At 44.0% G+C, this 72089-nt stretch overlaps 1 pseudogene; it reads left to right on the top strand.

The window, feature by feature from the left end:
* The first annotated feature begins 21960 nt into the window (after nt 1-21960).
* Nucleotides 21961-39756, top strand: LOC127220854 (V-type proton ATPase subunit G 1-like; annotated as a pseudogene).
* The last annotated feature ends 32333 nt before the right edge of the window (nt 39757-72089 follow it).

Raw genomic sequence — 72089 nt, 5'->3', positions numbered from 1 at the left:
TCTTTCTGTGCCTACACTTCCCAGAATCCTCCTCATCTCCTAAACCCACCTATTTTGTGTTCCTATTGGCCAACAGTGCTTTATTCATCAACCAATAAGAGAAACATATTTACAGAATGCCATCTCCCATGAATGTAAGTTCCCCCAATGGCTAATTTGAAGGTTTTTCTACTACCTGCTAAGTTATGTTCCTTTGAACTTTTCACTTCTGGGTTTTCAGCCAGAACATCCCCTTCTTCAGAGCCTGTGTTGTTAACTTGATAGACATGCTCTGTTCTCCCATCCCATGACTTCTCTTCACCCCCTCCAAAAGATTTCTCTACAGCACGCCTCCTTCAGAGATGTTTAAAGTTCATATTTACCCTGCATCACTCTACCAGCCTTCTCTGTCTCCTTGTGTTTTTGTGTTTTATGCCCCAGCCAGTGAGCAAACAGGAGTCAGTAGATCTGGATCAAGTTCATCTAGTAGTGACGATCAGCTGACCCTTGCTTGGACCACTAGCTGATCGCTTCCTCACTGCCTCATCAGTAGGGAGTGGATGCCAACTGAAGACCTGTTAGGAGGTTATACACTGTAAGAGGTTATAAATATATTGGCTGTACTTCTCTAAGCTTTGTGATGTTATGGTATGAATTGAAGCTTGGCCATATTTCTTGCTGTTTATTCACCATAGATTTCTCTGTCAGTCTTCTATATTTTCTTTATCTTGTCCAGTTGTAGAACCTTTTTACATCTCCTCTTTTATTTTTTTTTCCTGTGCTCTGTTGATCCATAATATGGAGTGTATGCAATTCCCTGATCCTTTCCCTATAAATGCCTTGGTGCTAATGACTTATCTAGACCTAATGCCTCTTGGGCAAAGGTGTCTGATAAAAAAGATGGGAATTCAGTCCTGGGGGGGTGTCTCTAATAAGCCCATCCTACTTCTTTCCTTAAAGGAGTCACCCTGCTGAAAAGGAAAAACCTACCAGGCTGTCCTGTCTCTTCATCTCTTCCCCACCTCTGCCCACAAAGTCTCACTTTTCTACCTGGAGAAAGTCTGAGAAACAAAGAAGGCAAAGAGCCGTTCGTTCCTCTCTAACCTGCAGAGGGCAGCAGTGGGCCAAGGCAGGCGGGACCAAGTGGACTACTCTGTGACCCCTGAGAAAGCAGTTGCTTCCTGGGAAGCAGTGTGAAAAGCAGAGACCAGTGAACTGTGGTTTGGTAAATAGGTGCATGCCTGCAGATTGGTGATGTCTATACCTGTGTTGAGTGAGGGGGTTTGGGAAGCACACAGAATTCCAGCATCCATGCTCAGCCTCACTGGATTGGTTTCTTCTTTGGTATTATCATCTGTGAGTCAACTACCTGGCCAGTTTCCTGGTATTTTTTTATGACTCTGCTTTGGTGCTAAAAGAGAAACATTTAAAGTTCTTTTTTTGGTGAACAGAATGTGATGAGGGTCCCGCTGGAGCCCTGAGCTGCAGCCTGTGTCTCAGACTCAGAGACCCTCACGGCTGGGGGATTTTACTGCTTTTCTTATGCTGCAACTCTGCTGTCCTTTCTTTCCCCGAGTGCTGTTCATCACTCGTTAGTCTGAGTTTCTTGGCAAAGAGAGCCGTCCCCATTGAAACTCTACAGACCATGCAGTTTGATGATGTGTTATCTGCAGTGGGGGGCTTCCAGAATCACTTCCTCTCAGAGATGCAGAGAAGGGTTGTCCCTCATACCACATGAATAATTTATTCTCTGTTCCTCAGGGTAGCTTAGTTCCTAGCCAGTGGCCCCGAGAGGGCGGGCTTAGCAACCTCACCAAGTTTGAAGATGGGTAATTTTATTCACAGTAGATTCACCATTCTGTACTCTAGCACAGTGTTTTTTCTTAAGGTAATAACGGATATTTTAGCCCAGTAAAGTGTGCTCAGTGGAGCTAACAGCTAGGAGGTCACATAATCTGCAGCTTAGTCTTTGGTGGGTGATAACATTGGGGTCAGTGTCTTCTGGCCTTTTCAAAGACTCTGACATTTAAATTTGTAGCCAAATTAAGGAAGTAAGGAGTATTGCACTTCTTGTGAGGAATTTTTAAACAGGAGGAACAGATGGTGCCCCCAAAGGTGATTTTTAGATATCCAGATTTTTATATCCTTGGGATCTGATTGGCATAAAGAATGTGCAGGCCCTGGGCAGGCTTTCCAGTCAGGAGAGGAAACACCAGTGGATTGTGTATGGAAAGACATTTGAAAATGGTCACCATAACCAGGAAAATTTACATTTTATAGAACCCTATGATTCTAATTCTAAAAAGTTGTCTTGACAAATACTTATAAATCTACTCATTCATCAACCTATGAATGTGTTTATGATAGTACACCTGGTAAGAAATAATGATAATTAAACACAAAATCTTGATTTATTGGGTAAGTCATAAAAATTATTGAATAAAAGTAAAATTTTAAAAATCAGTTATCAGAGTCAATGAAAACTATGAAATGCTGGCATAAATATAGGCATATGGGTCAATGGAATAATATGGACCAATCTACACATTACAGCGAAACATTTTCATTTTTTTATTTTCCTCTCATACCATATATCCTGACCACAGTTTCCCCTCCCCCCTCAGTTCCTTCCCTGCTAATATCCCCTCTCCCCTGTATCTACTGCTCCTCTGTTTCAGAAAGGAGCAGACCTCCCAAGGGTATCAACCATGGCATATAACATTACAATAAGACTGGGCACAAACTCATATATCACGGCTGGACAAGGCAATCCAAGAGGAGGAAAAGGGTCCCAAAAGCTGGCAGAAAAGCCAGAGATGCCCCTACTCTCACTGTTAGGTGTCCCACAAGAACACCAAGCTATAGAAACATGACATACATGCAGAGGACCTAGCTCATACCCCCATAGACTCCTGACTGTTGCTTCAGTCTCTGTGAGTTCCCATGAGCCCTGCTTAGTTGTTTCTGTGGGCCTTGTTCTCCTTGACTCCTCTGGTTCCTACAGTCCTTGCATCCTCTCTTCCTGGAGGTTTCCCCTGAGCTCTACCTCATGTGGGCTTTGGGTCTGTGTATCTACTCTCTTCAACTTCTGGATGGAGCCCTGTGATGATGATCAGGCCAGGTACTGATCTGAGAGGATAGCAGAATATCATTCAGAATCATTTCATTGACTTTTTTCAGGCACGTTTGGTTCTACCCTAGGTCTCTGGGCTATGTAGCTTCTGGTTCCTGGTCAGCCAGGCAGTGTTGGTCATGAGATCCCTTTCAGATCAAGGACCTCAAGTCTAGATCAGTTATTGGTTGGTCATTCCTACAAGTTCTGGGCCACCATTACCCCAGCACATCTTGAAGGCAGGAAAGGTGTGAGCTGAAGGGTTTGTGGCTAGGTGGGGGTCCTGGTTCCATTACTGGGAGTCTTTTGTAGTTACAGAAGATGGCCAGTTCAGGCTCTGTGCAATCCATTACTAGGAGTCTACACTGGAGTAGATTCCAGGGAGTTTCCACTATACTGGGTTTCTACATTGCCCCTCTGTGGTAATGCTCAAGAATACTCAGAGAAAGGGCAGTTTTGCCAACAGTGTTGCTGGTACTAAGCAAAATAATGAAACTGGAACTTCACTCCATGCAAAAAATAAATAAAAATGAATCGAAGGAAAAAAAAAAACAAAAAACAAACTAAAAGTTTGTTTACAACAAACTAAAAGAAGTCTTAGAAGAAATATAGATGTCAATCTTCAAGATCAAGGATTTGACACCAGATTCCTTTACATATGAAACAAAAACTATGAGTAACAAAAGAAAACAAGATGGATAAGACTTCCTTAAAGCAGGAAGGTGCTTCAAAAGTTGGCTAATGGCCAATACCCCAGATTTATGAAGAAACCTGAAAGCTCAGCAGCAGAAAGACAGTACACTTTAGAAACTGGCTGGGACACCTGCACAGAATGGAAAACTATGCCTGTGCCAGCACGGGCCGATGAAAGACAGTCAACATCACTAGTTGCCATGGAAATGCAGACTATTGATGGCACAGCACTTCCTGTTCTTTGGAGTGGTGGTTGTGTTTTATTTTTAGAAGGTAAATAACTACTTTGGGGGCATTTGGAACGCTTCTGTACTGCTCATTAAAATATAAAATGCCCCAGTTTCTGTGGAAATCAGTGTGATTGCTTCTCAAAAAGTTACAAATGGAAGTACATGTAAGCCACTAGTTCTTCTCCTAGACACATGCTAGGAATTGCAGGGTAATTACATGGAAGTACTCAGCATACGTGCATTTATAGCTCAGATCATGTGTACCATGTCTAAGAGGTAGCAAAGCCTCAAAACCCACCTCAAAGGAACAGATAGACATTGGTCTATCTGTTAGTGGCATACTCTACAGATTTAAAATAGTACAATACACTGGTCAGTTCTACAACATAAGGGATCCTAGAAGCACGATGCTAGGTGAAGGAAGACAAATGCTAAAGATTTTATGTTGGTAATGATTCTCTCATGTGAGATACCCAAACCACAGAAGTCCTTGGAAATTCTATGGAAGGTTCAGAGATCAGGACAAAGGAACTAGTAAGAAGGTTAGATGATTTTCATGGGAACAACAGTAATAATGTGGAACTATAATGGAAACATAATTCTAGTATACTGTGAATGTACTAAGTGCCACTGGGTTCTTCACTTCAGATGATTGCATTTATGTTATGCAAACATCTCTTTAAGCATTATTGGTAGGACAACGTTGGCGCAATGCTGAATGCCTCTATGACTTGGTATTTGACATGCTCAGATGAGATGTTTGCTGGGAAAGGAAGAGTTCAGTTTGGTACAGATGAAGTATATTAAGGCTTCTTCAAAGGTCATTGGCATTTGTAGAGTTGAATCCAGTCTAGGTAAACAGACAGTAGTGAGTGATGGTTTTCTATAATAGATTATAGCAAGCAATGGTTTCAGACCTTCTATTATAGTGTTATAACATCTGTGTGGTGGGCTGTGACAGGATATAGTATTGTGACAATCCACCAGGGGGTAGGATTTCTTTGCGTGCCTAAGACATCTTAATTGATGAGTTCCATGCCTTGGGACCTGACCAAGCCAGGTCCTCTATGCTTTGTCTAGTGTGTACTTATGTTTTTGATCTTAGCTCAGTAAGGTGAGCTTCAGGTGCATTGCTCTGCATGTCAGTGGGTCCATAGAGACATCTGAGGTGTGCACCATGAAGAAAAGATGGGAGTGTCACAACCAGGGTCTTGTGAAACAGCCATGTGGCCTCAGCCACCACCAAACTTATCTGAAGAAAAGAAACCTTTCCTAAAGAGGACAGTCACTGACGATCCCCCGACCCCCAAATCCTGATTACAATGCATCAGTCATTAGAACGGAATCAGTGAGTTCAGCCCTTGTTTAAAGGGGGCTTGGCTTCTCTCCCATCATCACCTTAGTGATTCTCACTGTGGCGGTGGGATGATTTATGGTGGTGGACTGGAGGAAAGCTGGACACAGGGCTTGTGGGATAAGAGACTCTGGGAACATTCTAGAAGCATACATTGACTTCAGATGGTATACCCCTTTAATTACATACCATATTGCTCTGGCAAACATTGGTATAGCTGGAAGATAATGAGAGAGGGCTTGAGAGTACACCTGAGAGACAGGGTGGACGAGATGGTTCGGTGAGTCAGGAGTGTGGCCTTAGTACAAGACGCTGCTGCGGCATAAGGGCAGCTGTGATCAATACATGTCTCTGGTAGGAAAATGCCTCAGGTCCAAGGATGATCCCAGTGATGGGAGATGTCATTCTGTAAATATGTTTCTCTTATTGGTTAATGAATAAAGCCCTGTTGGCCAATAGGAAAGCAAGATAGGCGGGACTAGGAGACAAGAAGAATTCTGGGACATGTAATAGAGAGGAGTCAAGATGTAGGCCATGAGAGGAATAAGTGGTTTCGACTCTCTTTCTGGTAAGTGAAAACACTTAGATCGATAGACATGAGTTAATAGCTAAGACAGAGCTAGCCAGTAAGAAGCTCTAGCTATAGGCCAATAGCTTTATAACTAATAGAGTCTCTGTGTGTAATTTTGTGTCTGACACAACTGTGGGACCAGGCTGGCAGGGAAACTGCTCATAACATCCCAGAGCTCATATAGTGAAGAACAGACAATCCCGTTTCCCTCCCAAGACACAAGCCAGTCTCTCAACTGATGAGGAAGAAACACTACCCCCCTCTCAGGAACCTCTTTCATGGAAGGTATAACTTAGTTTACTTAGGTGCCAGGCTGGTTAGAGAAGCTAAATAAATCGTTAGGTGCAGGAACTGCCCCACGCTTCTCTGTGGTCCTATGCAGCATGATGCCCCATTCACCACAGAGGAATGCCTGAAACAGGCTCCCTAAGCCAGACAGATTTGTCCATCAAAGCAAAGAAGCACTGTGTACATGACTTCCCAGGGTCTGAACCTGAAGTCACCACAAAACCCTAGGGAACAGGAGGAAGACTGCCCCCTGGAGTAAGGCTAGCCTTCTAAATACCATGGCTTAGATGTCAACTGCCACACTATCACTGCACAAGTATGAGAAAAACTCACTCTTATGCCTTCATGTGCCATAGTCTTGGTGGTAACACCTGGTGTCATGAGGACTCAGCTTCAATGTCCAAGGATCCCGTGGCCAGAGATGGATGGCTTCCATACTGGCTGTGGCTTTCAGTTGGTCAGCGTCCTCTGTGCCTCATTATTTCATGGACTCTGACTTCAAGGTCTCTGGCAGGAGTCGAGGAGTTAGTACATGTGAAACAGATGCAAATATCCCTTTACTTTCAGCCCCATTCTAGGGAAAGGACATCAGCCCACTAGACTAGAAGAGGGACTGAGCAAGGCTTCTGAGAGCTCCACTGTCACTGATTGCATGCCAGTCTGCACACACCCATTCTCCCCATGTCTGTTTGCAAATGAGAAAGCTTCCATTAAAGTCTTCGTGCTGCAGAGTCGATTCCTGGGAAAGCAAAAACAAATGTTTTTCCATTCGGATGAGGATCCAAATCTCAGCTTGGTTAAAAAAAAAAAAAAAAAAATGTGTTTTATTGGAGTTACATATAGGAGTATGGACAAGGGGTACCTATGGGTGCAGAAATGACAAGAAAAAAACCCAAAATCAAAAGCCAAACAAACAAACAACAAAACAAAAAAACCAGCTGCTGCATCAGGGAAGCCCAACCTAGAATGTACTACAGCCTACAGATAACACAAGTTGAAGAGTTTCCTTTCCTGGTGATGCTAATGTGTCTGAGCTGCTTCCTGGTAGCTCCTCCAGTTCCTGCTTCTTCTAGAATGTTCAGCTTGTCTGAGAGGGTCTCAGCCATCCTCACAGCTGACCCAGGGTGTGTGGTGGTGGTGGGGTAGTGAATTTCATTAGCTTCAGGACTTCCTGTAGCTGTTGAGTTGTTTGCTTCCTGAACTTAAACTTTCCTTAAAGAGATTGCTACACAGTACCAACGCAGGCAAGGCTTTGCATGGCTCTTCCCGTCACTCTTGGCTGAGCACACTACCTCAGCACGTGCCTAGGTTTTCACCCCCATGTCCAACTTCTCTTTTACCTTAGTTGCCCCTCCAGCGTCTATTTGAGGACCTCGCACATGACATTTTTTTTTCAAAAGCTTAGCATCGTGAGTGTGTTTACTAGACACAGCCATTTAATATCCACAGATGGTGGCTGGAGCAGGTGGGGGGGGCAGTTAGATGTATTGCTTAATTTGCATTGGGGCCCCATTCAGAGAATAAAGTTCAGAGAGAAGCGTGAAGGGCAGTGTGTACGCTGAGTGAAGAGGCAGCCATGTGTCTGATGAGGGGGTGTTTATTGTCCTGAAACTGACATACATAGGCTGGAGTATGTACCAGTCTCTGTCAGTGACCATTTGAGAAGAACCAAGGTGCTTGCTGTGCTTGTGAAAATCCCAGTCCCCTACCCTTCTGGGGACAGACCTTAGATAGCAGCCATGAGCAGATAGCCCTCTCCTACAACAGACTTCCTCCTGACACTTGGCATTTCTTGCCTAAATAGGCTTCAATTCAGTTTAGCTGAGGAGACACACACACACACACACACACACACACACACACACACACACACAGAGAGAGAGAGAGAGAGAGAGAGAGAGAGAGAGAGAGAGAGAGAGAGAGAGAAATCATCTTCCCGGCTGGAATTTTAAGCAGTGATTCATTTTGGTGGAACTGCTCATAATTAAAAAACAGCCACAACAAAATGAGGCGCTGGCACATAGGAGCCCCGGACAGTTCCAGAGCCCAGGAGGCCCCAAGGTAATGACAGCAGATGTGAGAGTGAATTAAATTTACAGATCGCTTGTGCCCCTTTCCAGGGATGAGCTCCCCAAATGGGTCGGTTGATGGAAGTGGTTATAAAGTGTGGAATGCCTCTCGGAAATGATTATGCATATTTAAAGTCATTAAAATGTTAAGAATTCATAGGTGTAAATACCAGGGAGGAGGAATAAATGCTTCCTCAGGGTGAGTCAGCCGTACTCAGCTCCCCTCCTGTGGGACATAAAGGAGAATGACTTTTCCTGTGTGGGTACAGTGTCAAGGTCACCTCAAGGTGGGGATGTGGGGATAGCACCACAGTGATGCTGTCCTCTACGAAATGGAGGAAAGGAAGGTCATTTCTGTGTCTCAAAACTCCTCCAGTTCTAGTTCAGGTCAGGAGAGAAAGATGGGAAGGCCCTGCCTGGGCTGGGGCAGCAGAGGGAGCTAGACTAATCCTAGTTGGGAGGAGGAGTTTGCTGGAGGTTTCTGTTGGCTCTTCTGGACTCCTGATCAGCAGTTTTGGGGTTCACTCAGGGCAGGATCCTTGGAGTACCCTTCTGACCACTCACAGGCTGCAGGTTTCCTGTGCACGCAACAGGCAACAGCACATTCCTCTGCAAGATTTTTACTTCCTAAGCCACACAAGGGTGGTGTTGGTATGGGTCCCAGGCTGGGGGAGTCTCCCAGGGATTTCTTAGTGTCGGACAATACCAGAGGCTCATTTTAATTGTGACCCTGAGCCAGAAAACCAAGGGTAGTCCTAGGCACGCAGGGGGATTCAAGAGCATCCTTTCAGCCGAGCCCTTAGCTCTCCCTCCTCCTCTCACATTTTAGCTCTCCCTCCCCTGATGTTTCAGCCTGACCCTGGGGCCTCCTAATCCACAGAGCATGTCCCTACAGCCTCACATTGCTCATCATCTGGTCCCAGAGGAAGGGGAAGAATCTGGAAGAGGTTGAGCAGAGAGTGTTGTTAAGACGGGTGGGTAGACAAAGAACTAGCTTGGCATGGGGACAAAGGACCACCTGATAGCCTGATGATTAGGGAGACACCCCTCTGTTGCTCCAGTCCCCAGAGAGGCGTGTTCCTAGAGTCTGTTCCTCAGGGCCAGGTACCCCATGACATGGTCCAGCTGAGGTCAATAGCCCAGGTGATCTTCCTTTCCTTTTGCCTTTTCAATGTAGTGGCTTTAACTGGGTTTTGGAGCCCATGGTGACAGGAGTGCTAGGACCCTGTGGCATGTCTGTTAACCTTTGTGTTGGATTTCTTGCAGGTCCGAGGCGTGAATTCCAGATGTTCAAGGCTGGGGCTGAACTGTCAGGGTGGAAGAGACTGCATTTCACTATGGATGTTGGAGACCTAGCACATGCCATTCTCAGCCAGCTCTGTGTCCTGCACTCTGCAGTAGATGTGTGCATGGGGGGAGGAGTGGGGGTACACCAGGCTCCTATGTCTCTAGATGTCTTAGTTACTGCTCTATTGCTGTGAGGAGACACTATGATCAAGGCAGCTCAGAAGAGAAATTCTTTCATTGTGGGTTCGCTTACAGTTTCAGAGGGTTAGGCCATGATCATTGCGCTCAAGAGCATGGCAACTGGCAGGGAAACATGGTTCTGGGGTAGTAGCTGAGACCTCACATCTGACCCACGTGTTTCAGCGTCGGGGAGGGAAGAAGGTAAGAAGAGGAAGAGAGGGAGGGAGGAAAGAGGAGATGGAGGGGGAGGGAGGGAGAGAGAGGGAGAGGAAGGCAGAGAAAGAAAGAAAGAGAGAGGGAGGGAGGGAGGGAGACAGGAAGACAGAGAGACAAGGAGACAGGACCTGGTATGAGCTTCTGAAACCTCAAATCCTACCCTCAGTGATACATTTCCTCCAGCAAGGCCACACCTCCTAATCCTTCCCAAACTGTTCCACTGACTGTGGACCAAGAATTCAAACATGAATTTATGGGGCCATTCCCATTTAAACCTCTGCATACGGCTTCTGAATTCCCATCGGATGCCTTTCCTTATTGCCTGGCTCTGTCTGGGGCTCTGTGTCTAAAGGCAGTTCCTCCACCACACACCCTGCCCAGGACATGTTTGATAGGGAAAGTCCAGCTTAGGAACGTCTCAGGAAAGACCACAGCCTCTGCATGTGGGTCTGCAGAATAGGTGCACTCACCATAAGCAGGCATCTGTGTACCATTCCGGGATGCCCAGAATATGAGTGACGAAGCTGCACGAGGCCCTGTAGAGAGGAAGGGCTTCACCTCCCTTTTATGAGAGCAGAAACTGCCCTGTAGAAGAGCACAGAGGGAGGAACTTTGCTTTTGAACCAGTTGTGGAAGACCCAGGGGCCATCAGTTGTTTCCAATCAGGTAATAGCACTTGGGAAGTGGAGGAGGGTGTCAGCAGCATCACCTGGGAAGCTGGGCTTCTCCACACAGGCTTTTATTTTCTCAGCCTCAACTCTTCCTGCCCCGGGTGACGGAGGGATGGCTAGAAGTGAAAGGCTTTGGGTATAGTTAGGAACTATCCCATCAATGGCAGGGGGTGAAGGGGACTGGAAAATGAGGTTTTCAATTGCTTTGGGTTGCTATTTTCCCCCCATTTTGGGTATTATTTCTCCCCTTCCACAGAAAGCCAAAAACCATCAAAATCCTTGATGCATAGGCTCTGTCTATATTCAGACTTAATTATACTTTTCAGTAACCCAAGCTCAGTTTTCCATAATGTTTCAGGGTGAGTGGGAGTAAGATCGCAGGCGTCATTGTGGCACGGTCATGTGGTCACATCTGGATGGAGAGTGTTGGTTTCCATGGCAGTCACCATGGACTTTTATCTCAGCACCATGAGTCCCTTGATAAACACTGAGCGCCTTTCCTGTGGGTAAGGAAGTCCATGCTTTTCGCTCTGGCAGTAACAATGAATGTCTTCAAGAAGGAGCAGATAAACCGGCTGCCTCGGGGCACTTCACTTTGTGTTTGTGGCAACTCCTTGGTGAATGCTCCCTCTTGCCTTCTGGGTGAGTGTTCTGTCTTGCCTTCTGGATAGATGGGAGGGGGTCAGACTATGCAGCTGCCTCATCCTGCCCCATGCCTCCTGGTGAGGGTGACTTTTCAGGCAGGTTGCAGAGATGATTAACCATCAAGGTAATAGAGGCAAGTGCATTTAATTACTTTCTAATTAATGCATTTGTTGCAGCCCCTCGCTGCTTTTCAGGCTAAGAATAATGAGCCAGAAGGAAGTGTCACAGGGATCCCACATTTTCACCTAAAGGTTAATTAACCTGGAGGTAATCTGTGAGATAGTGCCTACCCCTTCCTGGAGAAGAAAAAGCAGAGTGGATACCAAGTGCACGCTGTGCCCGAGCCGGGCACTACAGCACTGGCAGTGAGGACTTGGGAAGGGGCCTCAGCCTTTGAGAGAAGGTCGAGGTGGGCCTTGTTGTGATTCAGCACAGCCTGCCTTGTACTTGGAATTTTCCAACAAAGTAAAAAGAAAAGAAAGAGGCTCCGACTGGGGCTGTGGGTTGAAAGGATGCCTCTGCATTACACTGTAAGGAGAAACAGAATTAGCTGTTTACATATTGACCTGGGTCCTATTTTCCTTCGGAATCTGCACTGAGGCGTGAAGCTCTCTCCAGTGAAGTCCCCACTGACTGTTGAGGTAAGGCCCTTCAGTGTGCAAATGTGTGTTGCACACAGTTTTGGGGAAAGACACAGCTTTCTAGATGCTGGGGTCAGCGTCACAGTACCCTAGTCCCATAATACACCCTGCACTGCTAGCAGCAAGCACGCAGAGACGCTCAAGGAGAGAAAGCCAGGCAGTACCTCTAGGCAGGAGCTCCTGATGTCTGAAAACGGCTTGCTTCCATGTGTGATAGAATTTATAAAATAACCGAATGAACAGATGAATGGATAAATGAATGAATGCATCATTTTTTTCTAGCAACCCCCCCAACCAGTCCGCAAAATGAAGAACTGAGAAGGAGAACAATTAGGAAATTGTACATCGAAAGCCTTCAAAATCCAATCATCTCAATCACAAATTGCCGTTTAGATAAATGGTTACAGAAGTGTAGACACACTTGGCCGTGAAGATGTCAGTGTGTCATTTTTAGTAGGAGCTAGGGGGAGAAAGTCTAACGTGTTTTATCTGTGTAACATCAAGCAGGATGCCATTTGGGTCCAGTTTCCCCACAGCAGCCCCACTGGATTGGTTAAAGGTTTGAATGACAGTGGCACTCACATCTCACACTGCCTGCTGCGGAGCCATCATCTTGTTGCCGCTGAGACTGGATATAGCCATGGCAGCATAGGGTGAGCGGGGCTTATGCTGGCCATTAAATAATGCTAGCTACTGGCTGAAGGAAATATGTTCATAGGGGATGGGAATGAGAGTACCACAGGGTCATATGTTCAGACATGCGCTATCAAACTACACATAAAATACAGACAACAGAAGCCTGAACAATGTTGGGGGATGTCCTTCTGTATATGTTTCTCTTATTGGTTGATGACTAAAACACTGATTGGCCAGTATCCAGGCAGACAGATAGGCAGGGCTACCAGACAAGGAGAATGCTGGGAAGAGGAGTCTCAGAGAAGCGGTGAGTGAGACGCCATGCTACAGAAGGAGCAACGTGCCGGATTATGGGTAAATCACCAGCCCATGGCAATACATAGTTTAATAGACATGGGTTAATAATTAAGAGAGAGCTAGCCAATAAGAAGCCCGAGCCATTGGCCAAACATTTTATACTTAACATAAGTCTTTGTGTGTTTATTTGGGGCAAAGCGGCTGCGGGATCAGGCAGGACAGAAACCTCCATCTACAGAACAAAGGTAGTGAGGACTTTCTATGGATTCAGGAATAACGTTGGCCTGGAATGCAGTCCTTACATTTTACCATAGCTCCTACATATGCTTCTGTGAAAACATGTATTCACTTTTCAGTTATAAAAACATTCCTAGAAATAATATCTGCTGGACTCTCTACCAGCCAGATTCTGAGTGAGCTTGGGGTTGAAATATGAACATTTTGTGAGATGCAGGTACATGCACAGCTGATGTGCTAACCTTACCCCATCTGAGGATGTCATCCTGGTGGAGACAGGAGAAGCACATTTAAATGTCAAGCATTCTGGATGAATCCTGTGGTACAAATGGATTTCAGGACTGAGGGGCCAGAACCTTTGGGTTGTCCTGCAGGCGCAGAGGTCAGGAGAGCAGGTTCAAGGTGAAGTGTCATCCTGTATAAGAAGGGTCAGAGGTTGCCTGGGCAACATGCTGGTTTCTGTCAATGGCTCCCTGACATCATGAGGACCAAACAGCACAGAAGGACAGGATGAGGAAATCAAAATGATTAGCAACACTTGTGGAATTATTCACAAAGCACCAATAGAATTCTGGGGCCTCAGCTGGTAATACCATTTTCTTTGGGGTTCAAGCTGAGATGTTTAAGCTTATAACTTCATGTCAAAGACTGGAATGCATGGGTGACATAGAACCATTTGTGGTGAAGAAAAGGACCACCAGTGAGATGGGCTGTGTGTGATTGGGGGGGGGATGGATGGATGGTAGAATTTGGAAATGCTAGTTGCTAGTTTGTATTCTCTAAGCCATCTTAATATTCTATTACTTCAACAACTGAGTGATCAGATGTGCATGTGGCTGTGAGCCGAATAAGGAGCAGGGAATAGGAGCACAGATAGGAATTTTGCAAAATTATCTTCCCCTCTGGTTTAATCTCCATTAGATATGGCCCTTAAAGGAGATAATGAAGTCAGAATAGATTTTTCTCTTTTTCACTTCTGCTAAATTATTGTGTCCTTCGCTAGTGGCCCCATGAATAAGACAGAAATGCTTACACAGGGAAAAGAATTAGAGCCTGTGGGAGAAATATTTTATAAAGACTTCTTTGTGCTGGCCATCTTAAAGATGCTACCCACACTTCTACTCTACAGGATAGGTCCACAGACACCAAGGCTCAGATTGTCTATTCTATTGATATATTATACAGGCCAGGAAGGTTCAGAGTGTTCACACACTGTCCTATTGAGCAGGTTCCATCAGCCTTGTAAAGGTCCTGTTCTGGCCAGGTTCAGCAATTTCTAATGCACCAAGGTTTTTGTTTTTTTAGACTAATTTGCAGAGACTGACAATTCCATAAATGTTTAACATTTTTATATTGTTACTCATGTTTAATTCCTTTGGTTTTGGTGCTGGGCTAGTTCAAGTGGACACCTGTGGCTTTCTGTCAGCTAGTGTGGGCTGTCACTTTGTGTGACATTTGAGAAGCCATTGTCCCTTTCATGGTGCAGTTCATCATTCTCTTCCTAGGTTGTGTTCTTCATTATGTCATGCTTTTTATTACATTTGTATTATTTTTAAGTTTTTTCATACAAGTTTCTCTCCAATGACACAAGTCTCTTAAGAGTCACAGCTAGCTGCCCTGTTGTATTCACTTTAATCTCATTCACTTACCTTTTTTTTTCCCCCTGAACAGATTAGTCCATTTTCTTTAATTCAGCTTAACTCAGGGTCTCAAGACATGGGCAGAAGGAGGTCAGCTTCTTGACCAAAATATCACACAAGTGGACCATAGCCCAGTTCCTGAGAGTCCCTCCCTACTGCAGCCTCCTGGTGTTTCTCTGAGCACTACTGTTCCCATTAGAATATACCACTAAGTTCAAGGCTTTTCCACACAAAAACTTCAAATTCTTCCACATCATAGTCCCATTTGGGAGCAGTTTGCAAAGCCTAAGACCTTCCAATGGTCAAAGTTACCACAACCACAGGCCAACTCTCAGAGGCAGTTTCTGTCTTTTTCTTTTCCTGTCACTGTCATAGAATGCTCTGTTCAAATCAACTTAAAGGAGAAAGGCCTATTCTGGCTCCTGATTTAAGAAAACAATCCATAATGGTTGGGAAGCCAACATTGCCAGAGTTTGAAGCAACTGGCCATGTCACCTTCACAACCAGGATACAAAGACTAAATGCACAGCTGCTCATCTTCCTTTCTTAATGTACACTGTCCAGGATCTCAGCCAGGAAATGGTGCCACCCACACTGAATGGATCTTCCTCTACCAATGAACTCAATCAAGATAGTCTCCCTTAGGTGTGCCCAGAGGCCTGTCTCCCAGGTGACTCTGGGTTCAAGGCTACAATCAATACTGACACAGGATCTTCTCCACCCCAAGCTCTGTTCATCATGACCTTAATCTTTCAATGGCTTCACATGGAGTTTACCAGCATTTAAAGTTCACCAGTCATGATGGAGGTCTCCTTGACAATGCAACTACTCTCTAGCCCACCAGAGAGTTACTAACTACAGGGGTCATTATGGAACCTTTATTGAGTGTGTCCAATGTGAAGAGGCTAAAACTAGTGTAGGGTGTAATTGCTTCCAAGGCTTGTGCTCACACATGACATTGTAAGAATTTCTTATTAAGAAACATCCCCTACCATCAGATTCATGTTTGTTACTTCATGATTTCAAATCTCACTTTTCACTGTTTGCTAGTAAACCACAGATGCCTTAACATTGGATGCTGGGTCATGTATCAGCTCTTATATCTTTTGCCCCTCTGGTAGCTTATAACACTGAGTCTTTGGAAGCCTCAGATAACTTGTTACCTGCCTGTATCTACTAGGTCTTGGGAAACTTTCCCTCATTTACCCAGGAGTAAGTTTCTCAAAGAAAGAGTCTAATTTGACTCCTGTTTGCCTCCATGAGCAGCAGAAAGAGCAAGGCATCACTGACTCAAGCATGGCCTCCATGAGCAGCAGGAAGAGACACTTGGGTCAAGGTGGAATTCAGGCTTCCAGCCTAGAAAGGAAACACAGCTAGGTTCCTGAGATGCTGGACCACACAGAAAAATAACAGCTTGATGTACAATTTGATGACATGTATTCTCCTTCTGAGAGGGAATTTTGGTTAAGATGTAGTGTGTATTTGGGGTGGGGTCTAACACCGGTATCTTTTATCCACTCCCTCTTTGATTTCTAAGTAAGAAGGGAAAAAACTCACTGGCATTGTAATCAGCATTGAAGTCTTTTGCTTAAAAGTCAACATCCTCTCAGTGGCCTTGGCATTCTGTTTTGGCATTCTTGGCTGTTCCTAATCTCTGCCCTTGACATTATGTAACAATGTCTAGAGTTGATAGAGACCATGGTCTGAGGTTCTTCCTTAGTGCACAGATGATTAACAAGGCAGATATGAAGCTGCATATCTCCCATCCTCTGTTGTCTGACAGTCCCTTTAATGATGAGGGCCTTGAGAGGACTTAGCATTAAAAAGACAAAAATCTTGACCTGGTGATCTAACGGGTTTAGTAAAATTGTTGTTCTGATCACAGCTGAGCTCAGGTGCAGACTCTGCAACTAACCTTGGTCCATTTAATCCACTGAATCCCGGTCTAGGCACATGGGCGGCCAAGTTGTTGATGCATGCAGCATATGGAAATACCTGTTATAGTTAGGACCGAAGCCAAGGAGTCAGAGCATGAGACTCGCTGCAGATCTCCTACTTAAACTTCATTCTTATCTGAAATTAGAGCATTGGCATCAACCCTTGAAGTTGTTGGGAGTATTCACAGCATGATGAGGTAGCAAGTGGCCATCACTTAACCTAGGGCCTAGCACATAAGAAGTGCTGAAAGAAGAAAGGAATAATGAAAAGAAATAATTAAGATTAATAGGTTCCATAATGAATCACCTTGGGAAATAGCATCCTTTCCAGAGTGTGATAGATGTATTCTGTGGATGCCTAGCAGGAGCTATCCCTGAAGAACAGGGTGTCAAGGTGAGTACTTTCATGATGACATAAACACAAGCTGGAGCAAAAGGCTGGAGACAGTCAGGATGCAGCCACCAAAGCTCAGATACAAGAAATAAATATGACAGTCGAATAGAAACCAGATTCAGTTAGAATAAAACAGCTGGCTGGGTGGCACATGCCTGTGATTCTAGCCCTTAGCAGGTGAAGGCCAGATGATCACAGGTTCCTCCACTATCCACAGATTTTTTTCAGTAATTAGGTCTTTAAGAAGGATAAATTTCAGGCTGTATCTTTTCAAGGAATCAGTTGAGTCTACAGAGCCCAAGATGCAGTTTGAAGATTGAACCTTAGTAAAGGGTTTATTTAGCACATGTGGCACACCTATACCTGGTCTATTTTCCTAAGAAGACAGATTCCATCTGTTAACATAGGCAAGTCTCCTCACTAGCTTCACTTACCTTCATGCTTGAAGGCAAGTAGGGCTCTCATCACAGTTTCTTTGGGTGTTGCATTTACTAGACTCTTTCAAACTGTGTCTCTAAAGAATGACTAAGTATCACTCATCCTCTGTGATCTACAGAGGTGAGCACTGAAGACCCCTCCTCTCCTGATGCATTATGGTACTCTACCACGTCTGAGGCCTGGTAGGAGATTGATCATGGCCAACCGATGTGTGTTGATCTGTGATCAAACACAGTGTAGTGGTTGAGGTATATGCTAGACATTCATATCCCACAGGCTGAGAAAACCTGAGAGCAATGAAACATGAGGGAGTTATGGGCCAGTTCTGAGATCTCTGCCAGATGTTTCTTGGGAAGTGGTACACGCTTGCCTGTTGAAATTGGTGGGAGAGACCCTGGAAAAGGCACACATCTAAAGTGTTCACTTGCTAAGTGATAGGTCAAGATCCCGTTTTGCTTAAGCTACCCTGTAAAGAGAGACTATGAGGATGATGATGGCATCCAGGATGTTACAGAAGCCACACATTCGGACATGGAGAGAGAAGGCCAAGGGCCACCACTTGGAGTCCCTTTGTGCATTGCTCAGTAGGATCCTGGACTTTGGGGCCAAACATTGCCAGCCTTGAATCATATTATCCAAGACAGGACTTGCTGCTAGCTAAGTGGAAATTTCCAAGTGACTATTTTATGGATTTGTCACCAAGGGACTAATAGGCCACCAAGCTGTATCTGCACTCATTGCGTGCCTACCACATTCTCTTGCATATCCTGACTCCAGTACTGTGTAAAGACCCAGACCTTGTCTTGGGCAGCTGAACTGTGGCCTCTAAACTTCCCTGAATTGTGCCTTTTGCCATGTGCTGAAGGAACATCCTCTATTGCAAGTGACATCATCCCTTGACACATCTTTTGAAGACCTAAAGGTAGAATGGCTGCTTCACTGAGGGCAAGGTAGGAGGGAGGCACCTTGAGCCACCCCACGTGGTTTTAGATGGAGGCATAAGACAGTGTGCAGGTGGCTGGAACATTAGGACCAGCCTAGTCACATGAAGATGGCTTGCCATGGCCATCAGCTCCACCTTGGTTGTTGTCTGAAAACTCAATAGTGCTGACAGCAGGCAATCAGAGCCATCTGTTTGGCACCCGATTTCAGCAACCTACAAGGATGGGGGCAGCTAGTGCAACATGGATGAGCTGCCCTCCACAGAGGCCTCACCTGGTAAGAGCAAAGCATGGGTATTTGATTAGTTGGATAGTAAGTACAGCTTGGGGAAGACTTGTTATCTGAGCCAGCTTTTCTCACTAGGGCTTTGCCCCCTGCCTGTTTCTTTCTTTCTTTTTTGACACTGGCTTGCAGATAGCCTGAGTGATGCCAGCTGGGCAGGTGTTTGGGCACAGGCTTTTGCCCAGCTTTCCTCATGTCCCTGAGCTGGGCAGGGGCACAGGTGTCCTCAGCCCACTGTTTGGAAATTCAGCTTCACCTCTTTCCCTTCTTATTTGTGATACCGTGAACAAATTATTCAACATTTCAAAGTTCCTACTCCCTTGCATGCTTCTAGGAGACAAAATTAGCATATTCGTATCTTCATGGCAACAAAAGGTAAACGGGATTGGCCATGGAGAGGAGTCCATGCATGTATAACCTGCCACCATTTCAGTGTTCTATCTTGTCACTCACTGTCCAGACACTGCCATGCAGTGGGAAGTAGGTTGGTTGGTTTATTTTAGCTCCTGTAATGAACCCTCTGTTCTCTGGTTTTAACCCTACTAAATTCTGGTCATTTTGGCAGAATGCAAAAAATTCCCCTTTTCCCTGAAAATGCTTAGCTCCTAAATATCATACTTTAATCATTTAGTGCTATCATTGAGATGTAAATGGCTCTGCTGTTATTTGTAACTTTTAGCTAGAAATTGATACATTTTCCATCCATTTCTTACAAGGCATTTAAAAAAAAAATCAACCATCCAGGATGGGATTCTATGAGATACATGGAGATGGGAGAGGAGGAGAGGCAGACAGACAGACAGAACGAGACAGAGAAATAGAGGGAGATGCCTTGCGATCTAAGGAGGACCTCCTCAAACTCCTGGGCAGTTAGATTCAAAAGGACCTTTGGGCCCTTGTGCCTAAGCTGCCCCTCGAACTGAAAAATAAGAGTCCTCAAGGCCTGTGCTGCTAGCTGCCCTGTCCTGTGTGAACCAGTGCCTTGTTTAGTCATTGTCTCCCTCTGGGCTACAATAGAAAGTCTCATGGACAGGAAGCCTAGAGTAAGCAGATAGTCATGTCTTACAGGTCAGGGCATGGGATACACAAGATTACATGATCAGGCCCTTCAAGGTTACAGACTGCTGACTTCCATTAGGCCTTCCTCAGGAGGACCAGAAGCAGTGGGCTGCCTTCCACAGCCTGCTTTCAAATGCCTCTACACTGGAACAAAGAGTTCCACATGTGATACTTCTACACAGATGGACAGCTATACCATAATAGTAAACAGCTCCAGTCTGGACTCAAAGCAAGACACAGAAACTGCTCAGTCCTCGGTCTAACCCTCCAGCTCTAGCCAATTAGTGCCATGTGAAAATGTGTGTCTAGAATTACCAGATATTTTAAAGTTACAAAGAAAAGATTTATGTCTGTGGCTTTAGATATGGTAGAAAGATTTGAAGATTTAAGGCCCAGGAAACCATGATGCAGCTACTGTGGCCCTTGGTGATTGCTGAGCTTAAGGCATGGCAGCCCTCTCAGAAGCTGGGCCTGCCTGTGGAGGGGAGGCTTTGAGATATGGGGGTAGGGAAAGGGGGGTGGGAGGGGGTGAGATGCTAGGCAGAAGTAATGCCTTCCCTTTGCTGTACACTGTTTAAAAAGGGCCCTTGCTAAGGAAAGGCTATTTTAAAGCAAAACAAGTGCTGGTTGGCAATGGGCAGAAAAGCTGTGCCTGGAGGGCTCAGATGCCTGACACTGCATGATTGGGTGGTGGGGGTGGGAAGCTACTTTTCTCAAAACACCCTCCCCGAGAAGAGAGTTGTAGTCCTGTATTTACATCCCAGAGATGCTGAGAAATCCCGAGCCAGCTAGAGGCCCTGTGGGAATGGGGGTCTGAAGGGGCAATGTGTCAGCCCTGAGAGGCCCTGGTGTTCGGAGCAGAGCTTAAATGTTCAGGTGTGGAGCATGGTCAGGGCCGCAGGGCTAGCACAGTCTGGGCCTTGCAGTTTCCCCAGTGCCAGCTCTGCCTGGGAAGCCATCGTGCATCCACACATTCATCTGCCCATGCTCAGTGCTGGTTCTCACTGACACGCCAGAGGAGCAAACACTGTCACTGGGACTCTGTACAAAAGAGTTATTGAAGATGGCCAGTGTTTGCCACTGTTCCAGCAATGCATGGAGAAATTCACAGCTGATCAGGACTTCCCATCCTGCAGAGCCCTGTGGTTGTAGTTGCCAAGCCAATGTAAGGGAGCCCAGGGCATCTAGACAGCTAGTTGTTAAAGCTGCCCTATGGAGGTATGCTTGAAGGAAGTACTGACAACAAATTGCATGTGAGCGGGGATGTAGGAGTAAACAGGACAGATGTGTGGAGGACACGTCCTTGACTGAGCACGTCCTTCATTATCAGACTGGTCTCCTTGGAAACTCATCGGGAAGGGAAATTAAAACCTGGTTTCTACTACTCTGGCTGTCAGCCAATAAAAGATATTGGCTAATGCTTTGTCTTAGTGCCTGCCTTCCTACAAACGATGGGCAAACACAGAAGAAGGTATTGATTCTGTAGCAACGAATTCCATTAGTTGCCTGAGCTTTGTACACAGAAAGGGGGGTGTGACCTCTTGACAGTTGGAGGAAGGCTGCTGAGGAGTGTGAAGCTCCATGGGGAGGGCTGTAAGGAGACTGGATGGCAGGGCTCTAAGATGCTGGAGTGTGGAGTATGGTTGGGTGAGTTTTTATGTAGCAGGAATGTCACCTGCCCATTCCAGTCACTCATCAGAGGTTACTGTAGCAGCATTCACATTCCATTGTCAAGAGGGGTCATCCCTAACCCCAGTCTAGTCACCCCTTCTGGGTCCCACTAACACAGCACAGAGCCTTCGGGTCCTCTTGAGCTGGCTTCAGCTCAGTTAAAACAACATGGCAGATTAATGTGCTGCTGAGTATGCTGACAGTAATTACTCACCAATTCTGTCATTCCTAATTTAGAGTGAGGGAATCCACATGTTCCAGAGTTGGGTTATTGTGACTCAGACTCACCAGGTCGCTCAAGGACTCTGGCCAGAGCACCCAACTCCTGGCTTCTGTTTTTCAATAAGTTGACCAACAGACTTCATGCAGTGCTCACCATCTTCAGGTGCCAGGCTGTTCCAGAGCCCAGGTAAGTGAAAGGAGCATCCCTCCACTCCATGTGTGTTTTCTAGAACACAAGATGTGTCAGACATGTGGCATCACTCCCAAGGATGGTGGAGAAAGTGGAGTACTCCCCTGTGAATGCCGTCTATGATGAAGTGGCACGAGGTACAGTATGAGTAACAGGGTGCTTTGGTTCCTAATGATCCCCAAACAGGTGAACACAGTGGCTTCAGATAATATTTCCTAAAAATTCCGGAGCCAGAAGGGTAATATCAAGACACCAGCAGGGTCATTTCTTCATGATAACTCGGAGGGAGGATCTCTCCCCGCCGTTTCCTACCCTGATTTCGGTTGTTAGTGATCTTTTTTTTTTTCTTTTGCATATATTGCCTTCACCATCATCACATAATTCCCTCTCTGTATCTTCTCACTTTTCCATCTTTTATGAGACAGAAAGTATTCGACAGGAATCATATTGAATCACGTATTAACTGCTCTAACTCATGAACATGGGAACACTCCATTTACACATGTCAGCTGTATCTGCCTTGTGAGTGTTTTACAGTATTAAGGATGGCTGTCCATAAAGACAACAGATAAGTGTTGGCAAGTATGCAGAGGAAAAGGAATCATTACCCTTTGTTATGAGAAGGTAAAGTACCACTACCGTGATGTGGAGGCTTCTGAAATACAAAATGGAAGAGCATATGGCCAACCATACCATCTCTGGGGTTATTCACATCCCAAAGCGCTGAAAACAAAAGTTCTTCTGCTCTCATCATTTTAGCCTTATTCATAGGCACTGGGTTTGGCGATAGTTGGCAGCAGATTGAATGGATGGGGAAAAATAGAATGGAGTATTTATTCAGCTTCAAAGAAGAAGATATGACCACTTGAAGCGACATACAAAGAGAACTTGAAGAAACGTTCTGTGTAAAATAAGCCAGGCTCAGAATGATAAATAGTGTATACTCAAATGGATGGACATGTCATAAAAAGGAAAGCATAAGAAATAAAATAAAAAAAAATCAGCTACCAAGAGCAGACCACTGGTGACAAGGGTCTGAGATGGAGGAAGGAGGGAGCCAATGGTCTAAGGCATAAAGTGGTGGTAATGGCAGGAATTTGTTATAAAGGTTTGCATTTGCATGGTGATTGTAGCAACACTTCATTTGCATGGTGACTATAGTAGAAACACTATCTCAGCATGGTGGCTATAGTAGCAATAGTACCTAAGCATGGTGACTGAAGTAACAGCACTGTCTCAGCATGGTGGCTGTAGTAACAATGTTGCATCAGCTTGGTGACTGTAGTTACAGCACTGTCTCAGCATGGTGGCTGTAGTAACAATGTTGCATCAGCTTGGTGACTGTAGTAACAATGAGCATCAGCTTGGTGACTGTAGTAACAGCAATGTCTCAGTATGGTGACTGTCCTAAAAGCCCTGCAATAGGATAGCATCTTTAGCAGCAATGCTCCTTTATACACTGGGAATGTTCCTACAGTTTCTCTAGAGGGTTATTGTTAAAAAATGGGAATTTGAATATGATAGGTTTTTTTTTGTTATTGTTGTTGTTTTTTGTTTTGTTTTTTTTTTGTTTTGTTTTTGTTTTTTTCTAAGGAGAGAACTCTGAGGCAGACTGAGATAGTCTGTAGGATGCCACTGTTATGGCTGTTTCCTGACCCTTGGTCCTGTAGCTGGTCCTCATTGCCATTTGACATCCCTGTTTCTGTTAAAGCTCCATTGACCTGCTTAAAAAAACTTCAGTGTCATCTGCATAATTCAAGGTCTGAGATGGTCAATGTGATTTTTATTATCATTTTCTAGACTGAGACCCACCTACCTATGTAGAAAGTATGTTCTGTAGCTGTTATTAATGTAATAGCCCTTTGTGAATAAATAATACCCAGAGAAAATTAGCATGCATTGAAGATTTGATTTATTTCAAATGTTTTTGTATGTTTTATAAGAAAAAAAGCATGATAAAACTGAGATTTGGAATCATTTCACAACAGAGATGTTATACACTTAAACCCTTCAGACTCGTTTAAAGAAATTTCCATAGGAAACTTTAGTCAGTGCTTCACGACCCAGTTACAACTCAGTCATGCTGCCATCAGGGAGCAAATTTCAACACATGAGCCTCTGGGGGGACACTCAGCGACTAAACCACAAGGAAAAGTTGGATGGAAAGTTAATGAGCCAAGTGCTGAGTTCAAACGAGATTGAAAACAAACCAATGAAGCCGTGTTAGCAATAACATGAGAAATAAAAACAAGTCAAGAAATTAATGAAACATGCAGTATGTGCCCCCCAAAAGACGAACAGCTACATGGAGTCTGACTTCGTAAAAGAACACTTGACTGCTGACTAATCTTAGGAACAATTAATCAGAGTCAGGCATGTCAAAACTAAAGGGGGAACAAAAGCATGAAGGCGAAACGGGACTTAAACTGTAAACCAGTAACAAGAGAAAAATGAACAGTGGCTGGTTTTGAAAGAGACTCACAAACATTGATAGAGACGAAAACAGGCTTCCCACTATGACTTACTCTGAGAAAAGCCGGCAGAGGTACCTAATAGTGAAGATTTACTGCCAATATCCACAAATGTTCCCAGGTGGGAAGGTGGGCAACTTATCCTTCTCATCCAGGAAGCTGAAGAGGCAGAAGGTCTCAACTCACTCTGAAGACTATGTGGGTCTGGATCAGGCGAATGAAGACAGCTCAGGTAGGGGAGGTACAGTCAGCTGTGCATGGGCCACAGACTTAGAAATGATAATATGTGAGCACAATGAAGAATAAAAATTGTATGAATATACAAGAATACCGGTGTATGCAAACATTCTAGGGAACATACAGAATAATTTACCAGACCTACATCATTTTTACAACTTGGAATCTCAACCCTACATCTGGGCATAATCTTCTGGTTGTCTACCAGTGGTCTCAGATTGTACAGGGCTGAGGCTCACACACACGCCTGGCTGCAGGGCTCTGTCTGAGTGATCCCTTTGACAATCATCCCATTTTTAACTTATTTATTTGGGCATGCACATACATATGTGAGCCATGGCACATGTTTGAAGGTCAAGGGACGACTTTCAGGAGTCTGCCCTCTCCATCTACCATGTGGGGATGGAGCTCAGGTTGCCAGGCTTAGGGGAAAGTGTCCTTGCCTGCAGACACAGCCACCTCTCTGTTGCCATTTCCCCTTGATCATGGTCTGTTTTCTGTGGCTTGCATGAAAAGTGAGAACAGCTCTGTGAACCCACATACACTACAGAGACCTGGCTTTCTGGTAGAATTTCTGCCAATATTTCCATGTTCCTAAGCTATGGGCAAAGCTGCGTAGCTGACAATATGTCACGATTATTATTGACAAGAGATAAACTATGTTATTAAGTAATTAAATCCTTCCCCGGGTTTTGATGATGATTCCTGAGAATCATGAAGAAGAAATATTTATTTTGAAAAAAAAATAGGTCAAAGTTGATTCATACCACAAGTGGAATGCAACCTCAGTTAGTGATGGTGTCAAAAATGAGTTAAAATAACACGGTTCGACACTTGGGTAATTGTGGGTGGTTCAGTGTTATGTGCAGACAGATATCAACTTTTTATAAAGTAGTTATGATGTGCTTTTTGTATCACACATACACACACACACACACACACTTATAGACATGCATAGCCACACACACACTCACAGTGACATGCACACAGACTCATATACACATGCACATGCCTTTTTAAAAGATTTGTTTTTATTATTTTTAATTACACATGGTGTGTGTGTGTGTGTGTGTGTGTGTGTTTGTGTGTGTGTTTGTGTATGCTTGTGTAAGTGCAGGTGCCCACAGAGACAAGAGGCATCAGACACACTATAAGCTGGAATTAACAGGCAGTTGTGAGGCCTCCAACATGGGTCCTGAGAAACCGACTTGGGTATTCTGAAGAAACAGCATGCTGTCAAATAGCCTGGGCCTTCTTGCCACTGCCCTTTTCTTCCTGTGGCTATCAGTCCTATCATACTAACTCAGTCAGACTTTGAGGTGTGCAAGAAAACTGTGAAATCAAAGATGTTTCCTTCTTCACTTTCTCACTCTGTTTTGCTTTTGATAAATGGTCTTGCTGTGCATCCTATGCTGGCCTTGAACTTACGGTCCATTTGCCTCAGTCTCCCAAGTGCTCAGATTACAGGTGTGCATCATCACACCAAGTTAATAATTAGAGAAAGATGCTAAGTGTGGGTTAGCCATACACTCAGTTGTACTAGTTAATCTTCTCAGAGGTGGGCCTCTGAAGATAAGTCTGGAAAGAAGAGTGTAAAGTGAGGATTGGGGCTGGGAACTTCCCCAGATATAGTCACAGTCAACCAAGAAAGGGGACAGCTGTCCACTAGCAGCCACCAACTCTGACAATTGGGTCAGGATATGTCAATCCAGAAAAGGGAAACTGAGTGGACACCACCTGATCCACAACAATCATCCCTGTGCAGTCCCCACAGCCACTAGTTCTTCAAAGAAGCATCTCTCCAATCACGATTCCATGCTTACAGTTTTGGGAAACCCTCTGGCGGATTGTTGGCAGAGTCCCATCCTCATCGCTGCAGGAGAATCTTACCGACAATGCCCACTCCTCCAGAAACACTGAATTACCCTCATTGTTAATTATCACCTTGTGCGCTCGGGAGGATTGCTTAGTGGGTCAGTTGACCCAACTCATTCTTAATAGGTCTGAAAACTCAGTTACCTAATCTGGCTGTGGTTTACTTAGCTATTGTTTTGCATCAAGAGAACCTCTTAGATTCCCTGAGAGCATCATTCTATGTGCACTTTGACCCCATAGTGGCCAAACTAATTCCTTCTCACACATCATGGCCACTTTTGTATCTGCTGGTTTTCTGGCATACAGAGCTCAAAGCAATCAGGCAAGGGATGTGGCTTTGGGTTTAGATGGATTGTTACTATGTCCTGTTAATGGCCTCAACCCTTTTGCTCTTGGGACCTCTAGACTCATAGATTGGCCGCAGAGCCAAAAAATGCAGGATTAGGAAATGCAAACTTCCTGATGCTGTCGTTGTTGTTCTTTTGTTACAGTTATAAGAATAAAAGGTGGAGATGGGAGTGAGTGGTCCCTAGTGTGGGTCCCAAGTGAGTGGGGTCCCAAGGTAAGGGACCATGTGGGAGAGCATAGTAGGTTCCATAGCAGATGAGGGTGACCGAGGAGGGAGGGAATAACACGCCAGGCAGATAGAGCTTAAAGGAGGAGTTTATTTAGAAAGGGAAGAGACATAGAGGCACCGGGAACAGAAGAGGAGAGAGGGGGAGAGAGAGAGAGGAAGAGAAGAAGAGGGGGATAGCTGGTGGCCAACCTAAATTTAAAGGAGGGAGGGGTGAGGCACTTGCTTTAAAAAGGGAAACTCGAGCATAACTGAGTTCCCTACACAGCCCGGTAATGAGTAACATAGCGATGACATGGCCATGCATGTCCCGCCCATCATTAGGGAGCAGGGGCAGCAGAATGCTGGTGTCCAACAGTCGTGGGGCTGGGCAGAGTGGGCCGAGCCTAACTGCCATCCTGCCATGCACCGTGCCATGCAGTCACTGTACTTTGAGGACATAGCCCCACATGTTGACCATGATCTTCATGATACCATCCCGCCCTGAAGGACAACGTCCCCTCCTCTCAGGGCCTTGTGTCTGACAGGGAACATCTTCCAAGAAGTCATGCCATTCTCTTTCTAGTTTGCCAGTTCCCAGCGTGTGATCTATGGTGTGCCCTGCCAGCACCACACCATGTACTCACTGGCACCCGGGCTTTGGTGGACTTGGGTGACATTGCCCACTGTTGCATGACTCTCAGTTGGAACATCTCCACTCCCTTAAGTCCCCACACATATCTCTTGCTGACATCTTGACTCCCGTCCTTGATTTTGTTCAGGGCTGCTCAACAAATAATTAGTTAAGCCCTTTGTCTCTGCCCGTGAATTTATAGCTACCCTAATGTGGGTGACTCTTGCCCTCAAACCTTATTCCTGGTTTTACCCTTGGTCATAGGAGGCTTCAAGATGCCCCTCCCATTTCCACACAGGGCTTCTCTTTAAGTTACTGGTGGGTTTTGTCATTCCCCCTCTAACATATCTGTGGCACTCAGCAAGAATGTCTGAATTCTACAGTCTTCTGTGGTATTCTCTTTACGATCTACAGGGAGATTGTAATCTCTGTCTCCTCAGCGCCAGAGATGTTGTGCAAGTGAGAACTCCCAAGCCCATGGCTTCTTATCTCCGATCACCCTGGAGAAGGTCTTAGCCCTTTGACCCCTTTCAGTACTGGTCTATGCTGAAACTCCCTCGCTTGCTTATAGTGACTGGCATATCACTACACACTAGATGGAGAGTGATCACACCTCAGAATCTGGCTCTTGAGTCTGTTCCTGGGTTCAGGAACCAAAGGTCGAGTTTCTAAGAGATAGAGTCTGAGGCAGTGTTTTGGGTGCATATGATGACCAAGACCTCTTAGAGGCCTCTCTAAAGGAGGAAGTAACTCAAACCAGGAAGGGACATCACAGGGAAGCATTTCTTTGATGTCTTAGTTTGTTTGAGTTCTGTAACAAAATGGCATGATCTACCAGGCTAATGAACAAGGGAAATTTTTTTGTAGGGACTTGGAACCAAGGTGCTGACAGACTTGGTGTCTGGTGAGGCTCTGCAGGAGGCTCATCAACAGAATGTTTCCCTACGTCATCACATGGAGGGAGAGCTGAGGGAGCTCTCTGGGTTGTCCAGTGTGTGAGGGTGCTAGTCCTCTGATTTAATGGCAGCTAGATCCCAGGTCCATTGCGGGTTGAGTTTATGCATGTGAATTGGGAATATGGCATAACATTGTCTACATAGTATAGTTCATACAGATGCGAATGATCTCATCCTAGCCATTTGAGACCTCTTCAATGCTGAGGGCTGCCTCCTAGGTTCTCAATGAGGCAATACTAGTACTTCTTGCTTGCAGCAGCTGGCAAGTGGATGCCTCAGTTAGGGCATTTTAATGAAATGGGATAGCACCTATTATTGCACCCACAAGAGCCTGAGTCAAATCTCAGTCCCACTATTTTCTGGCCGCGTGAATTGGGCAAATCTACAAACTGTGACATAAGGAACTCTGTTAAGTTAGCTTTTATTATTTGCTTTCATAGGCACTATTACCACCCATTATTCAGTGAGTAGAGATTCCTGAAATGACTAATATGAATTAATCTTTTGAGATAAAACAAAACATAAACTTTCATTGTGTACTGCCGCGCAGGTAAAGACGCAATTAATGGCAGCCATGCCGGTACTCACATGGCCCATATCTATCTGCTCTTATAAAATGATGTTACTGCTCAGTACTTACACTGAATAAAATACAATAGGAGGCAGATAGGTTCACCACGCAGTAAGGAGATCCGGTCCCACACTCATTCCCTGCTCCTGTGGGTTTTTTTTAATAAGGTTCCAGCCACCCCCACCGTCTGTGAATCTCCTATAAAATACTAGCTGGAACCTGACATCCCTCAGTATTCAATACAGGATATGAAGCTGACTCAGTAAAAAAGGATTATTTTAATTTAACTAAATTCTTCAGGTATAAAGAATTGTAAAATTACCCTGGGGAGTTAAGAATTGGGTCTATAAATGACTTCTCCATCAGTAACTTCTATTATGCTTCCTTGGGGATAAAACTCCAGTTCCAACACTCTCATCCCATGTCTCTTCCAATCCTCAAGATGCAGAATATGATTGACAGCAGATAACGTGTAGTTTCCGCCATGGAAATGTCAGGAGATGCATCCAGAAGCGTGCTGCCGTCTTGCATGCCCTAGTAACTCAATCAGGGTGTAGACAGGAGTCTAAACAGATACAGGATAATAAGCTACAGTATGTTGGGTGTGGGGAATCATTCCTGGAGTTCCAGCATCTGTGAAGGTAAGTGTACGGGTCCCTATGCCTTCAAGGGTGATGACTTCATCTTACAGATGAGGAAATTGGGAGATTGAACTGATACATTTGTGCATACTCTGCAGGCTAGAGTGCTCTTGTCCAGTGCTCTTCTAACATGCTTTTTTTGTTTTGTTTGAAAGGAACAAAATGATTCATCTCCCTGACTGGGAGAAGTTCTTTTCCAGAAAAATACGCTGAGTCAGTGACCTGTACTTTACCTGAGTCCCTGTGTGTTCTGAGCTGAACTCTGATGGAGGCAGAGGTCCCTGTGGATTCTCAGATGGTAGACTCTGACGCAGACAGAGGCCCCTCTGTGTTGTGAGATGCTTGGAAGCAGATACTCCAAAAGGCAATGCATCTCCCTGAGATGTACAGGAACACACCTGCCTCTTGTGTGGACTGCTATGTGTCCACACATACATGCTGAAATTCCACCTAGAGTTTTGTACATGCTCAGCAAGCTACCACTGGGCTGAATCATGAACCTCAAAGTTTAGTGTGTATTTTAAATGCCTTCCTGGCAGCCTGATCCAACTTCCCTCTTACTTTTTACAGTTTCTCTGTAGGATTTGCTCAGCTGCCAGTCAGCACTTTCCTTAACCCTTTATGTTCTCTGAAAATTTGCCATAGAATTCTGATGTTCTGCCAGACTAAACCTCCCTAGCAGGCAGAATAATGGACTCCAAAAAATGTCCACATCAAAATCCCCAGCTTCCATGTATATTTCACCTGTCATGGAAAGGGATCACACAGATATGCTTACACACATTAAGGGCCCAGGGCTTGTAAGATTACTGTAAATTACTCAGGTGGACCCAAATGACCAGAAGGCCCTTCTGTCGTAACCTAGAGGCAAGAATCAGGGTCAAAGGAGACATAGAGGTTTAAGCAGAGGGAATAATGTGAGCTGGGTCCTTCAGGAAGAAGGTGTGAGCTAGGGAAGAAAGGATAAACCTGTGCTCAGAATCTTCAGAGGCAAAGAGCTTTGCTGCCACCTGTTTTAGTTCCATGTGACCCATTTTGTAGTTTCTTTTTTCACTTATATCCCTCCTCGTGTGTGTATGTGTGTGTGAGTGTGTGCATGCACATGTGTGTGAGTGTGTATTTTTGTGACTGTATATGCATTTGTGAGAGTGTGTGTATGTATGTGTTTGTGAGTGTGTGTGTCAGTGTGTATGTGTTAGTGAATCTGCGTGTATGTGTGCATGTTTGAGCATGTATATGTGTTTGTGTGTATATGTATATGTGTTTGTATATGCATGTGTACATGTGTGTATACATGTGTGTGTAGGTTGTGGTATTTGAGAGTATGTGTGTGTGAGTGTGTATGTGTGTGGTGTGTGTACGTGTGCATGTGTGTATATAAGTGTGTGTAGCTGTGTGGTGTGTGTGAATACGTAGGTGTTGGTGTGTGTGAGTGTGTAGGTGTGTGGTGTGTGTGAGTGTATATGTGTATTGTGTGGTGTATGTATATATGTGTGTGGAGCTGTGTGGTGTGTGTGAGTGTATAAGTCTTGGTGTGTGTGAGTGTGTATGTGTGTGGTGTGTGTATATATGTGTGTGAGTGTGTCTGTATATGTATGTGTGTGTATGTGTGTATAGCTATGTGATGTGTGTGAATGTATGTGTGTGAGTGTGTGTGTATGTGTTTATGTATGTGTATATGTATGTGTGTGTACATGTGTGTATGTGTGTAGCAGTGTGGTATATATGTGTGTGTGAGTGTGTGTGTGTGTGTGTATAGTTGTGTGGTATATGTGAGTATGTGTGAGTGTATGTATGTGTGTGGTATGTGTGTATATGTATGCATGTGTGTGTGTGTGCACCTGTGTGGTGTTTGTGTGTGTGTATGTGTGTGCACACCCCCAGTTGTTCATGTGTGGAGATCAGAGGACAGCTTGCCGGAGCCAGATCTCTGCTTCCACCACATGAGCTCTGGGAATCAGTCTCAGGTCAGTTCATGGACCTGAGTCACTGGGCTCCATAGGCACTGTCTGCTTTTCTTCCTTTCTGCATGTGTGCTCTTAGCTGGTCTGTGAGGAGATGCTATGCTGTCCTGTAAGTTCTAGTCTTAAAAGGGTGAATGGGTTTCCCAGTTTCTAAAGGCACCCCAGTCAGGTTTTCCATAGACAGGGCTTATGGACTGCCCAATTTATTGTAAACACTGATACACAGCATTTCCATCCCTGATCTGTTAGGTTGGCTTTTGTGTTCCTGCAGCATGGATTGCCTGGCATCTCTGATGTCAAAACTCCTGGATTTGCACAGATGGATTTTCTCCATCTAGCATACCGTGCACCAAAATTGTAGGCTATGATTTATCTGAAAATTCTTGGTTTCTTATAACTGTAAATGAGATTTTAAACTAAATTTAAATTCTAAGTGATGACTTTATTTGGAACTCTGTTGTATTTGCCCATGGTTTAACTGATTCCATATAAAAAGGGGGATTTTTTTTTCTCCAAAAATTTAAATCTTACAAAAGTGATGATTGCAAATTCTTTAACTAGGAACAAAATAGCATCAAAATTTTATTTACTTGGAGAATGGCATTGGATACGTTTATCTTTTTTGAGATAATAAAACTTTGTTTGAGTTCTAACAGTGCAATTGGCTGCTCAGTGTGTAGCTCTGAGTGTTCTGAGAAACCGCCATAATCCCAGCTTTGCACAGGCTTTTCACCAGGACTTCTGTCTCATTAGAGAGCTTTGCTCACAGATGAGCACTCTGAGACGACTATGGCCATAGAAATCCCCGCTCCAACTCCTGGTTTCATGCCGGGGATGGTCTAAACACCTTAATCTGGCACAGGCAGTCCCTCCTCTTCGGATTTTAGTTTTAGACTTTGTTCTCCATCTTTCATACTAAGACACAGCCCACACCTCAAAAAACCTCCCCTGGCTGTCATCTGTCACTGTTTGGGAAACCAACAGATGGGAATTTAAACCTGTACTTGTTATCTTGGTAAACTGGTCAGGTTTTTTTTTTTTTTAATTATGTGTGAACCTCATTATTCTTGGGACAACATTTCTCCTGTCATGAAGAAGTTGGTATGATGATTAGGTGGCAAAATAAATCTGCATCAGACGCAGACTTGGCACTGAGAAGGCATAAGCTAGTGGCGATTTCTTCTTCACGGCTGAATCTTGGAAGTGCCCTCACTAACACAAACACCACTCTTCCCCAAGCGCAGCAGCCCCTTGCTGCTTCAAGAGGTGTTGTTCGCCTCTGCTCAGGTGCTGCCATGCCCTCTGTGCTGGAACATTCGGTGTATTCCTCTGGGCTGCAGCAGGCCTGATTTAGTGCTTTTATCCCAGATCCCATGCCTCCTGCAGTCTGAAGCCCAGTTATACTGCTCTTGCTGTTGTTACTGAGAAGAAACAATTTACATTTGCTGGGAACTCACCATGGAGTTGCCAGACTGCTCTTCATATGTGTGTAGAATGTGGTGAGGCAATACACACAGCAAGACACACACACACACACACACACATTCTCACATACATACACACATACATACTCACACACATACACACACACTTCTTTCACACAGAAATACACATATACTCTTTCACACACACATACACACATTCACACACAAACATACCCAGACACACACACAGGAGTGAAGAGTCTTGTAATAAACAGGAAGTGATCTGGGAGAGTTCAGTTGGGTGTGGAAGCAGCCTGTATAGCTACTCGGGTCCTGAGTTTATATCTTACCTGGAATACTGTGGCCATGAGGAGAGGAGAAGATGAGGACAGACTATTCCCTGCACTCACATTGTGGGGGGACACCCATAGCACTTAGTCTGCATCTTGACTCTGCATCTTCATCCTGCCCTGTGTCTACTGGTAGGGTGGGAATGTGACCCACTGGTAGGTCCTGAAATGAACAGCATTAACACCAGGTTCCCTGACACACACTGGCTCATATCCTCTCATCTCTTTGCATTGTACTTCCCTTTGAAGACCACACACACAGCTGGCAACTTCAACTTAGTCTTGTTTTATACAGCTCTCATTCCCCAGCTCTTCCCACCTCTCTGAACAGAAATCATCACCCACTTTAGTGACAGATTGTAGGCAAGGTAAGGTGGTGTGGTTAGGGTGAGCGATGGAAGGATTTCCTGGGAGTAGAGACTGTTCATTGTCAAAGGATAATGTGGGAATCTGTAGGACTGGGGTCCCAATGGATGGGTCTTTCCTTAGGAATTTTCTCCTCACAACATCTTCACAGTTGCTGTCTCAGAATCACAAGGAAGACAACTCTCTGTCTTCTAATAAAGAAGGAGCCCTGTGTCTTCTAGTAAATCTAGGCCCCCATACTCCTATCTGTACCATTGGCCAAAGGAAGCTTCACAGGTGGAGAGAGAGACAGAGGACACACACACACACACAGAGAGAGAGAGAGAGAAAGAGAGAGAGAGCTCCCTCTAATCCAATCCATCTTTTAAAAGGGAGTTTCAAAGTTAACTTCCCTACAGACAAAAGTGAGATTAACCAACTTGAAGACTCATTGGGCATAATGATGTAGGGATGAGGGATTAATTTCTCCTGCTTCTGCTATGAGGACAGTGGGGTATGCAAAGTTGTCTGTTCATCCACACATCACCCTGCCAATGTTACTCATTCTGTGCTGCAAGTGTGAATGTCTAAAACTGATGTGTGACTATGATCTCTCTGGGGAACTGGGCATTTTAATCATGAACTACTCGTCTAGTGTGAGTTTGCCTGCATTTTGTGGTATTATAAATATTTGTATAATTTACATCTTGTCTGAGGAATGTGACACTTAAATGGCCTCTGGCTTGAAATTCTCATGAGAAAACATTAACAGTGACATTTTCACTCACACTCTACAAGTTGCCCTGGAAATAATTAGGATCCCAAAGTGTTGGCTAATCATACACTAGGTGAGAAAATGACTAATTGTTCCAGATAATTAACTTGTGTTCTGTTGATTGATTTTTTCCTCTTCAAGTTAGGTTATGGATACCAGACAGATGGATCTAGCTAGAGGGACCACGCACAATGACCAAAAGGCATTCTTGCCTGTCTGGTCTTCCTTTGGTTCTGGAGTCAGAGTAGCTCTGCATTGCTCTTATTCTACCTGCTGTCCTGTTGATTATGGGAGAATCAGCCATTGTCCTAGGCTGCCTGGGCTCCTCAGCCAACAGTGACTCAATGATGTTAGCAAAGACACCTGGTCTCTAAATTTCTGGCCCCCTGGGGAGCTGGTTTCATGAGAACTGCCTGGGCAAATCTTGGCAAGGCATATTCCCGACTCCAGACCATCATCATGACTGTGCGATGGATCACAAAGTCTTTTCTGCGCACAGGTAGACTCAGCTTTCCTCATTACCCTGTGGTGGGCCACCTTCCACTGTGTCCTTAGCCCTTCACTCACACTGGCTTTCAGAACATGGATGGAGCCACAGCTCCACAGAAAGCCTCCCCTAATGGAGCTGTGGCCCCAGTGCCTGGCTGCTGACTCCACCCAATTGGCCAGCTCCTCATTAGCAGGATCTCTGCTCCAGACTCCAAACCCCAAATGAGTGCTTATCCATCTGTCTCCATGACTTTTCCAGATTCGGGCCATAGCAAGGCAAGCCCAAGTTCTTTCAGTGAGTCAGTGGGTCAGGAACCATGGCACCAATGAAGAAAACCAGTCAAGCCTCATTTAAGAGTGCATGAGGCAGGAACCTTAGCAGCCTTGATTAGAGGATGCAGCTCAGTCTCAACGTGGAGGATTTCTGCCATCAGGATGTTTGTTAGTCTCAACATTGAGTCCTTCTAGAAGGTCAAAGATGCACATGAGTGTCCTTATCTCATCTAGCTGCAAGATTTTTCCTAAATGTCCCCAGGTCACAGCTCAGATGGACACAGTGCTCACCCTTGTGAACTTTAGTGTCCCTTTTTCAAACACTGCTAGTCCTGGAACTCATAGAATAAACCAGGGCAGAGGATGAATGTTACAAGCACTTTCCCACCAACTGGTCCCACAGTAGCATCAGCCCCAAATAACACACAGAAACACTGTATTAATTATGAAACTATTGGCCAGTGTCTAGAGCTTCTTATTGGCTAGCTTTGTCTTAATTACTAACCAATAATTACTAATATGTATTTCTACATCATCTTATCTTTCCAAGAATGCCAGACTCATGAGTCCTCTCTTCCTGAGATCACATCAAGACCCCATCCTACGTTTCCCGGAATCTGCCACCTCTCCTAGTCTTACCTATCTTGCTTCCCTATTGGCCAACAGTGCTTTATTCGTTAACCAATAAGAGAAACATATTTACAAAATGACATTTCCCATCAGATGAAGTCTCCGGACACTCATTCTTGCTCCTTGAGAACTGTTGTGTCTTTAATGCTGACACTTCTAATGTCCCAGGAGGACTGAGGTTCTCCTTCATCCCGCCTGGTCTCTCTGTGACATGACCGACATGATCAGGTTAGTGAGACCCTCAGCACTTAAACTCCCCGTGACTTAATCACCGGAATGTAATACTGTGTGCTGAGACTCTGTTGGGGGATGGGCTTTTCTGCTTTGTACTAGGTTTTGTGTGAAAAGGGGAGCCTCATGAGTGGAGATCACAGCTATGTACAGAATATGTCATCAATACATTTGTGTAAGTCCTAAGCTTTGACGACATTTTAGCTTGGCTTTTTACACAAAATGCAGATTTCGTTTAATTTCTTTTGAGTCAATACGTAGGCGTAGAACTATTTGGTCACCTGGCAAGTGTATCTTCAGTTTTGTGAGGGGTACTAATGGATATCCATGGGAAGTGTAACATCTTGAAGTCTCACTAACAATGTATGGGAGTGTATGCCCGAACACATCCTTTAAACAGCTTCATGTCAAGTTGTATGGTCAGTGCTAACTCTGGCCAATTCAGTGGGATGTGGGATGAGAGTACAGTGTGCTGTAGTTCTCATCAGCAGTTTCCATGATCTACTAAAGAACTTTTACCAATCACAGTTAAAACACCCTCTTACATCTGATGCTCTATAATTTTACCATTAGACTTAGGGCTTTTTTAAATGTGGTACGAAGTGAGAGAAATGTTTTGTCTTAATCAAATTTCTCCATGACATTTATTGAAAAGCAATCAAAATTTGTTGGCAACATATTAAAAAACAAATTATAGAGTGTGGGCAATTTTTGGATTCCTTGATTGTTCCTGTGAGTCTGTCTGTCTGTCCACCCAGGAATAGTAGTATCCCACTGACATCTTGTGGAGTCCCAATTTCAGCTTTCTCAGAATTATTTTTGATGTCCCAATGATCTTTTATTGGCTCTTATGTAATGATCTTGGAAATAGTCGATAGATTTTTCAAAGGAACTAAAATCTTGATTAAGGAAGTGGTGGTTAGGAAGGAAAGAGAGGACCAGGAGATGGTGGAAAATAGCTATGCATCAACTAAAACCTCCAGGGAGTAAGCCAGCACAGCACCCTCAGAGGTGGGTGAATGCAGAAAACCACTGAGCTTTCAACACCAAACAGGGAAGAAAACTCCAGAAAACAGAACAAAATGAGAGAGAGAGAGAGAGAGAGAGAGAGAGAGAGTTCAGCTCCAAGTGTGGTGTGAATACGACACCAGAGCCCCAGAAGTGGGAGTCATTGCTTAGTAGAAAGATAGTATCAGAAAATGTGTACTGTTCTCTCTCTCTTTCTCTCCCTCTCTTTCTCTCTCTGTCTCTCTCTCTCTCTCTCTCTCACACACACACACAGAGAGAGAGAGGGAGAGAGAGAGAGAGAGAGAAAGAGAGAGCATACTTGAGGGATAAATCTGTGAAGAGCAGGAGGAGCAGCAAGATCAAAAATCTACAATGAACACAAAACTCATCATTTAGAGTATTTGTTGTCCAATCAGACAGGACTCCTCAGGTTCCTATACTGTGTAGATGTAGGGCAAATCCGCTCTTCCTTTCAGCACTGGACTATAGTGGTGGCAAGAAGCCATTTTCAAAAGATGACTGTTGAGTCAGAGTTGAAGTGGGACTAGAGATAAAATCTGTTCTTGTATGTGTCTTCCTGGGGCTCCCCCTGGAGCTCACTCTAGGTAGTCAGGACCAAAGTCTGCCATGTGTGCTGCCAAATCCTCTAGTTAGAGGGATAAGAAATCCTTTCAGATTTGTAGAGTGCTGCAGGTGGTGGATTGTCTGTCTGAGCCCTCCTAGACTGGACTGAGGCTCCCTAGCTTCATGGAAGAGTGCCCAGCTGTGGTAAGAACTTGGAGATGCTCATGTCTAAAGCCAATGGGAATCTTTGAGACAGCCCTAGTGAGTACCCAGAGAAGGGAGGATCACCTAGAGTAATCATGACTGCATACTGCATATCACATCCTCTACTTGAAAGACAACACCAAACAAACAAACAAAACAAACAAACAAAAATCAAAACCAGGAAGCAAGATAGCACACAGGGTCTTTGTTCTAATTGGAGGATACCAGACTAAGAGTGCGGAGAAGAAAGGACAATATGCTACAGGCTCCGACCACCCCACTGAGAAAGGGACGTTCCTGGGATGAGCAATTGGATCTCTTCATCCTTACACTTATTTTGACATTGTAGTTCTTTTTTATATTTTAATTATTGTTATTTTTATTCCTTCCCATCCCACCACCCTCCTTCAGCTTCTTCTTTGACTGTAGAACTTTTTGTAAAGACTGCTTAACTGAGGCTAAGTCAGACAGAGCAGCTCATACACAGAAAATCTTATGCTGTCCTCTTCTGTTTGCTATTAGACTCCCCCCATGTTGCAGACAGCTTGTCCGGCCCTAAGACCCCTCTTCCCCATCTGAGATAGTCTCTCCTATAGGGTGCAGTTGACCTGTGGTCGGGGAATCTCCTTGGTCAGCACCCCACGTGCTGGAATTATTTAAGGTCATCTGGATTCTCTTTGCATTCTATCAGTGGAAGCAGCTGCTTTTTCTCCCCTTTCTCTCGCCCCCTTCCGTTTACTTTCTGCTGTGTTCCTTTTCTCTCTCTTGCTCAAATACTAATTGCTTGTCTCATTCTGCTTCTTTTCATTTTCGCCCTTGGTAACAATATCTTACCATGTCTCCCACCGTCCTTTTTTCCCTCCCAAGATTATTAGAGATGAAGGAGTAATGTGTTTAGCTGACTGTTACTTTAATTTCAAGGGGGGGGGTTTGTCTACCAGTTGCAACTTCTTCTGAAGCTGGTTTTATAGGCACAGGGTGTTATTGGATGGAGATCGTGCCCAGAATGAGGCTAGTGAGTGTTGAGGGTCTAGCTACTGAGCTGCATCCCTGCTCCAGTGGAGAGTAATTACACTTCCACCATATTGTAACCTGGTCCCACCTGAACACTGCAGCCCCTTCAATTGAAAGACAAGTGGTTTAAAACCAAACCTGTGTGTGTGTGTGTGTGTGTGTGTGTGTTTGTTTGTGTGTGTGTGTGTGTGTGTGTGTGTGTGTGTGTGTAAGTCATTGATTTAGGGTGTTCCTTCGGCAGAGAGGTCCCTGCAACTTGAGTCAGTCTCAAGGCATCCAGCAGCTGCTGCAGCCCGAGAAGCAGGGCAGAGAATCGGGCCGGCTGAGGCCCACAAGCAAAAGAACCAGCGGCTGCAGCAGGCCAAGAGAAAAGCCCAGACTGAGATTGAACAGTATCACCTGCAGAGGGAGAAAATCAAGGTCAAGGAATCTGCCGCACTGGGGTCCCACGCGGTTGTAGCAGTGAGGTGGAGAAGGAGACCCAGGAGATGACCGTCTTCTAGAACTATTGCCAACAGAACAGGGATGGAGTCCTGGGTAACCTCCTGGCCTTTGTGTATGTGTGACATCCGGCCAGAAATCCATGAAAATTACCGCACAAACGGATAGGTGGTGGAAGCACCTGCTCTGTGGGTTGTCATGGGAGATTCCCTCATAGAATAGGAAACCTCCTCCGCAGAGCTCCAGTTTTATTCTGGAAGGCATTAAATTATTTCTCTATGCTGTTGTCGGTCCCTTCACTTTTTGAGAGTATCAAATCTAGCTTTTTGTACAACTTAGTAAGTCCCTGAAGTTTCATTGTTTTACCTTGTGTGTCTTTAAGAGTATAAATTTCCTACTTGTTTGTGGAAGCAGTAGGCATCACTGTTGATTTTTCCTTTATTAGTCTATTTAAAAAAAAAAACAATTCTTTGAAGAAAGCAAGGGAAAAAATTGTTCCCTCTATGTTCTTAAAGTTCAGGGGCATTATCTATGAAAAATGTTAAATAGCATTTGTAACTCTTATGAAGCAACAGCCAGCCTGATAATAGTCCTTTCTGGCTAATTTAGGACAGAGATATGCTTGTTCAGGCTGCCTTTAGTATATCTTAACCCAAATTACTGGATGCTAGGACTCAAGAACATGTTACATGTTATTTGGTGTGCTTGTAATCACTTAAAAGTAAAACTTTGTCTTGCCTTTCAACCCCCCCAATAAACAAACAAACAAACAAACAAAAAACAAAAGACAAAAAAAAAAAATGACTAATCCCAGATGTTCAGGTTCCAGGACAGAATCAAGAGACACATGAAAAGTCAAAGCGATGTGACTCCTCTAGAAGTGGCCAGTGCCACAGTAATGGCTTCTAGTGAAAGTGAAGCAGATGGATTCCCAGACAAAGAATTCAATAGAATGATGATTATCAAGAGTGTCCAGTTAACACAAAGGGAACACAAACTCCTAATGAAACAGAAGAAAATACAATTAACAAAATAAGGAAAACAATATGAGATTCAAGAGATTAATTCAATAAAAGTGAAAAAGTCAAATTAAAAATCTAATGTTAACATTATATAGGTATATATAAATATATAATATAAATATGTATTACACATATATATGTATATATACATTCTGCTGATCACATTCTCTCCTTATTTCCTCCTATCTCCCTCCCCCCCACAAGACTACTTTTTTGTTTGTTTGATTTTTTGGTTTTTCGAGACAGGGTTTCTCTGTATTGCTTTGGAGCCTATCCTGAAACTCACTCTGTAGACCAGGCTGGCCTCGAATTCACAGAGATGCACCTGCTTCTGCCTCTCAAGTGCTGAGACTAAAGGTGTGGGCCACCAACGCCCAGCTAAAGACTACTTCTTCATCCCAGCAAATGCCCCTCCTGTTTTCATGTATTCTTGTTTGTTTGTTCATAGCCCACTGCGTCTAACTAGTGTTACCCGCATGAGCATGGGTAAGGGGTTATTTGCTCAAAAACTGGCAATTTACAAGTAACTACACTACTGAAAACTATGACACCCTCTTTCCCAACAACTGTGAGCCACCTATATCTCCTCACGGAGCCAGATGGGCCTACTAATACTTTCCCATGTGAGCATGCCTCCCTGCTCCCCACTCTGGAACTTTTTCTCACTGTGCATGTTTATGACCCTTTAAGGCTATGGCTGGGAGGTGGTATGGTCAAGGCTGCATCTCTGAACCAAAGTGTTTGTTGTGGCAGCATTTCATACTGGTAAAGGTGTTTGTTATACATTAGGCTGGAGGATGAACATAGACTTCCCCTGTGAGGTAGTTCTCAATCCAGCCAAGTTGTGGTTGAGCTTGCTCATCCCATTCTACTTCCACAGAGTGCTCAGGGAATCCCACAGCAGCCATTGGTGGCTTTGGCTTGTTTCTTGGGGCCCCTGTTCTTTCTCTAGAGGATTGGATTACTTGCTCCTGAAAGCAGCTGTCAACTGAGCCATGGACAGGGTGAAGAGGGTTCCAGCTCACCCAAGGAGGCAACATCCTTAGCTCCAGTTTCCTAGAGTGGCATTTCCCTAGACCCTCGATGGCATAAATCCAACACCATATCTCATCATTGCACCCTTTGGCCACTTCCCAAGGCTCTACTCAGTGACTCTTTACATGACATAAAGTTATGAGTAAGGCTGAATCAGATTTATGCCCAGGGTGTCATAGTGAATTCTTATACCAGACAATGTCAGTGAAAGAAAATAGAGGCTTGCCTCTGAGATTTAATGCATAGCTACATATGCACATATGCATCTACACATATAGATAAGTTTAACATATATTAATATATAACAAAACCTATTATCATATAGTCAAAAAGGCATCCTGATACTTAGTCGTCTTGGAGTTTCACTGTATTGGTTCCTGTGTGAAGCAAAGCAGCCTGTGACTAGGGCTCCCTGGTTCCTTAGAGATGAGAATAAGAAGTTAGAGATGGGGAAGTGTCTGTGGCTAAGGGAAAGAATTGCAGTGTGTGAATAGGATTATAGACACAGGTTTCTGTAGGTGAACCCAGAGCTGAGCCTATGACATAGAGCACCCATCAATGCCCACGACTGAATTTGTTGATGGATGCCATGCATGCTTGTGCTTTCTCACTCACAAAGACTTTCCTACCCGCTGTCCTCCACCTATTCACACTCTCCGTCTGTGAGCTCACACTATCACTCCCAGGAGAGTAATACTAATGTCTTATATCTGAGTATCATGGCAATGTACCTGATGCTCCTGGCTGCCTTGTTTAGCATGAAACTCTCCCTTGCCATCTAGTCAGTATCTTTCTCTGTGACGACTGGCAATTTTGGGCTGAAAGTATGTAATCCGTATGTAGAGAGGAGATAGACACACTTTAATGGAGCAGGATACTTTGAAAATGCAATAGGCTTTGATTGTTTGCGATGGGTAAACAGGACTCCTATCATTTGCACCTGGACTTTCTTCATATTCAGATCAAATTGTGCATAAAGAACCAACCTTGTGAAAAGGATGGATTAGCAAGTGCAAGGAGAGATGCTTTATGGCCAAGGCTGTTTGTGTAGCTGGGATGTTTTACTTTGTGAGGATAATTCATCATTTCTTCCATTCTTCATGTGCATGGAATTTTGTTAAATGTCAATTTGGTAAATTGCTGACTTCAAGCAATTGTTCTGAATTGAACAAGACAAATACCTCTTCTTGAACCAAAGAAAGATGTATGATGAAACAGAAGTTACCACTGACAAAGCTATTGCGAATGTGAGTTGCTGGCTATGCCTTGGCCCTGGGCTTGAGATCATCAGAGAGATGGATGGCTTGTCTGTCTGCATGCCTTCATACCAGTCAAGTGCCTGTGAAGATTACTGAGCTAAGGAAGGTAGAGCACAGAAAGATACAAACAGGCTAGAGACAGTCTTGTCTCCTCAGGGACCATCAGGGTCTGCATAGTGATATCTACAGAGTCCCCCCCCACCCCCAGTCCATAGAAACCTCTACAAATTCTGGGAGCTGTTGGTCTCATACACACACAAGATTGCAGCTGTCTGCTGAACTCTTCTGTGTCCAGGATAAATGAGGCATGGCAGCATCTGGGAGAAATACATAGTCATTTGCTTCTCCTATATTCCCCTTAAACAGAACATGGCTAGAAGATGCAACTAGATGACATTAAGTCTCTGTGTGAACGGGAAATATAGTCTCCTTGACCAGAAGAAGTAATGTCTTTTGCAAGCACAGGGCTACACAATTATAGGCACTAACTCGGAGGAAGACAGGTAGAAGTTGAAATATAGTCACAAAGCTACTTTCTTGTGGGGCTTCTCTTTTTTCCTTTCCTCTTGGCCACCAGTCCACGAGGACAAGGGGAAGAAGCAATGACAAGAACTTTGTGTGGCCCATGAGCATGATGGAGATAGCTCTCCTGGGAAATGACTTCAGTGAATCAGCTCAACTCTATTCCAGAGTGACGGGAGATATAAAGGATGGGGGCAGTGGCTGGGGCATCACCTAATTTGCATTAAATTGCATGCTCTTATCATAAAGTTCCTAATACAAGTCTGAGTTTTCATATATGGACGCATGGTCCTATAGAAATGCTCCTAGCATTACTTACCATATGGGCAGCAGTGGGGGAAGCTTCTGCAGAGAACTGAGTCAAGGGTCACACTAAAGATAAGTCTGGCATCCAGGCCTAGAGACAGTCTTCAAATAAAGTCAGGTAGAGAACAAAGTGCCTTCCATGGGGGCTGGGCATGTCCATGTTGCTGGAGAGAGCTTCCAGACGTGGCAGACTACAATCTCTGACCAGCATCAGGGCTTGCCAGCACCTTCTAGCACCTTTTCCTCAGATGGTGGATGCAATGCTCGGGGAGACCCCTTCCAGCACGAAGGATTTTTCCCCTGTCAAATGCTGTGACTGAAACTGTGCTGATTCATTAGCTGTCAACCTCGAGGAGGATGGCTTCAGCCTGAGGGAGTTCTCTTTTTGCTCTGACCTACCCTCAAGGCCTGGCAGGAGTCCTCACTGGGAGCAACACTGAGGCATCTTCCTAGCATGCGATTCCCCTCCTCTGGTCTGTGGCTCCTGCAGACCTTACCTCAGAGCTGCTTGCTTCACTACCCAATCCCTTGGCAGGCAGCGATGGCAGAAGTACTGGGTAAACCCATCTGAATGTGTGATGTATGTATGAGTCCTTAGCCTCATCTAAGGGTCACTTCCTGGGACAAATGGGCCATACTGGGTTTTCCAGCCCAGAGCTGTCTGTGCCCAGACACATCCGATGTCCTCTTCTTTCAGGTATAAACTGAGTCACATTTACACAGTGATTGTTGTCTCTCCCCTGGAAGACGTCCTCAAAGAGTCACCAAGTGACCCGACCATACAGTCTGTCATCCAAACTAGGGCAGGACTGGAAAAACAAGAAGAAATAAAAAAAAAAATTAAAAAATAATTGCATTTTCAATGCTTATTCTCTGAATGGCAAGTTGATTTAATTGCATTGACAATGCAATCCTGTAAAATAATTCTGCTGAAAATGTCCCAGCAGGACATGGGGAGATGGCTTAGCTGCTAAGAATGAATATATGCTGCTTGTCCCGAGAACCTGAGCTTTGATTCATACACCAGGCACCTCACAATGACCTGGAACTCCAGCTCCATGGGACACATGCTGCTCAGGACACACCACTCACATAGGTGCATGTGTGCACATGAACACACTTAAACTTTTGTTAAGATCTGAAAATATTCCTGCCCAAAGCATGTAAATTATATATATGGAAGCAACATTTTATTGTCTTGCTGAACATTAACTTAAGCACAAAAATCATCTTGCCACATTTTTTTCTTTTGTTTTTTTGAGACATGGTTTCTCTGTAGCTATGGACCCTATCCTGGAACTGTCTCTGTAGACCAGGCTGGCCTTAAACTCACAGAGATCCTCTTGCCTCTGCCTCCCTAATGTTGAGATTAAAGGTGTGCATCACCACCACCCAACTTTGCCACATATTTATAAGATGTATCATCTAGCTAGCATCTTTATCTCCACTATCAGGTAACTCATGTTTTTCACAGCTACACATTTAATAAGGTCTTAATTTTGCATTATTTAAAAATAGCTGGAATATTTTACAAATTTAAATTTTATTATTAAAAAATGTGAAGTTACACGAAGTTCATCTGAGTCCTCTTCATAGTGGTAACATCTTTAGTTGGGAGGATGTCTCCTGCCAGGTACCAGGAATAGGGCAAATGCATCTCAGCAAATGAAAACTCCATTTTTAACTGTGTTAAAATGTAAAAATATTCCCAAAGAAGCACCCAGAGACTTGCCATTTGGTAAATGTTAGATAAATAGTCTCTATTTATGTTTTCTTTTTCTGTGTTGTACTAAACGCTGATACTGGAAATCTCAGGCCACACAGTGTTGTCTCAGTCAGGTTCTATACAATCTTATGCAGCTGAAAGTCAGAATCTCATCGAACTTCTGCCTAAAGGCTGAGAAGCAAAGTTTCACGACAGTCTGGGTACCAAGCAAATGTCCATCCTTTTGATTCTTCAGCCACATAACTGTTCCTAGTGACTAAAGTGGCCATTCTCCTTCCTAACTTTGTTTCTTTGACATTTACTAAAAGTTTTCAAAGTGATTTTCTTGCCCTACATCCCCAGATGCTTGGTTTAGAAATCCCTGCCTTGTGCAGAGAATGTCAGTACATCCATTCTGTTCTTAGGATGCCTCAGCAAACACAGTGACAAAACGTGTGAGATTCTTGAAGGCTTAGTACTGGCATGACATGGGTTGTGCTGCCATAGGTTGTAGGCAAGCTGCATAAAGTCTCATACAGACAGCTTAATCCTGATAAAGAGTAACATATGTGTGTAGCCAAAGCACAAGGCAATATTTGAGCATTATTGGAGGCTCCTTTCTCCACCTGCCATTCCCAGCAAAGCACCTCACCAGAGTCCCTGTTGAACACTACCCTAACTTTGTGGCTGAGTGAGGTCTCCCAAGCATGTCTGTGTTCTAATTTCTGGGACTTTTGGTGTTATTGAAAGGGCAATGGGGATTGGATGTGGCAGCTGGAAATGGGGCTGTTGGTGCCCCCCTCTGCTATTGTCCTGGTTTAACTGAGTATGGCTCAGGTAGTCACCAAGGCCTTAAGATATAGGAAGCTAAGGAGAATCATACATGGGGTGTCACCATATGAGAAATGCTCTGTTGGACACAACTGGCTTGGAAGACAGAAAAAGGGCTGGGAAACAAGAAATATAGAACCAATTTTAGAAGGTTTTCTATGAAGAAAATGCATCGTCCCCTAGTCCCATGAGGAGAAAGATAGTCCTGACTTTTAGGACACCCATAGTAGATGAGTGACATTCAGAACTGTGCAAGGATGCAACTTTGTTAGTCCTCATCACCGAATTTGTGATAATTGGTTATAGTAATGATACAAAATGGAGATATACATACATTAAACTGGTCTATTTGTACCTTCATATTGAGATGTAAAAGAAAGTAAAGCATAAAGCATATGAGAATTCATAAGCCTGTATGTTTTATTGAACTTTGGCAAATGTATAGACCTCCTGAACATCCCAATCAGGTATAGACTCACAGCCCAGTCTAAAAATGTTGCCTTGAATTGCTTTTCTTGCAATCTAGGTTCTATCCTCAAAGAGAGCCCCCCTTTTTTCTGCTTTCTGTCACCATGAGTTAGTGAGTTTTGCTTGATATTGAACTTCATATAAATGGAATCATAAATCACAAGGCTGTATTTGTTCATATCTGGCTTCCTTGGCTTAGCATAATGCTTTATTCGATCTCCTGTTCCTGGGCATTGGCTGGTTTCCAGTTTGAGCCTATAACAAATGAGACACCTATCATATTATTTTGCAAGCTATTTTCTGGTCATGTCTTTTCATTTCTCTTTGATATCGTGCCTCATAGTAGGGTTGCTGCATTGCATGACAGAGTGATGCTAAAACTTGTAAGAAATTGTGGTATGCTTTCAAAGGTGTCAGGCTGTGGCACATTCACTCCAGAAATGCATGGAAGATCCAGATGCTCTCTCTCTCTCTCTCTCTCTCTTTCTCTCTCTCTCATTCTCTCTCTCTCTCTCTCTCTCGTGTGTGTGCGTGTGCGTGTGCGTGTGCGTGTGTGTGTGTGTGTGTGTGTGTGTGTGTGTGTGTGTGGTGACTAGTACATTGAGCTCCTCCCATTTGATTAGCCTGCATGTTTCCATTTGTGAGTTGTCTTTGATACATCTGCCTCCTTGTCATGTTAATTTCTGTTACTGCTTTGTTGGAATTAAGCGATGTGTTCTGCATTATGTCTTCTGTCAGGTTCTGCGTATGTACTGTGAACATTCCTTCTGTCTGTCCCTTCTCTCTGTGCCTTCTGCAAAGTGCAAGATAAACTTTGCTGAAGTTTATCTGTTGTTCGTTTTGTCTTTTTCTTCCTCCTCTGGTTAGTGTTTTCATGCCCCAAGGGTTGGTGTGAAGATGAAAGCTTGCATTGTATCCCCCAATCTTCATGATTTTATCTTCCTGTTCAGCTCACTAAGCTCCCTTGAACTAATTTATGCAGTAAAGAGGCCAAGGCTATTCTCTTTTCCAGATGTATTTTACTGTATTCTTTGTTCTATCAGAGATACTTTTGTATCATTATCACTTTAATTAAGAAATACATTGTTTAGTTGTCTGCTCTGCACCTGTTAGAAATATGGACATTTAACAACAAAGTTCCTATTTGGAAATCTCAGTTGTTAGGAATGAAATTCCTAGCTATGGGTGCACATTCCTCATTGCAAGTCAAAGCTGATTCACAGGTGGTAATTCAGTAAACATAACACTTTCACAATATTTTGTTCTACCAGAATTTATGCTCACATGAAATACACACTCCTTTACTCATTGTTGAACTTTCAACTGCACAGAGAAGAAAATCAACAATGATTTTGTTGTTGTTGTTTTTCCTTTACCAATAAAGAAAGCTTTACAGCAGCTTTCCTTTAACTCAAGGAGTCACAGCACCCAGCAGTTGTAATTATCTGCTCTCCACCCAAAGCATCTCCGCCATCGATCGAAGATAGATAAGCTTAGTTGGTAAAGCCTTTTCTGTTACAAAGCCAATTTATCAATAGCTATTTTTTCCACTGTTTGTATGCATGCAAGAAAACTAGGAATAGAAAATGAGTGAGATTAATTTAGAAGCAGACATTTGATTTAAGGTCAAGCCACTTAGAGTAAAGACTAGCTTCCCCTTCTGCAGATGCTGGAGTCATCACCTTGGGACTTCATCTCATCAAAGTCACCCATACGTTCACACAGCAACTTGTGTCCCAAGTTTATCAGCTCTGAGATACCACTGTGGTCTGCGTGGGCACAATGCAAGTAAATATCGACCTATAATTTTTGCTTATTTTTTACATGTTTAATCACCAATATATACAAATACTTTTCATTAAACTTTCACATATGATTTATAGCTCATTGCTGTTGAACATGCTTAATGGGAAAGGTGTAAAATAAAGTCATTTGTGCAGTGTAATTTGTTAGCAAGATACAGTAGCAAGAGCAGCAGAGGCTCTGGGCCACACAAATCTCCCTGCAAGTCCTGTAATCTAACCTATGATTTCCCATGTTTATCACTAACCTTGCTCAGTGTAGCCAGATGTCATGCAGCACAGTGTGAGCTTAGGTGATCCATGTGACAAATGGGCTGTTAAGCAAATGGCAGCACAAACAGCAGCAGAGTGTGTGCACTTTCTCTTGTGGCTGGGGAGGAGGAGGCCTGAGCTCCTCCTGGCTGCTTGTGTCTCACCACATGCTGCCCTTCACAAGAAGGCTGTGCAAACCCCACAAGCTACAGAGTCTGGTTCCTCTGTAGCTGGGACTGAGGGAAAGTAGTTACTGAAACTAATTTGTCTGGTTCTTGTGAAATTACAAAGATACTTTATTTAACATGTGAAAGTATGAGACAGATACTAAATCACAAAGGAATCTAGGACAACAGTCACAATCAGGACCTGCCTTTCCCATTGGGGTAAAGATTGGTCCATATGTGAGGTTCTGTAGAGTCTGCTGCCTCCTCCTCCAGCCTTACCAGCACTGGCTACAAGTGTGTAGGATTTTCATATAGACATTGGATCCTGGTTTGTCTCCAATCCAGGACTGTGTTGGATTGGAGTCACCACAGGCCCCTACAGGCTGTCTGTCATATGCAGGCTATATAAAACACCCTTGTTGAGTAAACCAGAAAATCTGGGATTGAGAAAGGCTCAGGTAGGAACCATCTAGTCCACTGTGGATGGAATCATTCCCTGGGCTCAGGATCTGAGGTTGAATAAGGAAGGGGAAATCTGTCTGAGCTCTAGCAGGCAAGCTAGTGAATATGCATTTGTTTCTCTCTGCTTTTCATTGTAGATGTGCTATGACCAGCTGCCTCTCTGACTTCCTACTGTGATAGACTGTATCCTGGAAGCATGAAGTAAAACAAATCCCTTGGGTTTACCATTTCCTTTAAGTTGCTTTTAGCCATTCCAGCATGTTTTTTCATAGCAACAGAGATCAAAATAAGACACTGGGGTTTACATACTCTCCTTGGTATTTGAAAAGATATATATGTATGTATGTATATGTATACGTGTGTGAGAGAGAGAGAGTGTGTGTGTGTAATGACAGATATCAATTATTAGAAGTTATTTCTGAGCCAAGTGTGGTGACTCATCCCTGTAATTCTGACACCAGGGAGGCTGAGGCAAGAGGATGGCTGTAAGGTCAGAGGCAGCCTGAGCTAAAGAATTGAGTTCCAGGCCAGTTTGGGCTACAGTGTGAGATCTCATTTCAAAAGTGAAAAAAGAATCATGCTGAAGAGGCCAAGATATTCTTTGCTGAGTAGATAAATTGTGGAATACCAGACAGTGGGTATCAGCGCTAAAATGAAGCAGGTATCAATACATGGAAAGACAAGAAAGAACTTTCTCACGCACCACCTAGCAAAGGGAGCCAGTGTGCACAGGGTATGTATGTAGTGCACAATACCAGCACCATGACACTCTGAAGAAAGCAAAGCTATAGGCATGCAAGGAGCAGTAGATGAAGAGGTCTAGACAGAGACAGGTGAACAGATAGGCCACACGGTATATTCATGACTGTGAAACTGCTTTGAGTGACCCTGCAATGGAAGGTGCATGTCCTTGCAAATCTGTCCACATGCATGTCATGCCCGACACTGATGTGAACCCTCGTGCAGACTGTGAACTCTAGGCAATGCCATGTTGATCCAAGTTCTGTTGTGATAAAGATGCCACTCTGCTGGTGGACTTTGACCTTGGCGGTGGGGGGGGGCTGTGTGTAAAAAAAATTGTTGTATTTTCCCTTCAATTTTCCACTGAACCTAAAGCTGCTGTAGTCTATATGAAAGTAAATGAAAGCAAGAAAGAATTTTTGGATCCTTAGTAGAGAGTGCAGAAGTAAAGGAGGTCATGTTGGCTTGTGAGATTATTATAGAAGGTTCACCACCAGGGGCTCCTACCTGCAAGGGCTGAGTGCCTGCTTTTAGTCTACTGTCATCTGGAATCATGTTCCCTGTGTCCAAGAGTTCTTCAAACTACACTCTTGAATAGAAGGGGAGGGGGCTTGGAGAGGAGGAAATATGGACAACAAATGGATTCTCAGACCTTTAGAAGGCTGGCTGCAATGAGCATTGATGCTGACAGTATCGAGTGCTTTTGTCTCCCCAGAACAGATTTTTCAAAGCAGAAAAAAAGATATTCTCTCTCTCTCTCTCTCTCTCTCTCTCTCTCTCTCTCTCTCCCCTCTCTCTCTCTCTCTCTGTGTGTGTGCGTGCGTGCGTGCGTGCATGCGTGTGTGTGTGTGTGTGTGTGTGTGTGTGTGTGTGTGTGTGACTAGAGTGTCAGATCCCCTGAAGCTGGAGTTACAGGTGGTTACTAGCCACCTGACATGGGCACTGTGCTGGGCCTGACCTCAAGCCCTCTGCATCAACACTACACACTCTTACCACAGAACCACCTTTCCAGCCGCCCCATCACATTTGTATTTCCACAAGTCCAAACTGTGTCATCTTGTGTGATTGTTTTCAACACAGAACATTGCCAGTAAATGCAGAGACAGGGTCTGCTGAGCTGGCTCACATCAACCAGGGTGGTCCTAGGAGACCAGTGTTGAGTGGCTGCTGTGTCTAAGGCTGAGCCAGACACTCTTCCTTCTTGTCGCCTATCTCGCTTGGCACTCTGTTTTTCCTTCCTTCTTCTCGCCCTTCCGTCCTTCCCTCTTCCCTGATGATTGTTCCTCACGTGGTAAAATAAATATGATGGCTGTTCTGCAGGGGTAATGGAAGGACCCTCCTGACCATGTACAGTTTCTGAACTCTTGTAGGATTAACCAATGTCTCTGCCCCATCACCCAGAACAGTGGCAAACAGGGTGCTGTGCCAGGCTGAACAGAGGAATGAGAGCCCGAAAGAAAAAGTGTGTCTCTGTCTCTCCATTTTGCCTTATGATGGCCCCAAGCTGGCTGATCCAGTGTAACTCCTCTTAGCTGCTATTGCTACCATTGAATTACCACCATGATTCCCACACCCCATGCCTTTCCCCAGACATCAAGTCTGTTCCTTCATTGCTTCGTCCATTTATTTTTCATGCTCTCACACTCAGAGCTAGAGAACTGCACAGACCTGAAGCCATTTGGGAATGCCTCTGGATCTGAGCACTGGAGTCTAGCAGCAATGTGGCCCTGCCATCTACTGCTCAAATGCACTGCAGCATCTTACTATAAACAGACATACAAATGTGCACAAGAGACCCCGTTTAGGGCTGTTTATTCTCTTCCTGAATATGTATCCAATGCTACCAGTCTAATGTATTTTCATTATGGAGAAATTTAATCTGGGATTTATGATAAGTCTTGGTGATGACAACAACATAGAATATTCTAGCATTTTGATTTCTAACAAGGTTTTGTCTGTCCCAAGCAGTAGGAATAGATTTGGTGAAAGGCTCCTTCCTCCTTCTGTTATCTGCTCCTAACTAGTCACAGGAGGGAATGGAGATGGTAGCTGTGTCTGCCAAGAGGGATGTATGAAGTAAACATGAAACTGAGTCAAGCATCCCAACCAGGAGCTTAGCTGTTGATGCTAGATTAGTACAATACCAGCAATAGAAGGGTTGTCACTTAGCACTTGATTAAAAGCAGCTAGGGCCTTGCCAAAGACTTTCTCAAGGCCCCAGGAACACTCAGCAAATGCAAATGTTCCAGCAAAGGAAAGATGGGTGAGATCACTTATTGTCCTTGGCTGACCTTTACTCTAGTGCAGGCAGGAGTGGGTTTGGATTTCTTTCTTTCTTTCTTTCCTTCTTTCTTTCTTTCTTTCTTTCTTTCTTTCTTCCTTCCTTTCTTCCTTCTTTCTTTCAGGGCCAGGGATGATCTGTTTTATTTCAGTTGCCTCTCTAAGTTCCCATCAGGCATTTGGCATCCTCAGCATCCAAGGAGCCCAGACAAGCTGAATAAATCTTTGCACTATAGCAGTGCACACTGAGAACTAAACAAGACCATCTAAAGCCGTGCAGGGCTGGGAAGGAAACTGCAGTGTCTGCACCTGACCTGCCAGCAAGGCTTGAAGGCATTAACTATTGAGCTTCTCCCTGCTTCCATGATTAAGCAGGACCACACTCCCGTTGGACCTAGAGAATAGCCCTTTATAGGTTATTTGAAAACACTATATCTCTTAACAAAATTGCTAGAAAATGAGATTAAGACAGCTCTCTGAGCTCTAGAACCACATAGGCTGCCTTTCAAATTGGTGCATCGTGGGCCCTGAGCCGCTGGAGCCTCCTGCTCAGTGCTGTATGTAACTGCTGAGTTAATGTTGCGTCTCGTGTGCTGAGAAAGAGGTGGTACCCGGGAGGTTGGTGATGCTAAGCTCAGAACGGGGTCTTCAGCATGCATTAGCTCTACAACCAGGACCTACACTGGGGGTTCTTGTGCAACATTATCCCCTGAACCAAGTAGCCACTGTCTTCATGAGTTCAGTTGTGCCCACTTACAAGGACCATCATAGCTAGACTTGTTGACACTCCCTCACAGAAGGGAGAGGAGGGCCATGAGATCCTCATCTGAGTGGCCAGCCACTCCTCCCAACTAGTTGTATGTAATTCTGATCTAATTGAATGTTGTCTTGTAGACTCAGGGAGGGGCTAGTGTATATAGACCGGAGAAGGCACGAAGAAGGGAGTTCCAGCTACATGGCCATGGAGAAGCCATCATCTAAGCTGGGTACAGACTTCCTAATGTCAATATATTAGGTTGACCCAGCAACACTCCTACCAGTAACCCCTCAATCATGCCAATAAATTCATTTGATCCCAAAAGGCACTTTGCAGGAATTGAACTTTCATTTGTCATCAGGACCTTAGGAAGAGGGGAATAGATGCTAATACCCTACCCACACCGCGGTGATACTGTTCTATAGACACGGGTACCAAAGGAAACATAGACCCTGCTCTCCAGTACTAAGCAGACTTCCCAGGAATCAGGTCTGCAAGGAGCTGGATACAGACACATGGCAAAGGTGGGTGGAGATCTGCAGAGCTGCTCAGGAGCAGGGAAGGGAAGTGGAGATGTCTCTGCCTTCCAGCCATTTAACCACTGACACCTCGAGTGTAGCTATGCACAAGTGAGCACTTGGCATATGGAATGTATGTGTGTGTGTATATATGTATGTACATGCTCAGTGTGCATGAGTGTGCCTGCATATGTGCATTGTCTCTGCATGTGCATGCCTGTGCATGACCACAGAATTCTTTTTGTTTGTTGAGTGGTGAGCATTTCTCTCTCTCTCCTCTCTCTCTCTCTCTCTCTCTCTCTCTCTCTCTCTGTCTATCTATCTATCTCACTGTGAAGACAGATGACAGATGTGAGACATTGGCAGGATACTCAAAACTGCTCTGATGTAATCATCACATAGTGACATTAATCTCCAAGGACCTCCTCTCATAGCAAATTGTCACAGAACTGTTGCCCCTCATTTTCTGAGCCAATCTTGGGTTAATGTGGCATGGTTTGTTATGTCCGCAAAAACAGAAGTTCAGTTAAGAAGTCCAACTTTCTTACCTTGTGGAGCTCTGTGCCACATCTACCATGTCCTCTCCAAGCCTTGCTTGTCAATGCACGGCTTGCAAGCTGCTGCATAGGTGAGTCATAGGACTGACACACTCCATCAAGTGACCCATTGTAATTTGTTAGAGTGGAAGCAGGAGCTGGATCTGAAAACAGGCTTGAAGAGGACTATGAGAGGAAACAGGATGTTACCCCAGTCAAGGATGTTATCACCCCAAGTCAGGATGTTACCCCAAGCCAGGATGTCACCCAAGTCTGGCCTTGTTGAAGCTGGGCAGGCTGTGCTTACTGGAATATGGTTGTAGTACTGGGAGGGAAGATTCCAGTTTCCTGGCTGGTTTCTGTAGCTATGCTGCCTATGTCCCCGCAGACTCACCCTAAATTGTGCTGTCATTCTCAGGTACAATGTCTCTTCCTAATGACACGGTCCAGCACTGAGAGATAGATATGGAGGTGGCCTGAGATGCTCCCAGCAAAAAGCCATGCTCGTCCTTCTGCAAGCTACTCCTGTATCTCTCTTCTCAGCACCTCTTGGCATAAGAGCATAGCCCTAGCCCTTTGCTCTCTCACGCTGCAGTTGCTGCTTCTGCTAGTTTTGTGTTACTGCTCAGTGAATTGCATCTTTTAGTTCTTACTGCTGAAATAATTGGCATAGTTCTGTGTCCTTAACTGACCCTGACTGTTAACGATGTTTCTGTAGCTAAGTGGGAGGTCTAAAAGTGACTGGACTGTGACCTCCGGCTAGGTGACAGCTTCCCAGCTAGTGATGCTGCTCAGATAAAACTGCAGAATTACAGAAGGACAGACGTGAAGACCAAGCATGCTCCCACAAGAAGGAGAGACGAGAATCCCAAAGGTGCAAGACAGCTGATTGGATTAAGTCCTAGAAGTATGGATGAGGCAGAGGAAAGAGGAGGGAGAATGAGAACCCAATGCACCCACAGGCGCAGGGCAGTAAGAGAATGCCCACCCCTGCTCTTATCTATCTCCATTTACTTGAGACTCCAGGCATGGGTGGGATCCAAGTGGACAAGGAGTGAGGAGACAGCAGAGTGTCTTCCAGAAGCTGTACTTGGAGGTCCAAGGTTGCTGGGCAGCACACGGACTGCCGTGATCTGTGCATGCAGTAGAATGAAAACGAGGGACTGAAAGCCCAACACTAGGAGGGAAGCATCAGACATCGGAGAGATGATGCTGATGGTGCAGGGTGGTGTCACATTTTTGTTTAACCTTGTCTTGCATCTAGAGTCTCCTTGTCCCATCTTGTCAACAGCTTGTCTCTGTGATGTTGAAGTCCTGGGCTTGTGTGGCCTTTGCAAGTTGCACTGAGTGATTAGTGAGCCAAGGGACCATGTTGAGTACAGTTGGTTTCCTCACCCCATGAGGGTCATGACTGCCTGGGAGACTACAAACATCTGCACCTGCTGAAGCCTAGGGAACCCAAGGGCTTCACTTCACAGTGGAGAAAATCTAAAATTGGAGGTGCTTGGGAGATGATTGTACAAACTGGTCTTCCTAAATTAAATCATGATGTATTTCCACCCTATACTCTATTTTCATGACTTTGTTTTTAAACTCCCTTTCTGTTTCATCACAGTCTGCCTCTGCCACCCTGGCTTTTGTGTTACTTATAAGCAAGCTAGCAATGTAAGCAAGAAGTTACCTTTGTTCTTTGATGTACAATTAGAAAATATAGGCATAATCACCCCAAAATCCTTATTTGAATCTTAGAATTAGGGTCAGAGGTAACACCACAATTCTTACAGACCTGATCATTGATCCTTGAGTCTGTAGTTTATGCTGACATTTGAATAATCAGAGGGTTTTTGTTTGGTGTTTGTTTGTTTGTTTGTTTGTTCTTGATGAGCTCTTAGAAGAATCAATGGGGGTGAGGTCCAAATGCAAACCTCCTGCAGAGTGTGTCTTCCCCATGGGGTTCATCATCTCCCTCCCAGCCTCCGGGACAGCCAAGGCCGAGGGTCTGGGATTGTCTTATGGTGTTCAAAACCCTGTGTGTCTCTTTGGCTCATGACTCTTGATTTTTGCAGTACAGTGTATCTTGGTATATTACATCTGTGCCTATTTTGTTCTACAGTCATTCTTACTCAAAGTTCCATGTATATGTGTGCATTGGGGAGAGAAGACAGTCACCTCAAAGAATATTAAAGTGCAGATATGTGGGTGAATCTAAATCATCAAAGGGCTCTGCCCCCATCCAAATGAGGGTAGCTGCAGCAGTGCTCACCCAGCTCTTTGACAGATTCCTCTGGGCTCCAACACTATTTGCCCCCTCTCAGCCACTGGCCAAAGAAAGCTTATCAGCCCTTCCCAGCATGAAAGGTGTGTACCCATACCTAGTCATTTTTCTCTGTGCACAGAGGTGAGAGCTTCCTCCCTCCATGCACACTTTGGTTCATTTGTTTGCTTTTGTTTTGCTTTAACTATTGGGAAAATGAAATGGCTGTGATGGGCCCAAGGATACAAGATCAGTAATTGGCAGCATGCGGAGCCTCCGGTGTCCCATTAATGCTGAGCCTTGACCACAGAGGTGCCCAAGAATGGATGCATTTGTCAAATTACTGCAGAGCAGCAGTGGGCTCAGGCCATGGATTCCCAAAGTCAGATGTGGGATGGCTGCAGAGAATTATATAAAAACATAGTTCAGCGACTAGGAGAACCTGTGTTGAGGGAGGATAGAGCAGGACCAAGCAGATGCTGAAGCCAAACCAGCCTGTTCATGGGCAACAGAAATCAAAGCTTCAGGGAGATCTTGGAGCCCCAGGGAGGTCAGTGGGATCATGGAGACCCAGGAAGGTTGTGGAGACCCAACTGCAGGGAATAGAACTCAGTGTGAGCTGTCAGGGGAACAACTTGTTAAAGCCCTGGCTGTCTGTGCTCTCCTTAATGGCCATAGGAACAGGCTGTAACCAGATAGAAGTCATGAACACCATGATGCTGAATCAAACAGGAATCAGTGACCTGGCATTCAGGTTCTTACAGGTTCCTTCCTGTTCCAGGCAAGAGTGCCCCTTGCTGGACCTCCTGTACATTTCTTCCTGGGAGGAGAAAGCATGCATGACTGCCGAAGCACAAATGAACACAACATTCACAATGTGTGTGAGTCCCCAGGCTGGAGCATAAAGCCACAGTAGTGTATGCTTTGTAAATAACAGTACTTCCCTTAGCAACTCAGATATGCTATTACATCCATTTCGACCTTTGTCTTGTAAAACAAAGTTTTAAAATCTTTGCATTTGAGCTTGGAAAGAGAGAGAAAACAGGTAGGAAAATAGCAGTGCAAGAGAGAAAGATGGCCATTCAATAGAGCTCACATGGAGGGATTTTTTTTTATTAAGGAAATGGGAAAAGGAGTGAGGAGAGGAGAAACAGAAAGACAGGCAGAGAAAGAGACAGAGAAAGAAAGGGGGAGAGAAGGATGGGAGGTGGACAGGGCCCTTTTTAAAAGGGAATGTAGTGAATGTGCACAGGTGGTGGTGCTCTTAGTAGCTGCAGCTGAGGGCGTATCCTGGCAGAACCCCAAGGACAGACCAGTGCAGATGCCTGAACGCTAACATGAGTTATTGTATAGTGACACAGCAATGTGTTCAAAAGCCTGAATGGATTGTTATCACCCTCCCACCATCTGGAGACACAGAAAAAGGAGCTGGACTCCCCCTTCGAATAACCTTCCAGGAGCAGAATGAAAGCTGTGGTAAGCCATCACTTCCTGTAAACACTGGCTTAGAGAACTGCTCCAAAATCAGGGGCTATTTAACAACAGCCAGAAGTAGTTAATTTGCCACATCAGGGGCTGCTACTGGCCTCTGGAAGGTAGAGATGAGGAGTGTGATAAAAATCCCACACTTAATGTCCCCATACTACTGCAGGTAAATCAACAAAACGTGTGTGTATGTGTGTGTGTATTTAGCTTCACACCACTGCAGAGACATATCTCAAGCAATTAACTTTTAGAGCAGAAAGGCTGACTAATCTTATAGCTTCAGACGCTGAAGACACAGTTCATGATGCTCAGCTCTGGGGAGGGTGGCAGACATAATCGTACATGGCAAGAGTGAACACAGAAGCAACACTCCCATTCTGAACCTGAGAGGGGACGGGTAGGGTAGGGAATGAGCTCCCACAATCCCTTTGGAAACTCCCATAAAGTCCTGGTTCCCACAACCTACAGTATTTAATAGAACCTGATACTCTGGGAATCTCAGACTCCGTGATATGCAACTAGTAGCCAAACTATAGTCATATGTTAAAGCCACAAGCCAGAAAATTGAGCAGAAACATTTTAAAAAAGCTTAGAGACTCACTCTTGACTTGTGTAAAAAAACAAGAAGATAGAACTTTGTCCAGATACAAAACACATTTCCTTCAGTAGATTTTTTATGTAAAGTATGAAATATGGTCATTTGTGACAGATGGTAGAACCTCAACCAACTGTGTCATTTGCTTCAAAGATAAAATAATTTTGCAAAAAGAGATAATTTTACATTTAAAGATTCCCTCACTTAAGCCTCTGTTTTCTAAGAGTAAATGTTGTTCTTTGACAATTTCATACACATATATAGTACATTCTGTTACTTTCTCCCACACACTCTTATCTTCTCCCTCTTGTCCCTCTCAGCCCTATTTCTTCCCCACAAATCATTTTCCCAGATCATGTTATTTTGTTTTGTTTTGTATGCTATTGAATTTTACCTAGACCATGTCTGTGACCATGGGTTTGGAATGGTTTGCAATAGCCTGCTGGGTTCTCCAGCACAAACACAACTATGCACTATGCCTTCCTGTCTTCCAGATGCTGTTACTGGCAAATACATCAACAGTAAATGGTAGGGCCTCAGGAGCCCCTTCCCCAGCCACAGATGACTATTTTGGGAGCCCACCTGTGTGGACTTCTCCAGTCAGTAGGTGCACTCACCAACTATGCATGCCAACTATGGCTGTGTTAGTACTTAGAAGATGGAATTTCAAAACTGTTCTCCCGTCTTCCAACTCGTATGTTCTCTTAGCCTCCTCTCCTGAAATATCTGACCCTTAAGGTGGTGGTGGTAATGAATGTCTCATTTGGGCTAAGCCCTCAGCTTTCATTTATTCTCAGCAACTTGTGCAGCCATGGGTCTCTGAATTCACCTCTAATCAGAGATATCTCTGATTAAAGCTGAGAGCAGCCTCTATCTGTGAGCATAAATGTAGATATTTAGAAGGTAGTCTGGTGTTATGCATCAGTAGTAAGACTTTTCCCTAGGTCCTAAGACCTTCTCAGACAGGATTGTTGGCCAGTAGATTCTCAGTTCTAATCTGATTTTATTTTCAACCTCACTATCTATTTTTTAAATTAAAATTAAAAGATGTTTGATGAAAACTATGCTATCTTCCCTTCTCTTGTCTTCATGTCTTTGTTTAATGAGACTTGGCAATAATTAAGCTTTATGCAGATGGAAGGATAGATATCTGCTAACAGAAGTGCCCACAGGTGCCACATAAAATCCATCTGGCAAGGGAGGCAGGGCGCATAGCTGTTCCTCAGGTAAAACACAGTTTGCTGTGGATACAAAAGAAATCTGAGAAGTGCTCAGGTTAATGACTCAGAATGCCTGGGTTCCCCATTTCCCCCACCCATCCCAGAATACTCCACATGTAGTGCACATTTGGGTCACTTAAGAAAGATGGCTGGGCGTGTCAATCGTCTACATGCTGCTGGTGTCCCCTCCTCCACTCAGTTTTGATTTCTTTACATTCAGAGGATGAGGAATTCAAGATGGGAAGAATTTAAGGACTTGTGTTGTGTGTAGACACACCCTCTGTCAAAAGCAGATGGGCTCATTGGGACCCAGAGAATATCTTAGAACGTGCCCACCCCAGATGGATTTGCCGGGAGATGCCCACGTGGTGTACCCCAGAGAGATAGAGGTCTGCTATCTGCATGCTTCCCGTATCCCAATGCCACTCTAAGTCTTCCCCTCTCATCTTTGTCACTTTCTTACATGCACAACTATTGGGCCTAAAAAAGCCATGACGAAAGGCTTAGTGGGACTTCCTGAGCCTGGCTAGAGTTTGGCCACCTGTCTTTGGCCTATCACTTCTGCATAGAAGTGTCTCAGCAAAACTGCCTCTGCCCAGCTACTGCTGACATTGTGAATCATAATTGGTCCTTATACCTCACCCTTCCTGAGGTTCCCACCCTCTTTATCGGCTCTATATAAGCCCATGCCTGATACAATAAAATGAGCTCCTGCTTCGACAGGCTCTGGGCTCAGTGTGTGATTCTCCCCGGTGATTAGGAGGGAAGTCTGAGTCCTGGACATCCACTCTTTCCCGGAGGAGACCTGCTGGACTGGCCCTTCCCCAGCTCTACCTGCTGGAGGACCCGTCCCATGACTTTGAATAATTCATCTTACCTCTCCACCTTCTTGTTCTCTCATCTAAGGGATAAAACCAGATGGTAAATAACCAATAACTATTTCCATATCATTGTCTATGACGTACTGCGTGTCTCAAGAAGATCACTTATGAGGGTCCCTGAATCCAGCACGATTAGTGGACAGGCGTAGTCCAACCTCTGATGTCCTGGGCTCTTCAGTGCTTTGTTTTACTAGGCCATGTCCCTGGCATTGGCTTTAGAGATAGAGTATATCCTCAGCACTGCCACCCTGAGCACACAATGATCTGAGGAGCGGGACTGATACTGTGCATTTTATACACTCATGCTGAAATTTAATCAAAGGCTTCTTGGTAGCCTATAAATAGTCTATCATATTCATTATTTTTATCCTCCTAATACCAGCCAAGTTTTTGCTGGGCATTAAAACCGGTATACCTGAATGGTATTAATTACAGTACTGAGTAGTGACAAAAAGCTGTATTGCTGACAATACTAGTTAGTTAGATAGAGATGGTGCTCAATGCCAGCTTTTTACAGCTAAAATTGGGACCAAGTTGGGCTTTGCAGCAGTAAAAATGTTCAGAGCTGCTGTATCCACCAGGAATCAGCAATGCAATGATTCACACATAAGTCTGGAAGAGACAGGCTGCCATTACAGCTCCCAGAGGTAGGGTCAAGCGTCCCTTTCCTGCAGAGGGCGTCGTGACCTTGTCTGTAATGGGACATCTGGAAGAAGGTCTGACTGTCCATTCCTCTCACCCTGATGTTTAATAAAGTGTCAGTTAGGTGTGGATTTTATGGGGATCCCAGAAGGAAATGATGACTTTTTTTTTTTTTTTGGTCAGACAAAGGATTTAATCGAAGGTAATTTGAGCTTTGAACACAGGACTAACCTAAGAAGTATGTACAGTTGAAGCCACCAGCAAAGTGAAGGAACTCACAGATGTTTGTGATCTTCTGCACAAATTCATTCAAGCAAGTTGAGTGTGAGCTCCTGTCCTCCTCCTGAAGGGTCCTGGCTGAATGGCAAGCAGATTTTTTCATTAAACATTTTCATTAAATGTTAAAGGAAAATTCTCCCTGAGTGTTCCACCAACTGCTGATGAAGACAACTTTCCTGTCTTCCCCATCACAACACAGTGGCCTTACCTCTTAAAGAGGTTTTAGGAGTCATTACAACATTGCTAAGATATACTACCTAGCTAACAATTCACAAGTGTGTGTGTGTGGGGGGGGGGGGCTCAAGTCTTATGATAATGGTGTTTGAAGGCTTGGTGGGTTATGAGTGTGCAGGCCTCATTAAGGACTTAAGCCATTTCTAGATTAGTGGATTAGTGAGTTGTTTTAGGATCAACTTCGTTATAAATGCTGGCTGTGTCGGGCAAGTCCCTCTATCTCCACTTATGATGATGTTCTTGGTGTTCCAGCAACAACTGCTTCCTCTGGTGCTCTGCATACAAACCCATGCTCCTGAAGTTTCTAGTACCAGAACACTAAGGCATTGACTTCTTTTTAAAAAGAATTGGTCATACACATCCTGTTCCAGCAACAGGGAATACAAACACTGTCTCCCCTGCCAGTAATTAAAAAAAAAAAAATGCTTAGCATTTAACTATACCCACAAGGAAGTGAGAATTTGGAGAACAATGTCCTAACCCCACATAGCTATTTGCATTTTCCTATTTTCCATTGATCATTTAGGAACAGCAAGAACATTGATTTTCATTTAAAACTGACTGAGAAAATAAGAGAAAGGGGCATAGGAAATACAGAAAAAGCCACAAGAGAGCTGCAATCAAAATTAAAATGCTACCAAATTCACAGTTAAAATCCCCACAAAGATGGGAGATTATAAACAGGGTAGAAAGCTTGTTCAAAAAGACCCTTGTCAGAAGTTTTAAAAAATGAATGAACATAGCAAGAGCTCAGTCCAGGAGTCTGTCCGAAGGCAAACAATAGAAGCAATCAATGGCTTGAGATATATCACAAATTACCTCAAGATCTAACTGTCCCAAGAGAAAACACAAAGCAAACACCTGGGAATGGGCATGTCAAAGTGCAGTAAACAAAGGGCAAGTAGATTTTTTTACCAAGCTGCCAATGGGAATGCAAAGGGTCCTCTGACAAGGAGCTAGCTGAAGCGAAAGGACAGAATAACAAGGCAGCCTTATCTGCCAGTCGGTCATATTTTCAAAGGCGAGACAAAGCATACGTGCATTCAGACAAGAAAAGTGAAGAGACATAATTACACACAGATGTCCCATGAAATGAATCCCGAGGCAGGACATCAGAGGGCGAATACTCACGGAGGAGAGGCCAATGGAGCACAGGAGGACATGCAGGGAGAAGAGAAGGAGTTCTGAGTCAATATATGTGAATGTTGGGCTCTGCACAACGATAACCACATGTGGAATTTTAAATAACTGTAGGCAACTGCAGAGCAACAGCACTGACTATGGGGGCGGGGTGGAGGGAGCACTGATTGAATAGCATTAATTATCAGGCAAGCTGTAATTGAGTGATTTGTGCTAAATCATAGCATCAAGCACACATACTCTAGTCTTTGGCTTTCTGACAAACTATGTAGGTATGAAATGATGGAGGAAAATGCAAAATGTATTATCTCTAGAAAGAGGAAAACACAGAAGGGAAATAAGTTAGCTACTCCCTACCATCAATTAGGATTTGGCTTCAGCATTACACAGCCAAGGACATTACACAGAGAGACAGAGAAACTTGCCTGTCATAGCTAGATTTTATAACAAAGTTAATCCTAAAATGACTCACTAATCCACTAATCTACAAATGGCCTAAGTCCTTTAAGAGGATTGCACACATAATGTTTCCTGTTTTCTTTCGCAGATCTTGAAATACTGAGCTGTTACACATTTTTCTTGTGCTTATGTGACAAAGATCACCATATACTGCACTTACTTTCACTTGAATCAGTAATATTTTTAAATATTCTATTAATTTTTTGAGAATTTCATGCAGTGTATTTTGATTATATTCACCCAAAACCCTGCTCTTAACTCCTCCAAATCCATTCCAAGAATCAGTAGTTTTTCTGTTTGTTGTTTTCAATTTTTGTTTTGAGAAATGTAGGTAATAGATAAGGAAAAGGAAGTCTCCATTTCTCCACATAACCACTGTTTTGCTGCTCTTCACGCCTCTGTGAAGTCTCAGGCTTCCCTCTGGAATCAGTTTTTGCTTCACTTCAAGGACACATTTCATATGTGCTGGTGATGGATTCTGTCAGTTCTTACAGTCTGAACGCATCTTCCTTGTTTTCCTCCCTTTAGATGTATTTTTGGGAAGTGAAGATGATTTTTGTACTTCAGATTGTTTCTTTTTTAAAAGATTTAATTTATATATCTGTTTCTCTCTGTCTCCTGCCACCTCCACCCCAACCCACCCTGTTTCGCAGCACATATAACCCCTGGAATCAGGAAAGGATGGCAGATCCCTTGGAACTGGAATTATAAGTGGTTGTGAGTGACTTTACATGGGTGCTGGGAAACAAAACCAGGTCCTCTGCAAGAACAAGGGCCCTTACCCATTCACGCATCTCTTCAGGCACCTGGAAGTGTCTTCCCGTCCTCTAGAAAGCCAATCACCACCCTCATCTTTGTGTTAGTCAACGTAATGTTTCTTTTGGCCACAGCTTAGATTTTTATCAGGGGATTTAGAAAATTTGATGTGATCTTATTTCTTGTGATTATTTTCTGATACTTGTCCTTGATAACTATTGATTTATAGCTCTCATTGGAAAAATATTTGCCCTTCAACCATTTAAATAACGATTCTCCTGACACTTTCTGTTCTGCCTGGCTATCTTCCCTGGGGATTCTAGTTAGATGCATACCTTTGCTGTTTAACACTGAGGAAGCATTGCTCTCTTTCAGGATTTCCTTTTTTTTTTTCTCTTTGGGTTTTGGTCTTGCAATACTCTGCTTTTATATTCTCTGTCCTCTTCTGCAATGTCTAATCTTTTATTAAAACTAGGTATTATATTTCAAGGCTATGCCTTGCAGTTTTTCAAGGCAGGAGCCATAGGCTTGACAACCAGTTGTTTTCCTTTAGATTCACCGAGCCCAGAACATCAGTGACCCACCAGCAGAAGCACAGCGCTTCGGGTGTGTGAAGCCTCACTCAGGTGGCCCTCACACCTTCCACAGCTCTGTTTAACGGGTCAGTCAAGTCTTCAGATTCCCAAGCAAACAGAATCAGGCCATTCTCAACTTCAGACTCTATCATTGGCATCCCTTTTGGATGTGTGGCTTTTTCTCTTTACCATTGTGTCTTCTTCTCTACAGATGCCTAAGCTCTCTGGCAAGTATCACTTCTGTGGATTCTAAGGTCTAAGAACTGGAGTCACCTTGTGTTTCCATTTGCTTTGTGTTGCTGTGATAAGACACTCTGACCTAGAGCAACTTGGGGAGGAGAGCATTTATTTGGCTTTCACATTTAGGAAAATCAGGGCAGGAACTTGAGACAGGAACCTGGAGACAGGAACTGAAGCCAGGACAGCAGAGAATTCCTGCTTCCGGCTTGCTTACCATGACTTACTCAGCTTTCGCTTTAATGTAACCCAGGAAGGACCACATGCCCAGAGGTAGCAGTGTTCACAGTGGACCAGGCCCTCCTACAACAGTCATTAATCAAGAAAATGTCTCACAGACATTCCCACAGGCCAGACTGGTGGAGAAAGTGCTCATATTAGGTTCCCTCTTCCCAGAGTGACTCTAGTTTCTAAAAAGCGGACAACAATTCACCAACACACTGTGACTTTTGTGTCTTGGCTTTTCTACCTAACTCAGGGACCTACATCCCAGGGGCTTCTCCAATCCACAAGCAGGACTTGCCTAGTTTGCAGTCTTTCAGTACCCTCTGTCCTTTGTGTCCTGGTGTCCAATGTGTTGAAAACTGTTGTTTAATGTATTCTGTCAGCTTAAAAAAATGTCTCTGGCTGAAGTGAAAGAACAGTTTGTGTTACTGATGTCAACTGCAAGCAGAAGGAAATAATGTGGAAAAAAAATAAATGAAAATCCCAGGCAGCACTTGTAATGTTCCAACCTAGGTTTTGGCACTGGCTTCATTCTCATCAAATATTTAATAGTAAAATCAATTTCCACACAAAAGGATGTCTTTAGTCAAAGAACACAGGCAAAACTTGTAAGTGGTCCTTTGAGAAATTTAAAATTCAAATGGTCAAAGGGCATAGAAAAATGCTCTACCTCAATCACAGCCAAGTAGATATTCAAGATGTTCCTTTTGCTCCATCTCAGATAGACACTAATTTAGAGCATGGTAATGCCATACACACATGTGCTAAGTATGAGATACACTTGTGTACTGAGCATGCGAGGAAAGATGCAACCACACATGTAGGGCAGGGTGACCTGCAGACACGCATGCATTGTTTAAAGTTGTAGAATGTGCTTTTCTCATCTGATTATCCCCGGCAGAATTTTTCCTGATGAAAATGCCAAGATTTCAGAGAAGTTGTACGCTGCACATTAAAATTTTATTTATCAAAATCAACACCGAATAGAGTCCCATATTAGAAGCAGACCATTGCATACAAAGCAGTTGTACCACGCTACCACGCACACATGGAAGAGACACTATGCTGTTGTTACAAACAAGGATATCTGTATGTTTCAAACACCAACTCACTGTGTATATAATAACTGATAAAAGACCAGCATTCAAACAGGATTATGAGTGTTATCATATATAAGTAATTATTAGTGTATGCGGATATATATGAGGATGTATGCACATCACTGTTTGAGAAGATAGATGTGGTTATTTGTCGGTCATCTGTCACCAATCTATCTATTCTATTATCTATCTATCTATCTATCTATCTATCTATCTATATCTATCTATGTATCTATCTACCTGTCTGTCTATTTATCTATTTATCTATCTATCTACAAACCAGTCTTTTATCACTATCTCTTCTATAATCTATCATCTATCAATCTACCAAGCTATCAAGCTATCTATTTGATATTACAGTTCATTGTGTTTATATATAAATATACATGAACATATATGTGCCTCAGTATGTGGTGTAGGTGCATATACATACAGTATATAGTGTGTTTATGAGTGTGACTGTGATGGTGATGTTTACTGCCTGTAATTTGAGTGTATGAGAACACATGCATCTTAGACATGTTGTCTGCTTTATTTCATTCACACATCAACTGTATTTACTATAATATTTTTATAATAGGCATCTATTAATTTCTTCTCATCAGAAACAACCATAAAGTTTTTTTTTCCTGAGAGAAAATATAATATTCACAAAACCCTAAGCACTCATAAAGATTTCTACTCCATAATTTAGTAGGAATATAACCTTGGAGAGGGATGGAATAGTCTTGAGACCTAATTATATGAACAAGCTGTCAAGTTGAAAGTTAGAAATGTAAAATGTAAACAAAGCCCAGGAAAAACACTTAGACTAAAAATAAAAATTCAGTAAAGAACCATAGCTCCTGACCTCATAGGTGGTGGGCAAGCCAACATCCATCCCATCAAGCTGGAGGCATCAAGGAAGGGCACAGGCTCCCTAGACCACAGAACCCAACTCCAAACTTTTACTTATAAGAGTGGAGCATCTCAAGCCCATAGCCTCACCGGCCTGCATCCCAGCGAGGTGAGCAAGACGCAGTGTCAATTGCACACTCAGTGTGGTGCTCAACCTTGAGAAGGTACCCAGTAATTACATATCATCATTATTAGATGCCTCAAGACATAAGTAAATGCTTGAACTGGCTGGTTACTTGTGCCAGGGTTTTTTATGTTTCTAACGGCAGGAGTATGCTGACTTTTAATTTCAGTAAGACCATATACTGTTGTAAATAGGGCATGCTGTTTATACACACCTGCCCAGTTCCTGATCTTCCAAAGGTGACAGGGCTTGTGGCAGGCACCCTGAGCACAAGACAGGCTTCTTTCTGGGGAGAGCTGGTTTAGTTTGGGGAGCTTTGTGTGAGATGAAGGTGCCTTAATTCCTGGCTGTGCCTTCCTATACCCTACCCCTTGCTCTCATACTTTAAGGGTTCTGTGGCAATTTCTTTGGGCATTTTTACCTTTTTAACTTCCACTCTTCTGGATAAAGGATGCTCTTTGTCCACTGAGAACTCCAAAATATCTACACAGCCTCCAAAGTTTCCATGGCCTCTCAGATCACTGGGAGTCTTCATCCTTAGACACGGATCCTGACGTACTGTGCTACCCTAGAGCCTGCACCATCCTTCTTGTAGTTTGTCCAAATTTTCTAGAGACTTCATAAACATGGAGCCATCATGTCTCATTCTTCTCTCGAGCTTAAGTAATTATTCTAACCATCTGTCTTCTCTCGTTTGTTCCCTTTGTTCTATGCTTTCATGTAAAGGTCTTGCTTGATGGATAAGCACTTTCCCTTCTTTTCCTCTGGACAATTCTGCTGTGACCTCTAAGATGGAGCCAAGGATGATGCTTTTCTAGAAACTTTTCTTGATCCCCGGTAGCCTTAACATCCTGTCATGTGCTCAGTAGCTACCCCCAAGACTCCTGATGTCCACATGCTTAACCATGACAAAGAAAGTCCAGTCTTCATCCTACACCAGTCTTCTCACTGCTCAAGGCAGGGTTGTATGGACATTAGATTCCTTCTGCTGGCTTACAAACCTATATAAATGAGTGGGATCTAAAAATCCTCACATGTGGACAGAAGGCCCCGAGGCATTAAGTTCCTATATAGACACAAGTATTCCCACGTGGTCTCATCTTACCGGAGAGAGCGGCTGGTGTTCTTCTCTCCCCAGTCTCTACATTCTGACTCCTCCTTACTCCTTCCTCCAATTCTCCTTGTCTCCTAGTCCCGCCTATCTTGCTTTCCTATTGGCCAACAGTGCTTTATTCATTAACCAGTATGAGAAACATATTTGCAGAATGACAGCTCCCATCATCTCTGTTCCTCAGACAGGGTAACATTTCTATGGTCAGGCTCTGCATCTGTGGATCCATTTCGAATGCTATAGTGAGGACATACCTATCAAGCCCATGGTGCTTGCAGCCACAGAAGGGAGTACTCAGGAAAGGAGCTGATGTATAAAGCACTAAAAAGGTGTTTGCTGTTACTGTGTTACAGTTACCATTGCTACTTGGTTGTGAAGGGTGCACACAGTGAAGCCCTAACCCTGCTGTCTTCTGTCTTCATGCCTGGATCAAGTTACCCTTTGTGCTTTCTTCTTGGTGAGAGATGGGTGAGATGGGTGACACCTGCACCTAAGGTAACACTCATGTTTGTGCTGACATTCTTTCTCATGATGCCTGAAATGATGCTTGGGGGCAGGGGGAGGGAGACTCATGCTAGACAGCCTCTCTCTAGGGTCCTTGACCTTACAAAGTTCCCAGGGTGTGAATCACTTCAAAAGGCAGATTAGGGAGACAGAGTAGAAGCTGAGCTGCAGCACAGATGCTGAACAGTGTGCAGACAAAGAAGCCTGTTTACTTCCATTACCACTCACCATCCTGGTACAAAGGGCCCCCCCAAGGTCCTCCTGACCTCCTCCAGGTGGGACCAATGGAATCATTGTCTTCTAAGTACTGCTTCATTCCATTGTAAGTGTCTGATGTCTCATTACACTCATTCAATTGCAAGCCCAGTCAATGGGGCTGTGGAGAGTGGAAAATGCAGAGGTCAGCAGTGCCTAGGACCTTTATCTCCACTTAATTAGGTCTCCTGTCTTCTTGGCTGTACTTAATCTCATTTACAAATGAATGTTTTCTCCATTACTGTGTTCCTCTTCTGGGGATGCCGCTGACCAAAGCAGTTTATTCACTTTGCTGGCTTTCATTTCTCCTCCCCAACCTTGACATCTCCTCTTCTAGAGATACCACTCTCAGGTCAATGCTTACTCCTATTGTGGATAGGGTAGGGCGGGGTCCGCACGTGGTAAATCACATAATTGCTTAAACAGGAAGCGATGCAGATGGATCGTAAAACTTACAAAGAGCTAGAAAGGTCTGGGAAATGGAATTTATAATGAAACATCTTCCATCTCACTGGAATTAGCACCATTAGAGCTGAGGGTTCTATGGTCTATGGCTGCTTATTGGGTAAATGATTTGGGCATGTCACAAGACCTTTTCTGGGCTCCAAACTCATCTATAAATGACAAGTGACGTACCCTCTGATATGCTATAAGGATGTGTTTGGTGTTTGCTGAGTGTGGCATTAGAATACTGCCACCCGCTAGCCACTCCTTGTGAGTTTAGCTGAAACCATGTGTTTCCTCATTCACTGGCTCATTATTGGATAGATGTGAAAAGATTTATTGTGGTCCAACAACTACTTTGGGGAAATCAAATTAACTGTGACACCTTTGCTAATGCTTAGGAGGGCCACACTGGTACTGCAGCATAAAAAGACTGGGATGGCGAGGGTGAATGGAACTAATCACATGTGGCTCTTTGTAGACAGGACTGCTAAGTGTGTATTTGCCTACAGCCCACTTGCACCCCACTTCAAGGATGGAATGCCTCTTTGGAGCAGCCTGGGGTGTCATCTCCAGGCTGCTTTAATCATGGTTTCAAGAGGCTGTCCTGAAGAAACAAGTCAGGGCAGACTTGCAGTTACCGACTATGGGTAGAATAACAAGCAGCCTGACCCTTTCAGAGTCATGTTTCGTAACAGGAGTGTTTACTCAGTTTGGAAGAAACTTAGAAGTGGGTATGTCATTTAAAAATTTTTATTAAAGCAAAGAAGCCACCTTGTCAACTCTGGTGCTACTACTGACTTCTTCAAATGTTAGTCACTTTTGCATTCAGCCACTCACTTCCTGTCCCGGATGCCACTGCATGTGTGATCTATGCAAATCACTATACTAACTCTGGAAGCATATAAGTGAATAAGGAATGGAATGGCCTTCAAGTTCTGAAAGTCTGGGTTGGGAGAAACACACAACCCCGGAGCATAAGGTCTGTCTGTGTGAAGAGGGGCTGTTTTCAGTGTTGGAGTCGGATCTATTTGCTGTGATAGCTAAAGAGGAGCTGGAGAATTAGACTCAGTGTGATGGCTTTAATAGCAATGCCCTCCATGTTAAATGCTTGGACCATAGGGAGTAGCTCTGTTAGGAGTGTGGGCTTGCTGGGGTAGGTGTGGCTTTGTTGGAGGAAGTGGATGACTGGGGTCTGGTTTTGAGGTCTCAGAAGTTCAAGTCCACCTAGTATGACACAGTCTCCTATAGAACTCTCAGCTCCTACTCTAGCACCAAGTCTGCCTGCCTGCTCCCATGCTCCCTGCTATGATGATAATGGACTAAGCCACTGAAACTGTAAACCAGCCTCAACTGAATGTTTTCCCTTATGAGAGTTGCTGTGGCCACAGTGCATCTTCACAGCAATAAAACCCCAACTAACAAATAATATTCTAAAAACACACGTACGTACACGCATATGCACAAAACCAGATGTAGACACAGAGAAGCAAACATACACATGTGCATATACAAACAGGCTTACACATGCATGTACACGCTCTCACACAACATGAATGCTATGGTTCAAATATGGCTTGTCCCCTTTAAACTCAGTTTGATTTTGATCAGATAGGGCAATGTGTCTCTAAGAGTTCAGGACGTCTTTAGGGTATATTAATGTCTTTGCCATAGATGTGTGTGAATGCTGCATATTATCAAGTTGGAGTGAGTTTGTTGTGGCTATAGGACATCATCGTAAAACAGGGCCTCCCTCTTTGATTCCCTTCTTTCACGCACACTCTGTTGAGCCATTTCATTTGGTACCATGAAATGAGGTGTCACAGTCTTTCATAGACACAATTGGGAGTCTAGTAAATTTTCTAGTCTTTAGTATCATGGGCTAAAGTAAATATTTTTTTAAAAAAAACTGTACTCTTATTTATTTATAAGATTTCTAGCTTCTTTAATTTCTATATAATATAGTCTTTTCCCTCCCTCAACCTCTCTCACATCCTATATTTCATATTCACCCCCCAAACAAAATCTAGAAATGAAAATCAAAACAAACCTGAAAGAACCAAGACAAAAAAAAATTAACAAAAAACAAACAAAAATTTTACACACACACACACAGCAACAAACCCTTAAAGTCCATTTTGTAATAGATATGATATGAATTCTCATTTCAAGTAGAGTTCAAGTGACATTTGGGACAATTGCAGTGTTGGGAACTGTATCTCTCTCTGATCCCAAAGCAATTTTCTCAATAGGTAAACCTAACACTTGCTAATTAATTTGTCTTCATCCTCTCTTCCACGGCTCATGGCCAGCCCTGTCTGTTGCATCCTCTTGGTTTACCTGTGTTCAGTATTTCACATAAATGGAGTCATACCAACTTTGGGCTTTTGTGTCTAGCTTGATTCACTTAACCCAGTGTTCTGGAGGTCACCTGCTGTAGAATGAGTCATTACTTCCTGGCTTTCTGGGAGTGGGGTT

This window comes from Phodopus roborovskii, unplaced genomic scaffold (genome assembly GCF_943737965.1).
Source record: "Phodopus roborovskii unplaced genomic scaffold, PHOROB, whole genome shotgun sequence".
Taxonomy (NCBI): Eukaryota; Metazoa; Chordata; class Mammalia; order Rodentia; family Cricetidae; genus Phodopus; species Phodopus roborovskii.
This window is presented reverse-complemented; position numbering and strand designations above follow the sequence as displayed.